At 31.9% G+C, this 72,089-nt stretch overlaps 2 protein-coding genes and 1 long non-coding RNA gene across 3 annotated transcripts in view; 1 reads left to right on the top strand and 2 right to left on the bottom strand.

The window, feature by feature from the left end:
- LOC139486715 (uncharacterized) overlaps positions 1–10,486 on the bottom strand; it is a 10,916-nt gene extending 430 nt beyond the window's left edge. Inside the window, exons 1-3 of the mRNA XM_071271642.1 lie at positions 10,456–10,486; positions 659–2,750; positions 1–144 (exon numbers count right to left, since the gene is read on the bottom strand). The exon at positions 1–144 is cut by the window's left edge and continues 430 nt beyond it. Coding sequence (XP_071127743.1) covers positions 1–144; positions 659–2,750 — 2,236 coding nt within the window. The 5' untranslated portion in view covers positions 10,456–10,486. The remainder of the gene's footprint in view (positions 145–658; positions 2,751–10,455) is intronic.
- Positions 10,487–13,860: 3,374 nt separating this feature from the next.
- On the top strand, positions 13,861–15,092 carry LOC139526512 (uncharacterized). The gene is made up of 2 exons (XM_071321700.1): positions 13,861–13,886; positions 14,246–15,092. Exons 1-2 carry the CDS (start codon positions 13,861–13,863, stop codon positions 15,090–15,092), a joined length of 873 nt encoding a protein of 290 aa, XP_071177801.1.
- Positions 15,093–39,806: 24,714 nt separating this feature from the next.
- On the bottom strand, positions 39,807–48,546 carry LOC139519783 (uncharacterized). The gene is made up of 3 exons (XR_011663685.1): positions 48,223–48,546; positions 43,953–44,126; positions 39,807–40,144 (listed from the first exon to the last, which is right to left on the bottom strand). It is a non-coding gene; the product is annotated as an uncharacterized lncRNA (long non-coding RNA).
- Between the last annotated feature and the right edge of the window lie 23,543 nt (positions 48,547–72,089).

Genomic DNA, 72,089 nt, shown 5'->3' with positions numbered 1-72,089 from the left:
CGTGATTGATTTCAAACTGACACCAGTGACTCTTTACGAAGTGTTTGGTTAGTACAAGAATAACTTTGGAACTATTTTTGATACTGTCTAGAATGTTTTCAAAAATGAATTTTCCAGGCTGGAAATCACGATGCGCTATACAACCTAATGAAAAAATTAAAAAAAGTACGCTATTGAAAATTTAAACGATAAAATGTATTTAAAGAAAAATCTTTTTTTTCAGAAAATGAGGAGTATAGTGACAGTAAATAATTATCAAAGAATAATACAATTGTTTACATAACTAGGTCTTCAATATTTTAAAAATTTTCGACTCTTTAGTCTTTCATCATCCCAAAATCATTTTACCCAAATCCAAAATTGTAGTTCAAATGAAAAAGCCATTTGCATAAAACATTCATTATTGTAACATCCTTCATGATTCATTTGAATTGAATTAAGATAATACTTTTAACATTATATGCATAAGGAAACGAATATTTAAATGAATTTTAACCTCTTTGTGTCTTCTTTTAAATGTATTTTGTTTGATGTCATCAAAACTCTGCGAGACCAGTACTGAACATCTGGTATTAATTTGATAAAATCTATATGCGAAACAAGGATTTGTATTTGAATGGTAATTGCCTTAAATTGATAATGGTTTAGAATGTGTTACCTTTTAAAATGACATCATCCGTGTACATAGCAGATTCTAGATCAGGAACTAATCTAGTCAGTACCCAGTCGCTGTCTTTATGACTGTATGAGACAAAGAAATCGTATAGAAATTCATTCGACAATTGCGATGTTATTAGGACTGTAGGCATTGAAAACGTTGATTTGAATTCATCATCAAATTTTGGTTCAATGTCATCAACCAGCGGAATCTGGCGTAATTGTTCTAAATATTGTTTTAAAGAAAGAACAGATTCGTTGTTGTAAGGCATTAAGTCAATACACGTTTTCGTACATTCTGTTAGTAAACTAACTTTACTGCTGTTAAGCATGTACGAAAACCTGATGGTATCCCCTAGAAGAGCTATCAAACAATGTTCGTTATTTCTTAACAGAAATCTGCATACCGATACTATGTTTTTAAATTTCTGGTAACCTTTCCCCATTGTATAAACGAAATCCCTAATAAGATATTGTATGTTTACATTATTAGCAACGTCGATGCTATATTTCCTCAACATATAAAGACAAGTAACTTTTAACGACGTACTATTTTCATTATGTGACAACGACAAAGCTCTTTTCATCCAATCTATTGCAGGTTTCAATTCATCTAAGTCGTACAAAACTGCACCCATTTTATAAACCAAGTAATAGTTCGTTGGTCCAGACTGTTGAATTCCGTAATTCAAATAGTCAAGCGCATCAAATAAATAACTCTTCCGACGTAAGGTAACATACTCCGACCCATTTAATCTAATTTCTGGAAATTTTGCCAAATACTGACAAATATCAACTGCTTCGCAGATCGATTTTGATGTCCCTTTTGAGCAGAAACATTGGTATCCATCATGTGCTGCTTCGATTAGTAATTGTTCAGCAGTATCAATATCAAAACTTATATATTCCAGTGCTAATTGTCTTCTTACTGACATTCGAGTTGAGTATGCAAACCAGTTAAAAGTGTCTTGTCGTATAGATGTGGACAATAAATATTCTGCTCTATGAAGAAAAGATCTTTTGATATCCGGAATCCCACTCTTACAAGCTGCTATCATAAGGGTTCGCCCAAATCGATTCAAAACAAATGTATCGTTTGTGTTCATAGAATAAGCTTCCTCTAAAGCTCTTAGAGGTTCAGTGAAATAATAATTAAAACGATGAACATTTGCAAATCGATTTTTGTTGAAATTTTTAAAGTAATAGGAACGTTTTAAAAGCATGTGGCCGAGCAAAGCCAATGATCTAGATTTATAAATCAAGCACTGTTGAACATCAAATTTTCTGTCATTTATAATTGCCCAAAATATTTCGGCTGCTTCCAAAGTAACAGACCTTTTTTCTCTTTCTCTATTTATTCGATCTTCTTGACACATTTCCTTAAGCGAGTTAAATTTACGATTTAGTGCAACACCTTCATAAAAAGACCAGATAAAACTTAATCTGTAGAGCGTCTTGGATTTTAGGAACTTATCGAGGGATCTTTGTCTTCTTACACATAACTGGTTTTCTCTTTCCATTTCTATTGACCGTTGCAAATTCAACAATGCCTCCTTATTGTGGTATATACACAATTGGATACAGCTGTTTCGTTTCCCAGAGCTTTTCTTATATTCAGAAAGAAGCATGCGATAGGTTTCAGATAACCTGTCTTTTGTGATATGTTCTACATTTGCATCCTCGTCATACAGTATGGCATATCCTTGTTCCATTAAACAGATCGCTTTACTTCTTCTATCTTCTATTTCCCCTCCATTTAGAATAGCATCTAACCTTTCCTTGTACATGTCAGCTTCATTAACTCTGTGAATGCCGCGACATAAAAATTCGATGTCAGAAAGCGCGTTTAAATTTCTTGGATCACGTTCTAGAATATTCTCAAGACATATTATTGAATCATTTTTTCCTCGCCAAGGTTTGCTCTTCACAACTGCTATCATATTGTTTAAAACATTATGCACCACTTTGTGTTCCTGGGTTAAGCGTTTATACAAACTTGTTATCGTATCTTCAATGGAATGCATGTCATTTTGAAACATTATGTTGAGATTCAAGTCGAACAAACCGGGAATTATGTTTGAATTGTCCCCCATCTAAAACAAATAAAACGGAGAGTCTATGAACATTTCAGAATATTTGATTCTAAAACTGAACTTAACTGAACATATTCTTATTTGCTTCTTATTTTCTCAACTGAAATCCCTCATTATTTGTTTTTGCTTGGAGCAAATGGTTTCCTTAGGAAAAAGAAAAGCTCAATTAAAACGTTCATATGTTATGTAATACTTATACGATTGTATGACTACATAACTATAATTGTAAAAAAAATAAATTATTTGCCGTATTTATCGTAAACATCTGCAAATGTCGTATTGTGTAAATGATAATGGAGCTTAGTACAAAAAAATATGTCAAAACGAATGAACTGAAAGGAGATTAGAGTTTATTTTTTATTTTCTAAATATGTTTTATAATACTAGTATTTCATTTACAAGGCAAATATATTTTATTTTAAATCTAAACTTGATTTTGATCTCTTTTTCGGAAATACACACTATGAAAATTAAAGATGTGAATGAGAAGAAAAACAAACACGACCAAACATGATCTACTTCAATTTTAACACTAAAAGAAGTAAATTCATGACCAAATTTGAAATATTTAAAGTTGGATTAAATAAACCATTCTTAACAATACAAATACACATTTAGGGATTTTACTAATCAAATTTATCAGAATATTTCACTTAAGAATGAAAGTAAACTTACGAGAACTTATTGCTCGAATATGTATTCTAAAATATATATATATCTTACTGTGTCTAAACCACACCGGCAAAATTTGATCGGGCTCGATGGCATCTAACATCTGGCACAATGACGGAACATCAATAGACAGAAGAAAGATAGGTTTCTCCTTATTTTCTTATTTTCTTTATGATATTGAAGAATATATATACATATACAACTATTTTCTATTGTGATATGCAATATTTTCTACAACCGTTCTATAGTAACAAAGAAATAAGTAAAAATGCATGTCAAAATGACGAATTGAGTGAACCTTGCCTCGAAATTGTTTAATTTCTCGTTAAATTGTTCACATTGTACGGATAGAAAGGTACGGGAAGATAGATACTGACACAAAGATTGCAAAACTAGTCATTATGAACATCTCAATACTTGTATTTCTTTGTATTGAACGAAAAAAATGGGTCATGTCAAATTAAAATACACCGGTTTCGTCATTGTTGTTTACTACACAACACCCGGTTCTGTCTATATATATCACCCGGTTTTTTTATATTTTTTTTAAACCAACAATTTATGAAAAGCAACGTTAACACGTCTCTGAACATTGATTTCGAAAGAATTTAAATATATATTTATTATAAAGTAAACTTAGCGTGTTTACATTTATTTACATATTTAATTATAGTACTACACATTTTCCTTTAGTTATGAAAGTCGTATCCGTTATTTCACTGATCTTCAAACTAATTTTAAATGGAATATAAATACTCAATAGCAAACACTGATATCTAATTATTTTTTAACATTAACATTATGATATTTTTTATATAGGTTTTGGGATACATCGCAGTATGTGACCCCCCTTTTTTTTGACAAAGAAAACCTAAATAACGCTTAATAAACAAAATTTAAAACATCACCAAAAAGTATGCAGAAGTTAAAATTTATATAACTAAGAAGTGTGTAAAGTTTGATGCCATTATGATAAATCGTTTTGAGATATGGCGCGACATGTAAAAAAAATTCACTCCTGTTTTACTTACAAAGTTCTGTCACTTAAAAAAGATTTAATTTGATTTTCACTAAAACGTTTACAGATCATTAGACCATTTCAAGAAATAACTTTGTTAAGTTTCATGAAAACTAGATAAGCTGTTCTCAAGTTACGGTGCAACATGTTTACGCTGGACAGAAGGATAGACGGATAGATAGACGGACGGACGGACAGACAGAATGGCTGGTAGATTGAGGAACGGACGGATGGAAGGAAAGACAGACGGACGGACGGATGTATACAATAATACGTCCTGTCAAAATTGTGACGGGCGTGTAAAAACGCAATGAAATGGAAAAAAACCTCTTAATTAAAGGTCAATAAGTTTTATTAGGATATCGGACAAGTCGATTTATTTGTATATCTTCTTGACTTCCTACGTCATTTTTGCTATATTTTTATATATATGTTTGAAAATAATAGATAGAATTTGACAAAAAGAACTTCAAATTCGTCATTTAAGGGCAGTGCAATAACTCCTTTAAGAACTAATGTGAGAATTTTATAGTAATTGGACAAATGTTAGAGCTCAACATTTTGAAGATAATCATCTGGCCCTTTCGAATTGTCTATGTCTACGGCTGTTTTTAAATAATTGACATCATGCACTTGCATGCCCCCCTTTGTTTATTTCTTAGCCATGAAGGCCATCTTGGTTTACAAGCGGTGTCACAGTAAACTTTTTAAAACTAGATACCCTAATTATAATTAAAAAAGACATATGATTTTAAATAAGGTTTGTTAAATGCAGCCTAGTAATTTTAGATGTGAACATGTATGTAAAAAATTGTATTGAAAGATAATGAACGACGGTCGACCGGTGCCAAGTGATGAAAAAACACTTTTCCTGTTGGGTCAAGTGAGCCAAAAACAATCAAGAATTCCAAACAAAATTACACCGTTCTTGAATTTAAAAATAAAATGTGTAACAACTTAAAATTTCAAATTTCACGAATCGGATCGGACATAGCAAACAACTTCACTGGCGGGTTTTTTTCAATAAATAAAATAAGACATATTATTTATATTTACATGTACGCACTGACATGTCACAAATGCTTAAATGGTCGCAATTCAATTAATGATGAAGGTCTGTGGCCAAAGGAAAAATATTATTGAAATGAGGGCAAGGGCAATGGACATGGCAAATCGGAAAAAAAATCGTTAGATCTGTGTTCCATACTTGTATATGTTACAGTCAAACCTTCTAACTTTTGACATATGCAGCTTTATACAAATAGTTCAAAACGCTATGGATTCGAATCACTTAGTGTCGTCGCTTGTTTAAAAATATCAATGAGAATGTTTATAATAAACATAATCAAACTCACATTATCCGATTTCGCGGGTGTCCCTGTTTTCTTATTTCTTACAATATTTTAATTCGGTATACACTTTATAAGATAAGTGGCGAATCTAGAAGACGTATAGATTGCAACCCCCCCCCCCTTTCCGACCCTTCCTTTGATGCATGATAGTTGTAATCCTTTTCTTCCTATAAACATTCATTTCCCATGTCGATTATGCATGCATATATACATTTATCTTATCATCAACGTTTATCCTTAAGAAGATTTATGTTTAACGATCATAGAAAAGATTACATACATAGAATGATTAGATTACTTATAAAGGTGTCCATCCTATTGTACGTGAAAATCACATATCAATTGTGTTTCGATTTTTTAAGACTGCAAAGTTTAACTCTAATGTTAAGTTTAAACATATTTTCCATAATTGATATAGAAAACGCATATTTGAGAGCTTTAACCTCAATTTGCGTTATAACCTTCATTTCTATCTATTCTGCTGTTAAAAATGTTTGAATGCAAAGTAAAATTAAAATTATTTGTGTTCTATAAGAGTAGGAGTTCTAGTGTTTGCTTATTATTTATTTAAATCTGAGACTAATCATATACTAGTAAATAATAAGCCGTTGTCCTGTGAAAGATCTTGTTTCCCAATGACCCGGTCACAATTTTAAAACTCCTTTTTAATATTGAAGTTAAATTATCAATAATAATGCAATGCGATTATGCTATTTTTTATTTGACCAAACCGGGTTATGTATTGTGAAATCTATGACCAAACCGGGTGGTAAACATTGACGAAACCGGCCAGTTCCATTTTGACATATTCCATTTCTTTCGTTCCATACTCAGAAATACAAGTATTGAGATGTTCATAAAAGCAAGTTTTGCAATCTCCGTGTCAGTATCTATCTTCCCGTACCTTTCTTTCCGTACAATGTGAACAATTTAACAAGAAATTAAACAATTTCGAGGCAAGGTTCACCCAATTCGTCATTTCGAAGTGCATTTTTACTTATTTCTCCGTTAATATAGAACGGTTGTAGACAATATTGCATATCACAATAGAAAATAGTTGTATATGTATATATATTCTTCGATATCATAAAAAAAAATAAATAAGGAGAAACCTAGCTTTCTTCTGTTTATTAATGTTCCGTCATTGTGCCGGATGTTAGATACCATCGAGTCCGAACAAATTTTGCCGGTGTGGTTTAGACACAGTGTATTTGTAGGCGACGGATTACATTTAACTTTTGTATCTTTTATCTTTTAAAACACTTGTAAGCACAAATAAATAAATATATATAAGTACAGATACTCTTAAATCAATTGTTTGTGACATTATACCAATTTGATCAATTTCATTTCATGGTGCTTGTATTTAAATATTCTTATGTATAAAAAGAAGATGTGGTACCGGTATGAATGCCAATGGGGCAACGGTTCACAAGAGACCACATGACAAAGAAATTAGCAACTATACGTCACGTTACGGCCTTTAACAATAACCAAAGCCCATACAGCATAGTCAGCTATGACAAATTATAACAATTAAAATGTGAAAAACTAACGGCCTTGTTAATGTACAAAAAAATGAAAGAAAAAGTTAATGTTTTAAAATATAGCAACAAACGACAGCCATTGAATTACAGGCACCGGACTTTGGCCAGGCACGTACATACAGAAAGTGGCGAGGTTAATATAAAAAAGAAAATGTGGTATGATTGCCAATGAGACAACTATCCACAAGAGACCAAAATTACACAGACATTAACAACTATAGGTCACCGAACGGCCTTCAACAATGAGTAAAGCTCATAACGCATAGTCAGCTATAAAAGGCCCCGATATGACAATGTAAAACGGCCTTATTTGTATTGAAAAAAACATGAACGAAAAAACAAATATGTAACACATAAACAAAAGACAACCACTGATTTACAGGCTCCTGACTTGGGACAGGCACATATATAAATAATGTGGCGGGGTTTAACATGTTAGCGGGATTCCAACCATCCCCCTAACCTAGGACAGTGGTATAACAGTACAACATAAGAACGAACTATAAAAATCAGTTGAAAAGGGCTTCACTTATCAGATAGATACACACATAAATACATCTAACAAAAACACAGAGTGGAGGGTATTATTGTAAATTAAATCATCATAGATACCTGGACTTAATTTTGTATATACGCCAGAAGCGCGTTCCGTCTACAAAAGACTCATCAGTGACGCTCGAATCCAAAAAGTTAAAAGGCCAAATAAAGAACGAAGTTGAAGAGAATTAAGGACAAAAATTCCTAAAAGTTTTGCCAAATACAGCTTAGGTAATCCATGCCTGAGGTAGAAAAGCCTGAGTATTTCAAAAAATCAAAATTTTGTAAACAGTTAATTTATAAATATAACCATATCAATGATAATTCATGTCAGCACAAAAGTACTGACTACTAGCCATGGGCTGGTGATACCCTCGGAGAAATAAATCTCCACCAGCAGTGGCATCGACCCAGTGGTTGTAAAATAAGTGTACATCCAAATAACAAAAATAAACTAAGTACAGATCTGCGATTACTCGCAGTTATTGACAGTTACTTCAAAGCAAAAGAAACCCAACTATTTGAAAAAATCATTTATCTAAGACTAAATTATCAATCATTATATTACACATCCAGCATCCAATGGATTTGTGTCATAAAAAGTCAGGAAAAACATGACCTTGTGTAGTGCCAAGATACAGGTATCGACAGAGTGAAATCCATTAATTTGCATACGTAAATAACAGTTATATTTAGTTTGCTTTTAATTTGCTGATAACCAAAATCAATATAAGAAACAATAAAACAATTGATACAATTACAGTGTTGAATTGATAACCTTTAAGAATAAGTTTATTGAAAGGATCGATAAGTTTACTCGGATCGTTTCTAAATTTCAGGTCACAGTAAATAACATCTCCCTTTAAGGTGGCACGGTAGAATACCTGGCCCTTAAGGGATAATGATAGCCTTTTCGGAACTTTCAACACTTTCTAACACTGCCAAAAATTCTATACACAATTAACTGAATTACTTTCATTTTACTATTCAGAAATAAATTTCAATATATCATGACCGTTTACTTTTTTTAGCTATTTCTAAAAACCTAAATTCTCAAGCAATCATTCTCACCTGTATGTAAATCATTTCATATTTTCTTATATATGATTCATCCCTTAGTTTGGGAAGTATGTTTGTTAAGTGATACTGTATTTGTTGTCTGTTCAGATACATTGACCCAAGTACGGTACACAAAGGAAAGAGCAACCTTAATCTGGAATGCAAATACGAACGTGCTACCTAAAAATGAGGATGCGCTATCATGTTTGAAATAAGTTTTCTAAGGTACAACCAAACTTTAAAACCAAATCTTTATATCTTATGAAGAATTTAATAAAGGTTTGAAGTAATTTGTGGTTAAAAAATCCCTGAATTAATAATTTCTCAATCTGTAGATTACGTTCATTACAATCCAAAACGTCATATGTGTCTACTTTCAAAATAAATTTTTCCAAAATAAAAGTTAAGTTCCAATGATAATGCATATTTATAAAATGTTGAAATTATACAATTCACAGGAGGTATACCATTAAATAATTAAGTTTTTTATCTGTTTAATCGTAACTTGACACCCGCTTTGTGTAATTTGTTGATCTTAATTAGAATATTATGTCACGTGTTAACTTGATATGACAAGTGTCAGAACATATACATTGAGTTTATATAGATATAAAAGGTATTTAAGGAGATAGAAGATATACCAAAGACACAACAAAGAAATTACCAATCGTAGATTAACGATAGTCGGTAGCATTGTCTACGTTTTTATTGTACTGCACTCTTATGGTATTTGGAGCATTTTGTCACTACTTACAATTAGAATTGAGCTTAAATTTGCGCAGTAGCTTAATTAAAGGTAACAATAGTAAATAGCTGTTCAATAGTGATGAATCGATTATGCGAAAGAAATCCGGGTCACAATCCTTAACCGAGGGAAAAACATCAACAGAACAACCAAAACACTAAACTGCTATAAACACAAAATGCCAACATACACAGAAACGGACTAGTTGATAACAACGTCCATATTTATTGAGAATAAGCATTTTGTCTTATGATTTATGAATTCTAAAATTTACAAAACGTTTTTGTTTAGAACGTTATTATTTCAATATATTATAATATTGTTTATTAATAAATAAAGCTTGAATTGTTTTCTGTAAAATACAATACAATTATGTAAATGTTGAATTTACAAGAATAAAACAATTATGAAAAATATAACTATAACAATTATATCCACCATAATATTATTGTATAAAATTATAAAATTTCATGCCATATTCAAAGTATTTGAAGACGATTGGTTAGCCTCTATATAAATGTTCCTTTTTTAAACATTTTTTTTTTTGATTGACTTTTCATTTTCATCTGTTGCTACACATGTTTTTTGGCGCGTCACTAACACATTACTTTGCACTTTTGCAAACGATTGATGCTTGCATTTTGTGCAGCATTATATTCATATTTAGTCCAAACCCATATTTATGTTTAAAAAATCTTTGCCCTCATGGAAATCAATGTCCGACCACAAATGTATGTACAATTGTGATCATATTAGTTTTAGACATTAATCTTACCTTTTGATATGTTCATCTACAGTCAATTTATAAATTGCTGAACTTATATTGTAAGTATTATATATGTCTATTTTCGAAATAATACTTTAAGGAAATCTATATAATCTATTGTCATGTAACTATACAACAATTGAATATGTATATCATGTATAAATTATGTTTTGTATTTGTTCTATCATATGTAATACCCTCTCGGTCTAAACCACTGACCTAAACTAATTTTTGATAATATAGGCCGGCATTATACATGTGTTATAACTCCAAACATACTATTGAATACCGACCTAAAATTAAATATTATAGAACATTTCTCTAAGCATCATCCCTTATTTAAAATACAAATCGAAAGTACTTCATGTTCTTCGATTGTTCCCTTATTTTGGTCTGTTTTGTTTTGAAAAATTTCATTTTAGAATTCTTGATGCAGATTTGATTTAAATTTTATAACTATACTTCCACATAATATGCATTAAAAGTAAAATAACCAAAATAACGGTATCAAAAGAGAAATCAAAACGGAACGTTCCTTATCATAGGTTAATTCAAAAGCTCAAGCTCATCGATCGAATATTTAACAACTGTCATATTTTTTATTTGTAACAGGCAATTGCTTATGTGATATGGTGGATTAAACCTAGTTTTATAGCTATCTTAACCTCTCATTTGTCTAAAAGTGCCATAAAATATCATGATATTGACAATGTGAAAAAAAATAAACAGAAATGATAGTTGATTTTTTTTTAGGGGAAAGCAGTTAACATTGTTTTATTATCCTTATCCATATAAAACAAACAAATAAGATCATAAAGAAAAACAAAAAGGCATTTACACAAACCATATTAGCGAGCGTAAAAGAAGAAAAAAATACAAACAATAACCATAAAACAATACACAATCGCAGGATGTATAAGTTCCGGGTCACGCAGTATTACAAGAAAGTGGACTAGACAGTTTAGGTTTATAATTTACAAAAACCAATAAAGGAGCACTATAACACATGTGTCTTCTTTTGAAATATTATTTGGTTACAGGTACACTAAAATCTGTAATATGTAATAATAAAACAAACAGTCCAGTAGGTATATCATTTAACAATTCAACATACTAGTGTTATTTGTATCATATATGCAACCTGTCGACCTCAATGTATTTAGAACACTATATACAATTTACACTTGATATGACAAGTGTTAAAGGATTTTCATGCAATGGTTAGAGAAATTAAAAAGCGAATAAATAAAACAAATAAAGCAAGTTTAACCATTTTTGTGAACATACAAATTTTAATAATTTTTTAATATCAGACCTCGTTTGCAGAGTGATCTATGTAGTTCTCTCCGGCTACTCTGGTTCCCTTCACTAAACAAATTACCACCTTTTAAACAAAAACAATCAATCGCTTACAAAAAATTTTGCACAAGAAATGAGAATTAATAGTAACGAAATAATTTTAGTAACCTCATGGTTGGTTGACTACTTTCCAATAACATGTAGTAACAGTCTCATGGTATTTCAGTAATATTTTGTTATTAATAAAACAAAAACACAGTAAATATGGCAAATATGTTTTGATTAACAGATATTTGAAAACATGTTCATATAGGTTTTTAACTTATTTTCAGTTTCTACGAGTATTTACAGATCGGTACTTTGTACAAGAACCTTCAACTCATAGATGGCTGCACTATTCACTTTTCATATTGCTTCTAGACAAACAGCAATTGTCTATATATTTCATTGGATAATTAGTAAAAGGAATTAATTTTTTAATACGATGACTGAGGAGATGTTTCAAGAGAAATCATAGGTTCATCAATTCTATATTCAAATTAATAGAAGATATGGAAACTACACCAGTGAGACCGCAAAGTATTGTCTTAAAAACCTATGACATATAACGATAGATGAATTTCAAAACGACATATTTAGCCCTGAATCTCCTTGGCCGTTGTAAAGTATTATATGTCTGTGAATAAGGATTACAGAGACAACAATGGAGCCTTAGAAAACAGCAAAAGTCTGAACAATACTGAATTTAACGCAGTCAATTAAACTTAAAATTGACCGTGACATGGAACGTTCCTGATAGATTTATTTTTCAGAATTTTCAGATGATGTCAAGATCTAAGTAAAGACAATAGTAGTATGACTGTTTTCAAGATTATAAATCGATTGAGAAAATCAAATCCGGGTTATATACTAAAACCCAGGTAAACAGGTGCACACCACGAAACAATAGCAACAATGAAGCAACAAAAACAAACGACAATGCAACATACATAGAAACGAACTATTAGATAACAACTGATAAATTTACTAGTGTTTTTTTCTAATCTGAAATAAAATTAATTGCGTTGTTAACGCCCATTTTGATATTGCATTCATATTCAGAACGTGAACAATTTCACTATTATTTAACAGATACAACAGGTGAATGCAGTATATTTAAGTCGACGAGAAGGTTTAATTGATATTGGAAAATGATAGTATATTTGATAGGAATAGAAATAGAAACTTAATGTTTTAACGGGCCACCTTCAAACGCAACAAGCAAAGAGGTAGGAACTATCTCTACACCCGGTTTTGGGTGTAGCATTACTGTTTTGACTGGACGTGACTGCGAGTTAATACGTCCTGTACAGCACACTTTGGAAAGGAATTTACTGCCGGTCGAAAAAAAGAACAAGTGAAGATACAGTTCTTTACAATAGTCACTCCTTTGAAATTTGACAGTTTACACAAAATAACTCAATCCTGTTAACTTAATTGCCTTTCATTTTAGCTCATCGGATTCAAAGGGTCATTGTTAGATTTTTCATCACTTGGCGTTCATCATCTGTGCTCATTTGTCGTCCGTTAATTTTTTTATAAAAAATATTAACCTCTGAAACAACTAGGCTAAAAGTAACTTATTAAAAATCATTATCGGGGTATTTAGTTTAAAACATGTGTCAGATAATTTTGTTGGCCCCGAGATAGCCAACGTGTTTAGAAATAGCACAAAGGGGTAAAATGCAGTTTTGTTTATAATTTGGAAAACAGCAGAAATTTAAGAATGTTGAGTTCTACCTTTTGTTAACATAAAAAATGTCATGAGGACTTTATATATCATTTTTAAAACATGGGCCTATTATTTTGAAAACTATAATAGAGAAAAACATATTATAGCAAAAGTGCACGGGGAAATAAATCAACATTTACGAGTTCATCAGACGACTCCTTCTTAGAGTGATTGCTCGTTAAGAATCATTTTTACTAATTTGTTGCGTACTTGCCTAATATCTTAAAGATAATAGAAGATTAACAGATACTTAAAAACCAAAAATGATAAGCATGTTAAGATATACAAGTAAGTCTAATTGTCGAATTCTTGAGCTTACTCGTTTATGAATGTGTTGCTCTTAAATGACGATTTTAATCAATGTTGAGTGGTAAGTAGGTCCTGAGTTAAAGATGCTAGATGCTGATGTTGTGTATCGTTTAATTTAACTTAAGTGTTTTTGTTATTTGTTTTCATGCGGTTTTGTTCGTAAGACTTTTAATTTGACTCGATGCCTTCAAATATATTTGGCTACTGGATCAAAGTTATTGGCACATAAATCTATAATGTCTTTTTGGGTTGCGCAGCCAATTTTGTCATCATAACCGAATTATAAACAACGGTCACACAAGTAGGAGGTTCAGTTAGCAATAAAAGCAGGTCTAAACCACTATTTTCTAAGGAAAATACCAGAAATATGGCTGTTATTTTTACTTGTTGCGTTGATTGATAGCAGGTATTTTACCCCAGTTTTTGTTTCATTTATGGAGATGGCACCTTCTACACATCTCCAACTCAGTTTTTTCAACTGTACACACTGCACGCAAAGGTCGACGAAGTCATGTATCCACTCGTCTTCCGTTTACTACTGAATAAAAGTGAACAGACGTACGACCGATTATTCAACTTGCTGAAGACTGCATGTCAACAACACCACCCCCAACTAGCACCACAGATATTCTTCACTGACTTTGAGATAGCTATACGGAATTCCGCCCAACGAGCATTCGCCAACATCACACTAAGAGGCTGTTTCTTCCACTTTACTCAATGCATATGGAGGAAGACACAGAATCTTGGGCTCGCCACCGCTTACAAAAACAACGAAGACCTACGACTACTAGTAAGACGTGCAGCAGTATTACCACTTGTCCCTCCACAGCTAGTTGAAGATGTTTGGTTTACAGCACTCGAAGACGCCGAAGAGTTCGCCATCAACACAACCGCTTTCGCCGACTATGTCACAGAGTACTGGGTAGAAGGATACAATCGCCAACACTGGAACCATTTCAGCAACGAAGGACCACGCACCAACAACCATTTAGAGGGATGGCACAGTAAACTCAAGAAGCACGTCAACCATGCACACCCAAACATCTATATCCTGATTGAAATCCTTAAGAAGACACAAGTCAACACAGAAGCCAACCAGATCCAAGTAGCAGCAGGCGGGACTCAGCGACCAACATCTTTAAAATACAGAAATATCAACATTAGACTAGCAACACTGAAGGAACGCTTTCTTCAAGGTGAACTTGCCGTCCAGGACTACGCTGACCAAGCAACCTTTCTCCTCCACATGGAAATTCGACAGTAGTATGGAGTGTATACATGTAGACAATTTGTAAATAGACACAATACTTTTGTAAAGTACATTCATAATAACAATCATGTCGTTTATTAATTGTTTGCTGTGTTCATTTTCAAAATTTCATGCGACTCTAATTTAATGCTTTTTCATGTGCAAATTTATGATTTTATTACATGACTTGTTGCACTTAAAAATATAGCTTTTGTGTCTGATTTATTTTATTGTACATAACTGGTTGAATATTTGTCTAGTAGTGCTTATATATATTTTATATAAATGATTCTGTTCTTATGATATTAGTGCTCTTCGAATTTGGTATTATTATTATTTTATTAAATAGTTCATTTTGGTTAAAATACAGCATTTCAAGATTTTGTCTATTAGTGCTTATATTGTATATTGTATTATATATGTTATATTAATGCTCTTTGATACAATAAAGTTATATATATTTATAATTTTGACTTGTTCCTTTAATATATATTATATTATTAATATATCATTAAAAGTTCATTTTAGCGGGATTTACTGTAACTCTAATTACATGTACAATTAGTTAATCCCTAATGTAAAAAAATCACGTTTCTCCAACAAGAAATTCCTTTCCTGTATATAAAAATATAAAATTTTGGAGAAACGTGACCACACCTTTATTATTATGTCTTGATTGCATATAATGACTTTAATTCTTATTCTAAATAAAATACAATTTTAGATTCTTGTTAATATTCATTTAATGTGTTTTTCGATTTTAACTTACGATAGAGTTAAACATTTGGTATTTTGCTTTTTTCTAAATGAAAGTCAATTTTAACATATCCTGGTTATGTCCCATTTTCATGCGATTTGAGCAAAAACTGTATTGAAAGCAGTTTTTGCTGAATTAAAAATGAAAAGATTCTACAATAATTTGAAAACACTCATCAGCATACCATCGCTGATTTTACATTGTTGATGATAGAACTGCATGTTTCAAAAAATGAGTATTAATTAAAATTTCTCATCGAACTTTTACTTGACTGTTAAATTCAATAGGTATTTAAACGACTTAGTAAACATTATGAATGGGACATACTATCCCTACTTATACGGGGAATACCCCCTACGATATGTCAATATCACAAAAGATATATTACAGGGTATATCACACAACTGAGCCGGGTGTCTAGTAAAGCGCAACACCGTCAAACTAATATACTTAAACCGGGTGCTTTGTGTATTTCACTTAGATATTCCATAACTCAGTATGTGATTACCTTGTAATAATATATCTTTTTGATGTATCATGTTTCTTGTTGTTTTCGGTGGTGAAGTCTCCGTTAAAACGTATGTTTGGATATAGGCTTAACTTGATAAGCCATAGGTATTTCTGTAATATTTTTACAAGTCGTATTTCTATACATTCAAAATATATTATATTATGAAAAGGATAGAACACTGTCCTTTAAAATAAAAATTGGGATTGAAAAATAGTTAATATACTCGATTGTGTGGAGGAAAACTAGTTTTTTTTAATAAAAATCTTACAAATAGAAATTAAACCCCTTTTACAGAGAAGAGCGTTTGGACACTCTAACTTCATAAAATTTTATATGTATCTTCCGGAAATAAACCATTGAAAGTCTTGATTTGCTGTTCTTACTTCAATAAGTATAAGCACATTTTTTAGATAGTTAACCTTTTTGGTCAGAGAACAAGTGTGTATTGCGAACTATTGTGTACTTTAAGCGCGATTTAAGTTATGAATGTTGTAAAAGCAAAACACGTGTTTATGTACTTAATTATGTGAATAGTGATTTTATGAGTTTATATAGAACACGATGAGATGAATTTCGTTATTATAAGAAAATAGTTATGAATAAAAGTTGTATAATTCTATAGAAACATGATACATGACAAATAAACTATGCAAAATATTCAAAATAATCAAGATGATCGATAATTCGTTGTTTTTAAAAATATACCTACATAACAGCTGATTTTCAATGTGAGGATGATTACGACACGAGCAAATATATTCTCTTAATTTGAAATATATTTTTCTTTTATTTGCATTTGAAATTTCACCATTTACAATAAACTGTATATATATGTAAACTTTGTTCGAAAACTTCTTTTCCTCATCTCGCATGGTTATACATGGAAGGCTTTTAATTTGTTTTTTTAAGTCGAATTTCTAAATTATTCTATGCAATGAAAAATGAAAAAAAATAAACTACTACTGACCAGAACCTTTCATGCATTGTATTTTCAATTTTCAATTTATTATTTATCTAGCAATCTACATTCTATTTTGTGCGCAGTTAATTAATAAATTAAATACACATGACTGCAATACAAATGACATATATATATATGCAGTATTCAAAACACATAAGTTTTGAATTTCCAATAATTTTTTGATTATTCTGTTTGTTTGATTTTTACGTCAAACAATCAACCATCAAAACCTTTCAGAATGGCGACACAGGGGGGAAGCTGAAAGCATACCTGGTAACAAAAAAGGACTAAACCAGTTCCAGTAAAAAGTGAGTATGACACTCCTAAATATACAAGATATACAAAGGTACAATTAAGTAGTAAATGACCCATACACTGATCCAGAGGAGAAGCCAGGCGGTCTACTCGTGCGGCCAAACGTCTGCGGCCAAATTAAAGTCTGATGAAGAAAAAAAAAACCTACAAGTTGAAGGTAAAAAAATAGTTGAGCACATATAACCTGTTACAGTAGTACTATATACCTATAGGACGATTTATTAGTCATTTAGTAATATACGGAAAACACTGTTATATTTCCGTTAAATTGTAATTTGTAATTTATACTTAGCTTTAAAGTATCAGTATCAATAGGTAACCATAAACCTATCATTTATAGCATTCAGGGCCTCTAAGTAGAACGCTGTATTCTTAAAAGATTTATACACAGCTTTCATGAAATAAAGTGTAATACTAGTATGTTTAAAAAAATGTTTTTAAAAAAATAAACTTATTCTTAAAGGTTACCAATTCAACACTGTTATTATATCTTTAATTATCACTAAAGTAAAAGTGTATTTGAAATACATGAAATCGCATCACATAATTGGCCTGTATCCGTGATTTCAGAAGTTTGCAAACATTTTTTTTTTTTTAAAGACTTGCATTTAAACACATGGGGGTGTTTCTAAATAGATCTGCATAGCATTTCGAAGGAGGCACATTTTGTTTTAATTTGCAAATGATAAGAAATGTTGAACAGTTCAGGATTTTTACATCATTGGTTTCAAATTTAAAGGATCAAGCATTCTTGATGAATGTGATACCAGAAAAAGGTTTTGACTGCATTACATTCATAAAATGTGTTTTTCTTTTGATTTTCCGGATGGGTAATGTTTGCCCTGAAATAAATTCTTATTTAATAAGGTATTTCAACGTTTTCAAAATTATAAGTAGTGTTCTGTGTTTACTTTGTGGCTCGTAAAACATCATGATAAATATTGTTTATGTGCAATGCGTGTATATTGTGTAAATGTACATTACGTTCGAGTTTGATAGAATTTCACACAGTTTGATTGTTCGTATATCAAAATATCAAAATAGTTGAATAAGGAGGACAACCTTAACAAAAACTAAAATTTTGTGGGGCATAGGATAACATTGGCGGATCCAGAGATTCACAAAAAAAAAGTAAGGGGGGGGGGGGGTGCCCCAATTTTTTTTTCATCAAGAATTTTTTTTTTAAACAGTATAAAAATCATCAAATATTGTAACTACAATATTACAATACTAAATCAAATTACTTAGACAAGTGTTATCAAGGAAACATAAACCATATTAGAGAGGAGAACGCACCGTAAGACAACCAAAGGGTCTTCAAGAAAGATGAGGAAATCCCAAGTTAACATCCAGGAGCAGGCTCTAGAAGCTCCGCCTCCAAATAAGTTAGCTATATATACTAGCTCAACAAAATGGGTACAACATAAACCCCTAAACCTATAAGAGAACCAGTCTGACTGACAGAAACCAGATTTTGGGATTTTGTAAAGTAAAACAGCATCTACTTTATACTGGATTTTGTAGAAACGCGTGTCTGGCGTGAAAAATTAGTTTAAGTCTGATATCATTGTTTTGTGTTATTGACAGAAGTTCATATGACAAAATTAGAACTTTAAAGCAGCTTTAATTTACATCAGTGGATTAAGAAGTTTCAATCTTTTCGGATGAGCACGAGCATACATGTCAATGATTTTGGAAAATTCAAGTGCAATATCTTTATGAACATAAGGAAGAAGCAGTGCATTCATTCGATCTTCCGTTGTTGTTGATCTTAGATTGGGTTTCACCTGTTTGAAGGATGTACAGCTTCATTTTTCTGTTGCAGCGGAAACGACGGCGAGCATCAACAACAATCTCAATATCATTGCAATATTTGAATATAACTTGTCATTTGTAACTTTTAATATCTCCTCTATCGATTCAGGTTTGCTTTCGTTTGCACTATCTGTCCATTCCCTTATGCAGAATCTTAATTCTCCTTTAAAGGCAGACGGACTTGTTAGGTCATTTTCGAAAAAAAATTCTAAGGCGCTTATCTATTCATCAATCAAAAGACCTAAATTTGAAGGCAGAAGACACAACGCAAGTGTGGAGGATTCGTTTGCATGCGAAAAGCGGCTTTCAAACTCTGTTATTAGATGATCTAAATATGGAATAAAATGACAACGAAGCCAATATTCCATGGGAGTACCGGCTGGCGTATTGTTTCTTATTGATTGTCTTTCACATCCCGGGGTATGATTAACTCTGTCCCGGTAATCCTACCCATTGCATTTGCCTTAGTCCATACATCTATGAATTCTTCCTCACACTTTTGTTGAATATCTTTTAATTCAGCTTTCACCACAGTTATCTTTTGGAAAAATGTCTTTTGTTGGTCCTTGTAACAGTTTGCTTAAAATTCTCAGACAACATAAGAAGTGGAGGTTTGTAAAAGAGCTAGTATCCATGATGTTGATGATATTTGTGTAAGCAAACCATTTGCTTCAATAACTGATTTTGAATTCCATGAAAATTTTCCTCGTGTTGAAATCGTTGTCAGATAATTTACAACTGCTTCGTAAATATGATGCAAATGTTCCAAAGTTGTATGTCGCTCTACCTGTCGAGTCTCACAAAGAGTTTTTAATTTGTATCGTTTTAGCAATTCATCCTAATTTTCCTGTCTTTCTTTGTTCATTGCATCAAAGGATTTTTCCAAAACGTGTTGCCTTTTCGGTGAATATTTGAAAAATATACCAAGTTGCTTAGTGTTTTCCAACATAATAACCATTTCTGAAAGTTGACACGATTTGGAGACTGTCAAGTTTAAATCATGATTCATACAATAGTAAAATTTAGCTTTCGGAAATGATTCTTTGATTTTGGTTGAACAGCCTTTATGAATTCCTGTCACGTTTGCTGCGTTATCATAGGACTGCGACCTTCAATACATCATGTTTAAACCAAGTTCATTTATCCTTTCAATAATGTGTTCGGCAATGGCAGCACCAGTTGTCTCTTGGCACTCAACAAATTCCATCAACTTTTCAACTGGTGTGATTCTATTTATCAAATACCGTAATACAATCCCTAATTGTTCTTTACTACTTACATCTGTACACTCGTCAGCTTGGATTCCAAAAAGTAGTCCGTGAGGTTGATTCTATATTTGGTGTAAAATCTCTGACTGTAAATACTTCTTGATACAAACCAATAGTTCATTTTGCGATGTTTTCGATATATATTAAGTAGTTGACTTTAATTTGCGCATTTTGCTTAGTGTTCTCTCAACGTTGTATCGCCGAGATCGCTACAAAGTGTCAACAATCCTTTAAATTTTCCAGTATTTTAAATCTTTTGGTCTGGATCATCATCTCGGTGGCCCCTTAGTGATATCCCGTGGCGACCGCAGAACTCAATGCATCGAAGAATCGATTCCAAGTCAGGAATATGACAGTTGTTATCCATTCGTTTGATGTGTTGGTGCTTTTGATTTTGATTTTGCCAATTGAATAGGGACTTTCCGTTTTGAATTTTCCTCGAAGTTCAGTATTTTTGTGATTTGACTTTTTTCTAATACCTTTCTATTCTTTGCTACTCCCTTCTTCAACTTCTCATCTAAAATAAAATCTATTCCCAATTCTTCTTTTTCCATCACCTCAATACAATTGTCCATTTGTTCAGATGACGCTTTGTGATAGCCACTTACAGGATGGTTTTTCATATCAGCAACTGTGTCTTTCCAGTTTTTATAAGGTAACGTGATTAAAAGCCTTACACGACCACCAGGTGTGTTTTCTATGGTAAACAGAATGCATGGCAAACAGTAAATGCCGTCATTTCCCATGGAATACGTAATGAACTTAAACTGGCCAAATCACTGATGTTGGCAGGAACTTTTGCAATTGCCACTTTTCATGCTTGTGTCCTTATACTCCTTTAATGGATAAACAAAATGTTCTGGTGGTATTCTGTTTTTTATTGGGGAATATTTCGTTGCATTGTCTACTGGTCCTGTAGTATTATGTAAGAATGTGTCAAATAAAGGCAACAGTATTATACAGTGGTAAAAATTCATAAATCGATTGAGAGAAAAACAAATCCGGATAACAAACTAAAAAAGAGGGAAACACATCAACTTTAAGAGGAAAACTGAAGTGCAACATACATAGAAACGAACAATTTGATAACAACTACCATATTCCTGTCTTGCATAGGTACAGTACATTTTAAGAAAAAATGTTTGGTTGAACCTGGTTTTATGGCTAGCCAAACCTCCCGCTTTTATGGCAATGTTAAAAAATATCTCTAAAATGACAACACTACGTGACAGAAATACAGCACACACACATTCAAGAACACTTATCACAGAGAAACGGTAGAAGAAGACACAGATATTGGTACGGCAAAAGTGTCGATAAAACTCTGACTTTCATGCAAGTTTACCTCTTCGAGCGGTTCATTTGAATCTAAAGATTCACCGGTTGCCATTTAATTACTGCTACTATTATCAAGTGTGCTATAGAATACAGTACAGCTACTTTCTTCAATGAGATGATCACCATGATCGACATCGACATCGTCTCGTAGAGAAAAATGAAAAGTAAATGTGCTTTGAAGCAAACTCTGGTTTTTCAAAGCGGACCCTTCACTAGTCTTATCACCAATATTTGAGCTGTATTTCACCTTTTTGCCTTTGGACACATTTTGAGCTTCGCTTGTTCTGCGTTTTTGTGTTACTCTTGTGAAAGTATTGTTGTTACAAATTGATCAACAAAAACAAAATGATTCGGCTGATATGCAGCTCTAGGAGTGTTGTCTAAATTCCCATGTATCTCTAGAGCATAGAATATATAATGTGTCAAACTGGTCAAAGATATTGCTACATTTCGGTCTTATCTTTCCATTTAACAAAGGTCTTATTCCGTAATTACAATCTGGATAAACCATATATGTATTCCTCTGGATAGCGGATGACAATGCTAAAGCATGCAGCAATGAACACCATCTACCTTGAATACATGTTAGTTTACTTTCTAATTTTAAAGTTTCGACTTTGTCTCTAGTTCTGCAAAAAATTGCATCACCTTCATCAGACAGCACATAATTATGTAAAAAGTGTATTTAAATGTCTTGTTGATATCGTTGGGCTAGTAGATACTTCAACAATCTTTGGATGATCGGCATAAAATTCGTTATGTAGATAAAGTTCACATGCAGTCTGCAAACGTAAAACATGCAACATAACTTGTGTACCTGAAATAAACAAATGTGTCTATATTGCATGACCGAGTATTTACCAACTATGTGTATTATACCCAGACATTTGAGAGAAACTGTGATCTCACTCCTCATCAATCATAATTGTACAATTTAATTAGACTTACCTAAAGTCGAAATTTGATTGTAATTTTGATGAACCTATTTATGCTGAGAGTTAACATGAGATGCGCACGCAGGTCGTAGAGGTCACTTTTCATAGAATGTAACAGAGCACATAATGCACATGATACACCAAAAGAAAAAAAAACTGGGTGTGAATACGAGTGATAGGGTGGGCATGTTAACAGAGGCTTGTTTGCTGGGTTTACTATAGTGTGACGGACGGACGGACAGACGTACAACGGACGGACTGAGTGCGAACTTTGCCGATAAGGGACTAACAAAGCCAAATCAAGAGAATTAACCATCGAACAATATCAATGCTAATTTCCGTTTCATCACTGAACTCCAAAAGGTATTTTTAAAAAGTTAAGCTAACTTTCAAACATTTCTTACGGACGGACGGACAGACAGACGAAAAAGCTGAGTGATCATTAGAGGGCGCCCACCAACTATAACAATAGATCGTCTGTCGTATTAACACATTCTTTTCGACAAATACATATCATATGAACAGTTAATTCAAAAACAAGTTGTCCCCTTTTTAGTGAGTAACCCCTTCCGATGCGATCCGTAATTTATAGACTCGTAGAAATATCTTATTGTCATATTGAGCATCACAATACAGATTACAATTAACTGGTTGATTGATTAAATTATACGATTATATTTATGAACAACCTTAAAACTATTCTTTTAACTGGCTTTGATGATCATCATGGTTGGTTGCTTTCGTTTACCCTTCAAGAGCACCAAGAAGTATTAAAATAACGTTTATTTTGTTAGGGGTTAATTTTTTTCGCTATTTTCTCGGACATCGATTTTTTTTTTGGTAGAAAATAAAAAGGATATGGAGTAAATGTACATGGGACCAAATCGCACACAATACATAGAAAAAATACAAATTATCAATCATATAAAATGAACAGGGCCTTTATTCTTGTTCTTCATCTTGACAGGATGTAGGATCTTTAACAATGAGCGAATTATTCATACCCTACAACATTGTCAAGACAGTCCCTCTTAAGGTAGATGGGGTGTCTAAATTATAATCCATAGAATTTTTTAATAATTTGCCAAAATGTAGTTTATATTATGCTTTTTAAAAAAAAGTAATAAAAAGAATGGGTCACCGGGCTTATTTTCATGCTACACGGTGTTCAAAATTGACAAATTTTGTATAGATTATGCATGGAAAACCCATTTTTTTCAATAAAGCATAAACTACACCATAGAATTTTGAGATAACATATGAGAAGATAGCTTTAATAATATGCTTCCAGTTAAGAAAAAGAAAAAATGGGATCACCGGACCCGTTTTTTTGCTACATAATAAAATAGAGAAATTTCTAACACATTCTATTGTAAAAGTACCTTAATCTGAATTATCTGCCCTTGCATTTGAGTTGCCTCCCCTTATGTGGCAAAGTTGGAAAAATTTTGATCAAACAAAAGTTTTCTGTTTTTTGTAAAATACAACCATGAATATGATAAAACATGTAATTGTCTATACAGAAGTGGAAGTTCTTACACATGAAGTACCTACTACTAAAAAAATTTGCACATTCTATTAAAGATCTAGACCTTGTTTTCTGGTATTTCCAAATCCAAGATGGAGGAAGACACCCTATCTACCTTAACTGCCTGTGCCTTTCGTGATTCGGATCATAATCTTGTCTACGTTGTTCTGTATACGATTTCTTGCATATTCCATTTCCTAGGTTTTACTTTATAAAAGAGTATTCAATAATTAAGAGTCCGGGACAGGAAAATCGGGAAAGACAATTGGGATCCGGAATGCAAAATTTTCAGAAATAATAAAACTTTGCGGGACGTGAGATTCATTTGGAGAAATTTTACACATTTTTTACGTTAATTTTGACCAGGGAATTGTGAATGGATGACCTCCAGACTCCTTCCAGATTAAATCAGTAGTAAATTAAATTATATTTTGTTTTCCAAAATATATTTTCTTGACCTGAATTCTCGATTAACTGTGCAGCCTACAAAAAAAAGTTTATGACAAATTGTTTAAAGCATAACATCTACTTCAATGCACAATCATTAACTTGATAAAAAAAATGAAAAATGGCAACTATTAGAGAATCATATCTATAGCTTTAAAGAAAAAGACAAGTTAAAATAATGAAATCTGCAATGATTAACATTTAAATCGACAAAACTCATCAAAATGCCAATGCTGATAGTTTGGTGCATCAGACACGTGTTTTGTCGACATAAGATTCGTAATTTGCGCTCAAATCAAGACGATTTTTATTTTGATGCTATATTTTATGATTCAGACATTCTGAATTGAATATTCCGACCCGACTTATGAAAGTTTTAAACAATATTTACAGTCTTAATTGAACAAAATCTGCGAAGAATAATAAACAAAATCAAATCTTTGAAATCTAAATAAAAGTATAGCAGTATTTTGTTCATTCCAATATCCATTTGTGAAGGCATACGAAGTACAGTAAGACAAGCGCTGTACCCCTCATAAAACAAAAATAGCTTACCGAAAAAAATTTGTTATTTATTAGAATTAAGAAATATTGTCTGAAATGTTATTTTTTTTTCAAGTTTAATAAAAACATTAGCGGTATCAATTTTACAGTACCAAATAAGTTCTGGAATACGCTACCTTTTAAAGTGAGGACATTAAAAACAGAAAAAGGAAGATTCTAGGTCAGGAACTAATCTAGTCATTACACAGTCGCCGTCTTGAAACAAAACAATTGCATTTGAAATCATCCGGCAACTGCGATATATCTAATATTTTTAATTTGGAATCAAAGACATGAATTCGAAATTCATCATTTTCAAAATTGGGTTCAATTTATCAATTATATGAATAAACTAACTTTGTAACAGTTGTTCTAAAAAGGTTTTTAATGCATCTGATTTTTCCCTTGTTATGTGATATCAAATCAGCACATATTTGGATGCATTCCGGTAGCAAACGAACTCTACTTCAATTTAGCAAGAACGAAAACCTTATAGTATCCCCTAGAAGAGCTGTGAAATAATCTTTGCTATATCTTAACAGAAATCTTCATACAAATACTTTTTTTTCCAAATTTCTGTTGCCCTTTCCCAAATGTATAAATGAAATAATTAATAAAAGAGGGACGAAAGATACCAAAGGGACAGTCAAACTCATAAATCTAAAACAAACATCTGATGTACAGTAGTTGTCGTTTGTTTATGTAATATATACGTGTTTCTCGTTTCTCGTTTTGTTTATATAGATTAGACCGTTGGTTTTCCCGTTTGAATGGTTTTACACTAGTAATTTTGGGGCCCTTTATAGCTTGTTGTTCGGTGTGAGCTAAGGCTCCGTGTTGAAGGCCGTACTTTAACCTATAATGGTTTACTTTTTAAATTGTTATTTGTATGGAGAGTTGTCTCATTGGCACTCACACCACATCTTCCTATATCTATTGACAACGCCATGGCTAAAAATGAAAAAGACAAACAATAATAAGATATTGTATATTTGAATCATCAGCATACTCGAAGTTTCTGTAACATATATAGACAATTAAAATTAAGCGACATAATATTATGTGAGAATGACACGGTTCTTTTCATCAAATCTATAGCAGGTTTCAATCTATTTAAATCATAATAAAATGCACCCATTGTATAGATCAGGTAACAGTTCGTTGGTCTAGACTGTTGAATGCCGTAATTCAAATAGTCAAGAGCGTCTAGTAAGTGACACTTCTAATGTATTGCAGCGTGCTGAGACCCATATGTACAAATGCTGACAAATATCGACCGCTTTGCAGATTGATTTGCATGTCTCTTTAAAAACAGAAAATTTTGTATCCGTCACTTGCAGCTTCAATTCATATTTGTTCTATAATTTTAAAAACATATATATTCCAGTGCTAGTTGCCTTCGAACTGTCATTCGTGTTGTGTACTCAAACCAGTTAAAAGAGCCATTTGCAAATGTTTTGTTTTGTGTATGAAAATTGGAACTCATTATTCGAGACTTAAAATCGAATTAGGTTGATTTTGTTGAATATTTTTGTTAATATGTTTTACCAGTTAAATGATTTAAATACGTTATAATACTGTTTATAAATATAAAGTTGAACTTGAACTGTTTTCAGAAATAAAGACAATGGGAAACAATTCTGAAAATTTCACACAACCATTTTAACACCAGAAATATTTGAAGACGACGGATTAAATAACTAAATCTTCTCTCATTCTAACAAACTTGAAAGCGCATTACAGTTAAACCTTAAAGGGGCAATAGCTACGAGATATATAAAAAATCTAAAGTATGATTTTTTTTTTGTTTAATCATTAATGAAAATAAAATAGTGAAATAATAATTCACTTTTAGCAGGTAAAATGGTTCAATTTTGTCAAATTAAGCTTATAAAAATTGATAATGACTTATTCAATTGCAAGTAAATAACTCGACCTCGTTAAACCTGTATTCATGTAAACTCCAATTTAACCCCGTAGAAAGAAATAGAATAACGCATGCATTGTCCGTGTACGGTTATTTAAAGTAAAAGCATGTCAACATTAAAAGTGTAACAAAGGTAAATAATTTGATTGACTGATTCGATCCACAAAAAAACATTCTTATTTAGGAAAAAGCGACGATAAACATAAATTTTTAATCTATAATACAAAATTTAGTAGACCTATAAAAATCTGACTGCACGAGTTGCTTAATCTATTTATATCAATGTTTATGTTTACATCGCTTATATGGTCATAGAAGGTCAACTCGAAATTTAATTAGATGGCGTCATTGCTAAAATTCACACGAAACGAAGCTAAATGTTATTGAGACCATGGCCTGTAAATTGTTTATTTTATACTTTTGATAGTTTTGAAAAATGTTTTACATTGTTATAAATAAAATATGAGAATTTGAGTCAAATAGGTGAACATGAATTTGACAGCTAGTGCCCCTTTTATTGACATACATTTTTGATTATTGATATTTATATGATGTATGTATACATGTAGATGTAAGCTCAATACAGCTTACATCTAAAACATTAATCTTACCTATTGAAATGTACGTTTGTAGTTAATCTATTAATCACTAAACTTTTAAAAATAATTAAATGTGTCTACTTTCGAAATGTTATTTTACTAAAATCACATTTATAACAATGATAAACATTCATTAAGCACATATTTACATTTCTCGTCCAATCAAATTGCTTGAATTTGCCTTCCAATTTTCATAGTACATACTTTTTCCGTGTACTAAATAACTTTGCATGACTGACCACAAGGGTAAGTAAGATGTAATTGTTTTGTAATCAAGGTATAAGAACAACAATTACCACTGGCTATTTGGAATCAGTTGATTAAAAAAAAATCTAACTAAATTTTACATTGATTTTTAAATATTCTGCTATGAAAATCTTTGGATTTAAAAAATAATTTTGACAATTCCAAGTTTATTTCATGCAGTAAATAATGATCCTTAAAACCTTGATTATAATTGTGGAATATTAATCGTCCATGCAATTACAATGTACACAAAAACTGTGTACTATGAAACCTTGTGATAACGATATAAAAGCTCAATAGACCTTATGTTTTCTGTATACTGACATTCGTTAATAAATAAAGCTTTTAAACTTGAACTTTGAAAGGAAATTAAGGCAACGTGCGACTTGGTGATGATTTTTTTGTAACTGTTTTAAGGAAATTGATAAAATTGATAAAGGAAATGGGGAATGTGTCAAAGCAACAACAACCCGACCATAGAGCAGACAACAGCCGAAGGCCAGCAATGGGTCTTCAATGTAACGAGAAACTCCCGTACCCGTAGGCGTCCTTCAGCTGGCCCCTTAGAAAATATGTATACTAGTACAGTGATAATGGACGTCATACTAAACTCCGAATTATACACAAGAAACTATAATTAAAAATCATACAACACTAACAAAGGCCACAGGCTCCTGACTTGGGATAGGCGAAAAAATTGCGGCGGGGTTAAACATGTTAATGATATCTCAACCCTCCCCCTATAACTCTAGCCAATATAGAAAAGTAAACGCATGACAATACGCACATTGAAATTCAGTTCAAGAGAAGTTAAGGAAATTGGTTCATTTCATCATACATTGAAAAACTGTGGTAATGTCTGAAAAGAATGTACCAGTATATTCTGATAAATCGGTTTTTTATTACTCTGGAAAAAAAACCCACCCCAACAACACAAAACATAAAATCTATAATATATTACATATATTGATAATTGCTTTTTAATGCATATTCGCTAGACTATCTATATGGGCACATATATCTATATTTTTCAAAATTTTATTATAACTTTAGTTTTACTGAGAAATTGAAAAAAAATGTTTTTAAAACATGAAAACTTCCACTGCAATTTATTTATAAATGCCTGCTTATGGTCAATCTGTTATGTCATCTTACCATGTAAAATACGTACATGTAGTAAAACATCGCTTTATATCAATATACATACTTACACCATAAGCTACCATCATTTCATTCTGAAGTCTAGTAAAATAAATTATCAATAGACCATTTAAAAGATTACTCGAATTATAAATATGTGCCAAATTGGATAGTCTATGAAAAGGTATATACTTTGAAATTAAGTGCTTGGGGCAAGCCCCTCGCTCTAAATTTCATAGTTTATACATTTTCATAGACTAACCTAGATTTATAAATACTTTGCAAAGTCTACTGTCATGTAATTATATAACAAACAAGGGGTATACACAAATAGTAACGTCGTCACATCGAGGAGTGTTTATTACAGTGATTTTGTCATAGTTTGGTTCAGTTGGACATGATTCTGTTAAGTGTTTTTTTTATGAAAAACAATTGCAAAATATAAACATTCTTTTTTTTAGCTAAAGGAACTTCTGAACATGAATTTTAAGCTGGTAATTATCTTTGTTTATAGATTATATGTTATAAAGTTCGAAATTGAATCATATAGTTAATGATTTGACACAGAATAATGCTTGCGTATGTAAAAAATTAAAAGTTGTTTTCTCATTTACCAACCACAAAAAAATATGTGTTTACTGTCTGTTACATCCCATATTTCGTTATGATATACAATTGCCGTCAATTTTTCCGAAAAAATAGCTACTTTTGCACATAATTAAAGATTACTGACAATTCAATGTCATGGTTTGGTTCAGTAGTGTCATTGTTTAGTTCAAGTTCGACATTGTTCAGTTCTGTGATTCTTATCGTATATGAAGGAACGACGAAAGTAAACATAAATGAACATCATTCATTTGTAAATAAAATTGATAAAAATTAACCTAATTCTACTTCAAATTGTGTTCTTTCATATATTTGAATTCAGAACTTTATAAGTAATTGACAACTTATTAAGTTCATCGAAAATCGTAGGTACACTTTCATCTTAATTTCATTTATAGGTTATAAAAAAAGGTTTTAACTGTTGTCCATGCTTAAATTTTGTCCCGTGCAGCGACGGTTGAAATCGTTCATTTTCTGTTCATTCACCGTAAATAAGATATGTTTTTTTTGCTCCCATGCACAACTTTGTGGAATATTGGGTTTTCATTGCTCTTCAACTTAATTATTTTTTAGACTTCCATATGTTTAGATGCGGCACAACCGACGAGTCACAAACAAATTTCATTAAGTTTAAAATATTCACGCAATTAGGATTTTAAGGGGGACTTGTGTACCTTAGCCTTATGTTTGTCCTTAACCATTTTGATTGTCTGTGTTGAATTTATTAACAACTTTATAAACTTCGGGGCGATTAAAATATTGACATTTTGTATAGACAGCTGTCTTTTGTGCCCTCTCAAAATTGTTTGGTTAGTTTTGTTGTTGGGTTACTGATCATTAGTGTAGAAACCCCATATCTCCTTTTATTCATCATAGACATAATCTAGCTAAAAATAAAAACAAACAGATGTATAGTTTGCTTGGTAACATGTAAAATGTATTAACAAAAAATGACTAGCTGCTATGTTTTGCAACTTTAAATAGACGTTTTGAACCATTCGACTAGTGATGCCGTTCACTGTATCTGTAAATCCCCGACAGAGTCCATCATTGACATATGGAGAAAAGATTCTTGGTGAAACAAAAGCAACGCTTTCTATTTTTGTAATTTATCTTACCGAATGCAAGTTCAAAAGAACTGTGGCTATATAAATCATAATTTAGGAAACACACGAAAAGTAAACATGTCTAATGTACGGTTTGTCTATAATTATTCCCACCAAATTTGGTTAAAAAGGTTAATTTTCTTCTTAGTCAATTAGTAAATCTTGCAACTTCGCTTTTTTACAAGCGCCTTAAAACAAACTGACAATATTAAAGTGAAACAAATATGTATCTATTTGGATCTAAACCAGAACAAATTTGATCAAAACCATGACGAATTTCTAGACACTTATTTAAACCATGTCAATCACTGAGCCAAACCATATCAATTTCGATGTTTTGCTTACCCTGCGCTAATTTCTTTAAAGCAACAATTCCAATGTAGATCGTTTGACTTACAATATAAATTCAAACAAATTATTTGCTTTTTATTTGGTCATTTAAAAATAACTGAGGCAATCGTTCTGGGAAGTAATCTAACCAAACCATGACCATCTGAACCAAACTATGACAAACTTACTGTACTAAACGCTCCTCGATATAACCACGTTACTACCCGTGGTATACAATATAACAAATAAGTTTTGTATGTGTTTTATCAAATTAAACATAATATAAATTAATCTGTTGACCCTTATTCTAATATTATGTTGTAAGTATACAAGACCTTGCAAGTGTTAGAAAATATTCATTCAGTCGTAAAGGTATGTAAAAGTTAAAACTGGAATACTGGAATCCGAGGAAAATTCAAAACGGAAAGTCCGTAATCAAATGGCAAAATCAAAAGCTCAAACACATCAAACGAATGGATAACAACTGTCATATTCCTGACTTAATACAGGCATTCTCTTATGTAGAAAATGGTGAATCAAACCGGGTTTTATAGCTAGCTAAACCTCTCACTTGTATGACAGTCGCATAAAGTTTCCAACGATGTGTGAACAAAACAAACAGACATAATAGGTAAAAATGTCAAAAATATGTGTACAGCAGTCAACATTGTGTTATAATCTTAATCACTATAAAAACAAACAAATATGCAAAAACGAAACACAAAAAGGCATATAGACAAAGCACATTAGCAAAAATGAAAGTCCAGAATACAAAATTTACCATAACACAATAATACAATGACGGGATGTATAAGTACAGAGCCACGTCAAATGGATATCACCAAAAATAGACTAAATAGTAAAAGTAATATTTTTACTATATTTTAATAGTTATTAATAGTAATAATAGTAAGTATAAGAAAAAAGAAAACTATAACACAAGGGGACACTCAAATAAAAAGATTATTAAAGGGGACACTCAAATAGAAAGATTATTAAAGGGGACACTCAAATAGAAAGATTATTAAAGGGGACACTCAAAAATCATAGGCTGAAGAAAAACCGATGCAGAACTGAATAAAAGAAGAACAACATTTGACTAAAAACTATATAAAAAAAACTAGTTTGAGCAACACGAATCCAACAAAAACCGGGCTCATCTCATACAAACACAGCAAAATAAACAGCATATCTAAATAATTATTGAGTTACTATCCGTCAAATCGATAAACTAACGAATCGAATATCAACATATCGCAAAAACTTGGCAATGAATTCTTTGAAGCTCTATAAATTTTATCAAGATTCGGTAGGTAAAATATATATATTTGAATCCGTTTTATAGGAATTTCGTTGGACAGCGGTACAAAAAACGAGCAATTTACAATCAAATTGTTTATTTTTGGCGATATCTGTGGGAATTCTATATATCTACAGGATATATAATATACAAAACAAATATAAAGTCGGAAGTTAACATTTTTACATTAATGCGTCGTTCAACATTTGTTCGTTGTTTGCCTATATAAAACTAATTGTTGGTTGGCCTGTTCTAGTTAACTTATATAATCTGAGTGGAAACTTTGATTGGAATAGTTTCCAACGTTATTTCTTATTTACACGTGTAATTTCGCATACGCCTCTTCTAGAAGTATTTGATTTTTAATTCATTTATTGTTCTAAGAATTTCATTAAAGTTATCTAAGAATTCAATTTGAGTGTTAACAAAAGAAAAAGTTATCTAAAAATTAAATCTTTTTTTCTTGTAATAAACCAATAGCAGATACTTAATTAAAAGCTACTGAATTGTAACGGTCACAGTAACGACTAGCGTCAGTCAATGGTGTTATATGCAAGACATGTTTTGTTATCACTATCATAGGTTATCTAAGTGTAACACGACTGATTATTGTTGATTCTGGTTCTTTCAATGTTCTTTAAATTTAATGACTTTTGTTGAAACAAAAAAGAGTTTATTTACCGTAATCATTTATATTGAATGTTATTAACGTCAGAATTCTATTCATGATTATTCCCTATTTTAGATCCTTAGTTCTAATAATTATATAATACCGTTTTTTCTTCAAGGTCACATATATATATTTTGCCATCGTCTTTTAAACAATTATTTCTATGTTTTTTGTGATCCTCTGTGACAAAGATATAATATAACAATCAACCAACTTACGATGACGTCCGTTTATTTTTCGAAGGGATGACTTCAACTTTAACACTTATAACCCTTAATTAAAAAGCTTCTCGGAAAGCAGCGACCCTACATCAAAGAAATCATAACAGAAAAAGCAGGTTCTGGAAAATCGTATCAACTGGGAAACATATACTCCATATGAAGGTGCTGTTAAAATGTTGCTAATTAAAAGTTCACAATTTGAAATTTGAAATCATTCCTTTTGTCTTAAATTTTGTTCTACAGCAACATTCAATGTCGAGGTTTAGATGTTAGTTATATGAGGCAGACTGTATTGTATATGTGGTATCATTCATTTCAAGTTCGATGGAATAGATGCGTTCAATATGGTCACCAAACTTCGATTTATTGAGTGAGGCAACATCATGTTTATAGCTACACACAAAGTTACAGAATAATGTTTATTTCTTTTTATTCGTCGTGAGAAGCTCCTGTATGAAGTTTGCCTCAAATGATAAAGTAATAGGTTGGCGAGAATAGGATCACAACTGTCATACAAGTTACAGGTTTAGTTAGCTATAAAACCAGGTTCAACCCACCTTTTTCATCGGAAAATGAAGTCAAGAATATGTCAGTTGTTTTTAACTCGTTTCATTGATTGATAATGTTTGATTTTGTCAGTTTTTACTGGACTTCCTCGTTTTGAAATTACATTTGACTTCTGCTTTTTTATTTTAGTTCACATGGGTAAAAAAACAATTTTTGGTTGAAAATCAGTTGGCCAGTTTTTTTTATAAATGAAACACAGTAGCACTAGTTCTTTCAATATGTCTTTCGGTTTAAAATGGGGAATACAAGTTTTAAGGGTATAGAAGTCAAACGTCTTTATTTTGTTGCAATATGCAATACATTTAGATTATATGTACTCTGAAAGATCTACATAGATTTTAGTATCAGTATTAGATTAACACCACCCCTGAAGTACTAGCACATGAAGGTGCAACCATATTGTTTACACTTGAAGTTGTCAATACAAAGATCCTGCAGCAAATGTTGATAAAATGTTATTATCTCTTTGTGGTATATTAAATTAAACAATATATGACCAAGGTGATCAATGGGAACATGTCTTCATATATACATGTATAGGTAATGATTTGTTCTTCTCCAATTGTTGAGAATTAGAATAATTGTAACGTTTAATTTAACAGATTGCATAAAGCCATCTTTGATATGCCCCTGACATGTGCAATTCAACTGAAGTTAAGCTGTATAAAAACATTAACGTCTCTGAAATACATTTATATAATTATTATCTAATCAAATTGTCAATAATGTATGCTGAATCATGGTACTTTCCATTTCAATGCAGCAACATTCCAGCAGCACCTGCATATCGAGTAATTATCTCCCAGTTGATACGATATACCAGGGCTTGCGTTCCCTATAATGATTTAATTGAAAGAGTATTGATGCTCACTAGGAAGCTATTAGGCCAAGAGTTCCATGTGATGAAGTTGAAATTTTCCTCCGACATTTTAAACGGACGCTATCACAAATTTGTTGACCGTCATGGAATATCTGTTTCACAGATGACAACAGATATGTTCCTATCGCCGTTACCACAATATCGTCCTCTTTTTCCCCGAATTTGACCCACCGAATTAAACATATCACTTGGTTTGTACTAAAAGAGGACACGACGGGTGCCTGATCCGGAGCAGGATCTGCCTACTCATCCATTGCATATGAGATCCCCCCGATTTATGGTGGGATTCGTGTTGTTCAGTCTTTAGTTTTTCTATGTTGTGTTGTGTATGTTGTTGTTTGGTTTTTTTTTAATGGCGTTGACAGTTTATTTTCGACTTATGAGTTTGAATGTCCCTTTGGTACCTTTTGCCGCACGTTTAAACCAAACTATATTAAGCAGGTTTCATATCGTATATAAAAAACAAGAAAAATGTGTTATTACCAATGAGACACCTCGAGACCAAAGAACGTAGAATTTAGTAACTAGAGGTCAACGTACGGTCTTTATATACGTTCTATTGACTATTTCTGTCGCAGGGTTGCATTCTTGTTGACTTTTAACATCCACCTACTTTGTTGATGTTGCCTGGTGTATGTCACCACAGTTTACGCAACACGGGGTGTTTTTACAGTCTCTTGTCTTGCATTTTGCTTTCTCAAAGTTTGAGTAGGTTGTTAAACGTAGGAATTCGAAGTGCTTCCTTATGTGTCTAAATTTGTTGAAGTTATAACACCACATCAATTGAACCGGTTGTTCTGCTTGAAATTTGTTTATTCAACAGGTGTATGTTCCCTGGTATATTGATTTTGATGTGTGTGCTACCCACTTTTTACCAAATACTGATGTGTTTATTGGCCACGACTTAATGAATCTGTCTTTAGTATTCTCGTCTGACAGTTGGATATATATTCCGCCTTTTGGTAGACTATATGACTTGTCTTTTCTATTTGATCTTCAAGAGCTTTGATTTTTATTAATACATTTCTGATTGTTGTACTGTCTGTAACTATGTTTGGCTGCTCTATTTTTTTATAAGTATTAATTTATCTGTATCTTTCTTTTCTCTAAATGCATTTGGCAATTTTCCTTCTGTGTTCTGCTTTTTTTATTACTTTACAGATAACCTTGTGCTTTTGTTTTTTTGTGATATCTAATAATTTATCTATTTTCTGGTCTGTTCTGGTATCACTACTTGTTTGACGGTGCGCAGCTCAGCTGTTTGTACTATATGTGATTGTTTTGTGATACAAAGTGCACATGCGGAGCCACCACTTATTGCACAGATCACATGCAACCCAGGAGATTTCTTTCACAGTACTTACAATTTTGATTGGTTCCTCTCTACAACAGCCAGCAAATATAATGTTCTCCTTTCCTTCAGCAGGGTTCTTCAAATTTTCTTTCTCTTTCTTATCATGTGTTTCTTGATTTACTGAACCGATTTTCAGATTGATGGTTAGACCAATACTTCTTCTGGTGGTAGCCATGAGTGGTTTTCATATGTTGAGTATATATCATTATTTTTCTAGTAATTATATGTTTGTTTTATATATTTATTCGTAAATATGCATTCGTACAATGTAAGGATCTAATAAAAAATCTACCTAACAGGATATACCTTTAGGCTACAGTTCAAACTTGTGTGGTATTGTAGTGGATTGATGACAATAAAATTGAGAAAGGAAATGGTAAATATGTCAAAGCGACAACCACCCGACCATAGAGCAAACAACAGCCGAAGGCAACCAATGGGTCTTCAATGTAGCGAGAATTCCCGCACCCGTAGGTGTCCTTCAGCTGGCCCCTAAAATATGCATAATAGTACAGTGATAATGGACGTCATACTAAACTCCGAATTATACACAAAACCCACATAAGCTCTACTATTTAAAATTGAGAATGGAAATGGGGAATGCGTCAAAGAGACAACAACCCGACCATAGAGCAGAAAACAGCCAAATGCCTCCAATGGGTCTTCAACAAAGGAGAAAATCCCGCACTCGGAGGCGTGCTTCAGCTGGCCCCTAAACAAAAATGTGTACTAGTTCAGTGATAATGGACGTCATACTAAACTCCAAAACCTATAAATGAATTAAATTAAAATTCATACAAGACTAACAAAGACCAGAGGCTCCTGATTTGGGACAGGCGCAAAAAATGCGGCGGGGTTAAACATGTTTTGTGAGATCTCAACCCTCCTCCTATACCTCTAGCCAATGTAGAAAAACAAACACACAGCCATACGTTCAGTAAAACTCAGTTTAAAAGATGTCCGATGTCAGAATAGGTAACAAAAGAAACTAACCAATATGACAATGATACATAAATTAACAAAGGACTACTAGCAGTTATTGACATGCCAGCTCCAAATCTCAATTAAACTGATTGAAAGATTATGTCTTCATCATATGAAAATAAAGCACAATCCCTCCCGTTTGGGTTTTTCCCCCTTTTTGTGCTTTGGCCGTATGAGTCCTGCATGTAGAAGTTTACCCAGTACTTTATTCCCAACTACTGTGTGAGGTTCGATTAAGCGTGTTTAATGTATGGTAGTTGTCTTCTGATTATTTATACTTTCTCATTGAATGAGTGAGTAGCTGTCAGTTCTCTAATAGTGATAGAATAAGCCCATCTAAGCTGATAGAGAATTCGTCTCCTCTATTTCAATATCGACTATCAGTATGTCTTGTTTATTTACTTCTTAATAGCTCTCTTGATATGCATCTAAGAGTATATGTTTAGTAATCGCTAACTTAGTTTTGGACCAGGATGGACACTGTCTTTATTATTTATGGTAAGCTCCTTTTTTTCTTTCAAATGTTTTTTGAGAGCAGTGATTTGTTTTGTAAGAAGGCTGTCCTGTGTTTTGAAATTTACTGGATGTTTGTAGTTTTTCTTTTTTTCCATGTAGAAATTGATAGGACAGGGCAGTCAATACATTGTATATTCAGCTGATGAAAATTTGTTTACTTTTAATATTACTCTCTGAAACTCTTGTCTTGCTTTCTCAATACAATCTTCCAGTAAATCAACCATTGTGCTTGTTTTGTTCACCATCGATACACAAAGATTCGATTGGAAATTTATTCGGTTTACATGCGTCTCTAAAGCAGATATCTGATATAAATATGGGTACTTTATACCGATACTGGAGGGTCTGTGTGACCGCTCTTCAATGTATCTTTGTAACTTTCTCCTGCTCCTCTGATTGGTAAGTTTTTCTTTCTCGTACAGTGGATTTAACTATTCCCGGTTTGTTTTGTATTTTAAGAGTTTACCTAAAGGACAATACTGTTGTATTTACCCGCCAAACTGTCAACTGCCAATATGTGGAAAAAATGTTAGATAGGGTTGGGTTTTTTTTTTCGATGTAAGGCTGTACCATGTGTTGCTGATGTTGACATTTATGTTTTGTGTATTTGTCGTATGATTATACGTAAAGGATACTACTTATCGGCTTTTGTCAATTTTTACATAATTTCATTACCAGCTGAAGCGTGTCAGCCAAAAAAAAACAAGATAGTAAATATCGGGGCATACCAGGATCATACAAGGCTCTGGAAATTTCATCAAGACTATTCGTTTTTTTCTGTCTTGAATAAAAAGTAAAAATGGTTTGACTTTATTGAAATATTATTATATATTTGTCAGTGTACACTTTGTTTTTGTTTATTGTGTTATGTTTATAATGTATGGGATTTACGGAACAATTTCTTCTTATATTCCGTTACACAATGGAAGACTTATTACAGTTATAACTGACTTCGTATCTTTTACATTGTTCTAATACACAAATACCCTAATAGTCATCATGTAACTGTAATTGTTTCAATGTTAAGAAAACCCGTTCCACAAAAGAATATTGAATGTTTAGGAAGAAGATAATAAAACATTGCAATTAAATATCAACTTCATTTTTATTAATTCAAACGTTGCATGTACAAATATAGCATTTTGACAGGTATGTTATTACCTCCGCAGTCAAAGTCCAAAACAATATCGTTTTATTTGTTTATCACAGTGCATCAATTGCGAGAAAAGGGAATGAAGTATTGACACATACGAAATCGTAAACAAGCATACGTCTGTTTTAAGTTCATATGGAATTTCAAAAACAGATGAAGTACTGGATCTTCCATCCCTCTAAACATGCTTAATTTAATAAGTGTGCTTTCAAACACTGTTATATCGCGTGGTCTGCAATTTGTTCTAGGAAATCTTTTTTCAAATTATCAACAACATATTTTTTCCGCAATATAACTCCGGGCTGTAGAATAATTGATTAGTTCAAAACCAAGGAACAAAGGGAACCAGACGTTGATACTAAACACAATCCAAAGATCTTTTAGAGTACATAAAATTGAGAATGGAAATGGGGATTATGTCAAAAAGACAACCATCCGACCAAAGAGCAGATAACAGCCGAAGGCCACAAATGGGTCTTCAACGCAGCGAGAAAATCCCGCACCCGGAGTTAGTTCTTCCTACTCGTGCAATAGTATACAACATCTGATTTCATTTCTATTTACAGTAAAAATGCTTATGATGAGTTTTTTTATTGGACTTAGTGAAACTTTGATGAGATGTTGTTTGATGCACTAGCATTGTCTCTATGAAAGTTAACACCTCAGTTACATACGTTTTGTCATCAAAGCAAACAAAAAACTATAGCATGCATATGTTCTGGAATAACTTTCAATTTAAAAAATAATTTGAAAACGAATAACGTATCTATATAGGCAAATTAAATATGAAATGTTTATCTAAATATTTTCTATTTATAGAAAGTTAAATGGAAATGTTAAGCTCACACACAAATTCTTTCAAGAAATCACAGTGTGTATCATACATCAGAATAGTCCCTGGTGTGAACTTAAGTCGGCCACACCATCTGTCAGGAAAAAGTGCTCTAATACGGATATCGGCAGGTTGTAGACCATAGATATCCTGAAATGACTCCCCTGACGTCCACGTACCATTGATCAGGCCGATCCAATAAAACTGCTTCGTGGAACCTGAATTTAGATAAATCTATTTATTAGTTTGGCTACTAACAGTTTGAAAGGATAAGATTCTCCATTATGTTAAATTCATAGAAACAACGTATACGGAAAATTAGATACCATCATGATAGTAGAAAACAACCAAAATATGTGGTATTTTATTTCGCAAATTGTACATTATTATGATCCTGGAATCGTCTTCCCTAATTCGTACACATGAATTGATAAACATGTGCGTTATACGTATATATACAAACATGGACAGTCTACTTGTAACTCAAATCTGATATTAACGACAAGTAAAATTAAACAAAGTTATCACTATATCGGTTTGTGATTACCATCAAAAACGGTGTCAATTCTTATCATACTTATGAACAAAGACAACAACTTGGAATGTAAAACAAATGAAAATGATAAAAGAAAATAAAATTTCAATTCATCCAATTTACCAGCTCCCGCAATGCATTCAGCAGATTGGATTGATAACAAAACTACATGTATAACATGTATAATAAATTTCTTCTATATATTAATTTATGCCATGTTTCTTTATTTTTTTATATTTTAACACCCCATTATTCTCTATTCATTTTATTAAAGCTCCTCATTTTTTTCTATTCTTCATTCTTTAGCACCCCATTATTCTTTATAATTTTTGATATTTTTTCCCTGTTAACATTGTTTATATTTTTGGCCATTATTATCTATTTTGTTAACCCATATAGACCATCCATCATAAATTATTTACAACTAATTTTTCCCTCATACTATTTTCAATAACTCAAAACAGAAAAGTCACACTTCATTTTTCACACTAAGAAATATGTCAGAACATGCAGGACATGAATTCTCAGATCTGTTCTCAGAATATAGAATAATGGACATGAAATTTAAAACAAAGAGAGAACAGAACAACAGATAAATACATAGACATTATATGTATAAAGAAAAGGTTACCCCTGTACATGTTGTTTTTATAATTTGAGAATTGAGTCTTCAGCTTCACACAAATAATCAATCTAGTGAAACTGATCCTTTAGAAACTAATAGTTAGTAGTAGTGTAAACAATAATAGTTTTGTCAGGTACAAATCAGACTGCAAAATTAGTACACAAAAAAAAAGTGTGTGATTTCAAATTGTTGAAGTATTGTACAAATAAGAAATGTCTCTTTATACCAGCATTGTGTATACAGCCTTTGCTTATAAACTAGAGAAGTAGAAAGGGAGACTGCAATTTTACTCTTCAATTTTTGAAGAAACCCATTTACTCTTTTATGCATAAATCTATACTTTGTAAATAAGTAGTGTAGGTACATAAGGGGAAAATTTTCATCATGTATGGATACTTTTTATAATATACCTACAGGCAGCTCTAATTAATTATGGTTATATATAGTTTCATTTTAATACATATTCAAATATTGATTTGTCTTCTGAAAACAAGTTCATTTTAAGTTGACTTTCAGTAGCATGAATGTTAAACATAAACTATTCTGTTAGACATTATAATAGCTATATTTAAATTCAGCCTTCTCAATATACATGTATAGATGTATTAAACTAAATCATTTAATAATTCAACGTCAACTTTACATTTCAAATACTCAAATTTACTGTAGCTTATTAATACTTGATTTAGAAAGATTTTTTTGTCTTTCTTTTTCTGATATATATAGTAGATGCATAAAATCAAGATCATATTTTTTTATATCTGATTATTGATATCAATCGTTACAATGTATATAATTACTGTTACAATTTAAGATTAAATTCTAAATTACAAAATAAATATTTAATCAGATGATGTTTACTTTTTCTTGCCGGTTATGAACAAAAAGTCAAATTCATCATTTTGTTTTTGTTGAAATACCCAGGATTAGTGCAGATTTTAAATGTCATCAAATCATGAGGGTTTGGATGGGTGTTCTTTGATTCTCTATTCTTTGACTTAAAAAGGTTATTTCAGTTATCTATTCTATATACTTTTGATGGATAATAATCTCTATTGTTCATATTCAGGCACCTAATTTTTTTCTCTTATTTATTTTTAGGGTCTATTTTGTCTAATCTTTCAGGGGCGGATCCAGCCATTTAAAAAAGGGGGAGTACCAACCCCCTCCACACCTTCAATGATATTTTTTTAGTTCAAATATCAATGTAAGAATAAGGATATGTGACATGATTACCAATGAAACAACTATCCACCATAGTTGAAATGAAGCAGAATTTTGTAAGCCTGGCTACAATACAGTCTTCAACAATAGGAAAATCCCATACTATATACAACATTTTAAGTCATCTCTTAATCATTTTAAAGGCCCTGACATGTACAGTGAAACAATTCAAAAAATAAATCTAAAATCCTAGTTTACAACAAAATAATTTCCAGAAGCAAATATGGCAGCTAGATTAGAAGCGGCTTGATCCTTACCAGATAGGCACATTACAATTTAATGCATTAATTGTCTGAATTTACTATTAAAACTTTGCGTTCAAATAAGTGGATGCAATGCAAGTTATTATAGGATACCATGCCACCTTCTACAATAAAATAATAAATTGTATGGGGGGGGGGGGGGGTTAAAGGTCCCCCTGACCCCCACAAGAAAAATATAAAACAATTTAATTCAGAATTTAACTTATTTATAACAAATCCATTTATATGAAAGTCCCATTTCTGTTTAATTCCTACACATCTAAGATCATCACGATCCAATTCTCTTGAGCCCGTTATTCTCTACTCTTTATTTTTTTATAAGGAGAAATAACATATATCTTTTCCTATTCTTTTAATATTGACAATTATTCTGCACATGCCCATTATTCTCTATTTTTCAAATCTTTTCAATGCCACCAAAAACTTGCATTTGGTGCTGTACATTATATGTAATTGCAACTCAATTATAATATACATGTTTCTAGGTCTTGAAATTAATGCATGTGTGTTTCATGCAGAAAACATAGGAAGTAAAATGAAATAAATATTACTTCCATGATAAAACATGTAATAAACTTTGCAATCCTTGTACACGAATGAAGCTGAAATTTCTGTGCGAATTTTAACTACATTGTTTTAAACCATGCTTTTATGTTATGCATTGTAACAATATTATAGTTACTGGCAAGAAATACAAAATGAAAGACTGGCAAGAAATACAAAATGAAAGCCACGGTACTATACGGTAAAAAGAAAGGTACAACGACAAAGGTTAGAAAGTAATATCAATGCAAACTGTTCATCTGTTTAGGCAGCGGTTTGAAGTTTATTTGCCGGTATATTACTGTTGTGTAAATCGGAGTCAAGCTGTCCAATTGAACGTTATATTTAATAGGAAGGAAAAAGATGCAAACATAATAATAAATATTATAATGATACACTTTGTATAATTGACTGCGTCGTTTGACGACTTCCTTTTAGAGATCGACTAAGGTGTCTTCATCGAGGTCCGCGTTTGTCACATGCTACTATTCCAAAGTTCGTTTTACATACAAATTTTAAATATACAGGTATCCGTCCGATCCGTGCATAAAATTAAAGAACGGACTGATCGATGACCGTTGTCACGGTAACTCTCACATAGCTTATTTGACGTATCTGACGGATCCTATGGGTCACCGATCACCGATCAGTCATCGATCAGTCAAACATCCGTCACCGATCATTCACCGATCAGTCCAGTTCACGTCAAACAGTAACGCCTAAGGTTGCAAGTACTGTATCTATGCTTTCTTATTGCTTTCAAAGTTCGAAATGTTCCCGACTCGTATGTGTATATTCTTTATAGATGTGTGATGTTTGGTAAAATAACGACTTACAATTATTCAAACTTGTGTTGTGAAAATACAATTTTTCTACTGTGTCTACAGTTACAAGATCTCCGCCTTCATCAATACAGTATTGTCTTGCATCATACCAATTTCGCTGTATGGAATTAAACTTTAAGCAAGTACTAGAAGAATCATCATAATCATATCCAGGAAGGTTACATTCTGAAAAATATTTTCATAAAGATTTCGTGTAATTCCTATTTATTTTAAAAGAACATAATGATTGTAATTTAATTAAGTTAACAGTCATAAACGAGAAAAAATGAAAAGACAGGACTGTAACAAAAATGTTGTTATCTGTGACTCAAAACCATCTTTACAACCACCAACTCATGTCATGATGTCTTCCATTAAATGTCATTTAGGTGTCTTCAACATAATCTCATGCAGATCAAAAAGATAATCAGTAAATGTAAAACTTTTATACTACAACCTGCAAAAAAATCGTTTTGTGTAAATTTAGAAACTTTTTAATGTTACCTTATTTTATTAAAGAAAACTCTCGCATCTTGGAATTCCAATACGTTTGTCCATCTGATTGCGGTATACATTTTTTGACGCATATATTTTCCTGGGTTTGTTTCGATATGTATTACCACATTTAACCAAACGTAAATGAAAACATAAAATATTGCTCAAGTTACAACACAGTAGAAAACTATTGTTTGATTGTGGCTAACATTGATTTTGATTTTGAAAAATTTAAACATAACTAAATTTATAACGCTATATATGTGCACTTATGAGAACTCGTGATTCTACATCCTGTCGGTACAATTAAAAGAGAGGCGAAATATACCAGAGGAACATTCCAACTCACAAGTCGAAAATAAACTGATAACGCCATTGCTAAAAAAAAAAAAAAAAGACCAACAGACAAATAAAAGTACACAAATCACAATATAGAAAAATAAATACTGAGCAACACGAACCCCACCAAAAACTGGGGTGATCTCAGGTGCCCCGGGAGGGTAAGCAGATCCTGCTCCACATGTAGCACCCGTCGTGTTGCTCATGTTAGTACAAAATGAAATAAGTCTAATTCAGTTGGTCATATTCGGGAAAAGGGGACGGGGTTGAAGTAACGACATTACGAACATATCCGCTACCACTTGGAACTCTTGGTTTAATAGGAGATATATACTCCGTATGCAGGCGCTGCTGGAATGTTGCTACATATAAATGGAAAGTTCATAATTGGGAAGCTGAAACACTCTCTTTTGTCGTTCAACTGACCCTCATTGTCAACTTCTAGATGTAAGTCAAGATATGACTTAACTGTATCTGTTGTATCCTTTATCTCAAGTTCGAATGGACAGATTCGTTGAACATAGTCACCACATTGGCAACCTTTTTTTATGAAACAAAGCAGGACAAACTCTTTAACTTATACTTTGACATTGCACAAGGTCATATGTTTCGAAGACTGTTTATTACGTCTTTACCCTAAATGCGTTTGATGTGTCTTTTCTAATAATTTACAGTTAGTTCTTATTATGTGCTATTTCAACACTTTCCAAGGTAAGGGGTTTGTGGAGGGTAGATATTACATAGACATGTTACACCCGCCACATTTTGTTTGTGACTGTCCGAAGTCAGGAACCTGTTGTACAGTGGTTGTCGCTGGTTCATGTCTGTCATATTTGTTTTTCGTAAATTAGGCCAATAGTTTTCTCGTATTAATTGTTTCACATTTTTCATGTCAGAGCCTTTTATTTCCGACTATACCGTATGGGATTTTCTCATTGGTTGCAGACCGTATGGTGGCCTATAATTGCGTGCTACAACTTCACAAGAAATCTGGTGGATAGTCTCGTTAGCAATACTATCACATCTATTTTTTTTAATAAGCTATTGCTAAAGTTATAATTAGAGAATAATTCGGTAATATTGCGAGATATTGACGGTAAAATATCTACTAGCAGTGTTAGATTTTATTTGCTAAAATTTCTTGCACCCTGTTTGGAAGACGGATTGACTATTTTTGCGTAGCGTAGTATGATTAAATCTCCATGTAAAAATAACATTCGTTTTATTTGTCTACATGTACGAGAGTAGTCGCTCTCTATTTATTATATCTACAGATACAACGAAACTCCAATTTCGACGTTTCTCTTACGCCTCTCTTTCAAAATCATATGATACTTCAAATTTAAAGAAAAAAGTTGAATATATTTTATAAACTTGAATGGCTATGTAGAGATCACGAGAACATTGACTTTCTTTTAAAAGAAAATCCTTTCTCTTATTATAACCTTAAGAAATGTACTGCTAATGAGTTATTGTCTCCCCGTACTCTAATTCGTCGATACAAATAGAAAATTAAAATTAAATTAAGAAAAACATTGCACTATTGCATGTCTATTATTTTACTTATTACAAACGTGCTTCGGCAATAAAACACGAACGTTAATTTCCAGGCAAAGTTTACACTGAATGATAATTTGTCGATTATAGGATATGAATTCGTAATTAATGTGAAAAATCTTGTATAGAGGACTTGGATTAGTAAATAACTGAATAATAGCCAACGATAAATATTACGGGGCGATGGATCATATAATTATGATACAGTATAACATATAATAATATATAACAAGTCAAAAAAGGGTACAACATCATCTAAAAATAATAAAATCATGAACAAATGTTAAATATTTCGGATAACTTAATATCCTTCATCAGTAAGATGTAAAATGAATCTTATCTTGACATGTGGTAGTCAAACTGAAATAATAATCTTGATCGCTATGAAAATTATCAAAAATAAATACGCTGGTAATTTTTTTCAATATTGATGTTTGGGAGGGGGAATAAATTCCTTAAAACTGTAAGAGTCCAGAAGGGACGCGTGAGTTACAGGAAACAAGTGATGGTAGGAAAATGAGTGATGGTAGGGAAAATGAGTCATTGCAGAAAAATAAGTATATATACATGAATTACTCGTTTCATATGACTTTAGAAATACTTAATAAAAGCTCGTTATTTACTGAATTTACGTGAAATCTATAATGCCCTCTTCACATACACAGATCATTCTTACGAGTCATTACGAATCGCGAACTCGTAGTCAATTCCAAGCATTTGTTAATAACTCACTGTTATCCGCCAATAACTCGTCACAACTCGCAACAACTCGAAGACATTCTTAAGGTTCAGTAAAAGGAGATGCTAATTTCTTGACATGTCAAATTTCTTCTCAGTATTGTCTGCAATTTGGTTTTTCCGAGAATAACGTAATAATCTGAAGATATCGTAAACCGCTGGTAAACCGGGGAATTTTTGCCGTTAATACATCGTAATAACTCATCCTTAATAAACCGTAAATAGCTCGTGATATTTCGTAACAACTCTTAAATCGGTTGTAAAAGTGGCCAAATGGTAAGGATTCGTAAATTTGTGCGATCCGTAAGCATTTCACGTAAGAGAAATCCGTGAATGTGAAGGCGGCAAACACGTGGATCTATTTTAAGATTTGATTACTACTATACATGTATATGTAATTTGTAATTAAAGTGAGAAATACATATATATTTTAAAGAAATAAAAGAATGAAATTATAAAAACCAAAAAAATATGATATTGATAAATTGTTAAAAAAGAATCAAAATGCATAGAAATGTAACAGCGACCCCCTACCATACCATGCAAAAAACTGTCCAAGCAATGATATCGGCTGGCTTTTTTTTTACATGCAAAGAAACAGAAAACAGCACACACTTTCATTTTCTTAGTACATAAAACAAAATTATTGAGATGAGGTGAAAAATAGAACAGGAATTATTTTGTCTAAGATTCAATTTTCTACATTTTGATTATAAATGTTTACGATCGCCTTTTTTTTTAAATTTTAACTATGAAAATATTGAGATGTGGTATGCTTGCCATGATACACCCATCCACGAAAAAAACCCACAAAAAACAAGAAGTGAATAAAATAGGTAACAGCAATAAGAAAAACCCATAGCGTATACAGTAGAAGCCATAACAGGCCCCGGATAACAAAAAAATAGTGAAACTGTTCAACAGAGAGAATTAACGGCATGATTAAAGCTAATATTGTTAAACGGGAAACAAATATTACAAATACAAACCAACGTACTATTTGACAGCAATATATTTTTTTGTTTTCCGAACTGAAGGATTTTTATTATTCAAGGATAATAGGGATAAAACAAAATTTATTTCAGGCCAATATTAATAATGTTTTTGAAACAAACATGTATATAGAGCGATACATGAACATACATAAACAAACCTTTATGTTGGGTGAAAAACAAACTCCAGTTGTCTGTAGTCTGCATATTTGTCGACGATACCGCAGGTTTGTCCGTGTGTAACATGCACTGTTTGTCCTTATATAGAAATCTGCTACAGAGTCCGACATCAGTAGCACAAACCATAGCACACTGTACTAGACTCTGAGTTAATACATTTCTGTATATGTTGTTTCTATAAGGACAAAGAACCTGGGATTTTCGGTATTCCTGAAAAGTGAGAACGTATGGAATAATCAAACAGAATAGAAGCAACATCTTACATCGTACGTTCTGTGTTATTAAGTAAGATCTAAGTATTTCAGATCTCGTGGTGTTTGGCTGCATATTATATTGTATCGAATCGATTTCCTGAATCATATTGAAATTGAAATTATATCATGTATTCTTTAATACAGAATCCCTGATTAAAGTCCTTCAGATGTTTTTCATTTTCTTTTGCATGCATTAAATGTCTTCAAAGATGTACTAAATGATAAGGCATTAAATGCATTTTCCAAACAGAAATATCTTGTAAAATCAGATAATGTAACTTGGGGACTTTGTTATTTTTTTTTATCGTATTCCTAGGAGATGTAAAGGTGAATTTCTGTTAAATGTATTGAACGCCGTTACTACCTTATGGTACTTCATTCTTTATTATGATGAGGTTTTTCTCTATTATGATGAGGTTTTCCTCTATTATGATGAGGTTTTTCTCTATTATGATGAGGTTTTTCTTTATTATGATGAGGTTTTTCTTTTTTATGATGAGGTTTTTCTCTATTATGATGAGGTTTTTCTTTATTATGATGAGGTTTTTCTTTATTATGATGAGCTTTTTCTTTATTATGATGAGCTTTTTCTCTATTATGATGAGGTTTTTCTTTATTAAAAACCTCTATTATGATGAGGTTTTTCTCTATTATGATGAGGTTTTTCTTTATTATGATGAGGTTTTTCTTTATTATGATGAGCTTTTTCTTTATTATGATGAGGTTTTTCTTTATTATGATGAGGTTTTTCTTTATTATGATGAGCTTTTTCTTTATTATGATGAGCTTTTTCTCTATTATGATGAGGTTTTTCTTTATTGCACAAAATGCAAGTTTCCGAATAAATTTCAGCTATCTAGTGATGAAAAAAATACAAATTTAAAAAAAAAATACAAATTAAAAGTTTTTCGAATTTTTCTCTATGTATAAGCTGGAAGTCTAAGTAGTCTATTCGTACAAAAAAAATCACCAGCAATCCAAAATATGAGAGATCATAAAATACAAATCTAACAAGACTCTCAAAAGTGTTTGCCAAAAATTATTTGAAATATTTTTCGCCGAAAAAGAAATATATATTACACCCAATTTACAATAACCTTGACAAATATCACTACTAGCCTTGTTAATAGACTGCTCGACTATCTTCTCTACTACTTGATTGTCTATTATTGTCCTTTGTATCCTAATGAATTCTTTAGAAAACTATTTAGTAACGCTTCGAATACCAGATGATTAGTTGGCTTGGTCGTTTAAACTCGTCATTAAGTTGATAAGTCATTGTTATATCATAAATAGCCTACAGCTAAATTTCATTTGTCTAACTGGACAGGGCATGATATTGGTATCCATCGTATGTCCGAATTATAAATAAACAATCATTTGAATAAAATGAAGAAGATGTGGTATGATTGTTACGAGATAACTCTTCACAAGAGACAAAATGACACAGAAATTAACAACTATAGGTCACCATACGGCCCTCAACAATGAGCAATTTCTATACCGCATAGTCAGCTATAATCAGTAGAAAAATGTTCTTTTTCAGTATTATACTTTCAATATATCTGTTTAACTTCCCCCTCAAAGTTTACATAGCACAAAAGAATAACATGAACGAATTTTATTGAATTATTATAAAGATATGTATATGATAATTATACTAAATAAGTGTTTTTACAAATAACCACATCCACGAAATATAGAAATAGACTTTGAAGCGTATACATGTCCTAGACCGTCACATATAGCCATCTCAGTCAATTCACGTGTGTAAATCGTATGTTTACGCAAATAGTCTTTCATTACTTAACAGCATACTTCACACGTATTCAAGTCTGGGTGATATGGAGGTTGATATAATAAGTCTATGTGACGGTGTCCCAAAATAAATCTAAGTATTTTCGGCGAATCTACCGTGGTGGAAGCCACAATTGTCCATAACAACAGTGTCCCCGTGGACGTAAGCAATAATTTCCAAATCGATCTTATTCTTGTAAAGCATAAAAAAGGTCAACGAGATGAAATCCATCTAAAACATTAAAATAATCCATTCCAAATGGCCCATGAAGGCGATTTACCGTGTTGGTAGTATTGGAGGCATAGTTTTGTACCTCTATAGCCTTTTCCCCTACTGTTGCATGTCCATAAAGTCTATTTCCAAGTGTTTTTATGACAGATGATTCGTCAAAGAAATGTTAAGAATAAGGATTAATTGCAAAGATGGTATTTATATATTCGTCAAATCGTCGTTGGTTCTCAGCACTTAAAGCTTCCTTAGCACATACATTTAACTTTTTGTGTGACATTAGGCAGTCATTTCTCAAAATTTTTTAAATTGTAGAAAGACTTGGCAAACGATCATTTGTCGTTTCTCCACCAGACAATAACTTTTTTTGAATTTCTTTCCCATAAATCGATGGCTGGCGAAATATAGTATCTTATAGCCTGAACAATGTCTTCGGAACTTTTAAGCCTTGTTGCACCATGTTGATATTTTACCGGAGATACAGAACCATATAATTGATATTTATCAATGACATTGCAAACCGTATTGTGTGAAACGGTATAGTGTTTCTAAAAAATGTATGGTTGCCTGAATATACATGTCTAGAATACTCTTTATTTTTACAACATTAGTAGCCTTTCTAACTTCATAGTATCTTCCAAATGAATTTTGGTTGATCATATTACATGTACTGTGATGGAATATGTACAACTGTTCAGCTTTTTACTTTGAGAACCGTTATATTTGAAAACAGTTATTTTTCAACTTATAAGTACAATGTACATACATATTCATCATTACAAGTACAAGTACATGTATATAATCTATCGATTTATTTTAAAAAGTACTCACATGCCATCCTTTCTACAATTAATGAACTATAATTTAATCTTATTCATTTCTATACTTCCAAAATGGATGATATGACAGTGACTGAATTTCTTTCTCAAATTGGGTAGAAATTTGTACAATATTTGGATTATTTCGTTCAACAGGAATTTCTGAATGTCTCTTCGTTACGCTGTAATCACATTCCGGGTGACATTAATTCATTATTGGAACTGTATTAACATTAGGAGAAAGAGACAAATTTAAAATGCCCTCATGGAATTAAAAAATGTCGCCGTAAATGAAAAAGAAATTGGAAAATTTTAACCTGAATCTTCGACACTTAACAAAATTCCTGGAAAGCTAAGATCGATCTTTGGTCCAGTGTAAACGGGTTAGATCGATCTTCAATCGGACTTAAAAAGTCTGCCTCTAGAGGTGGTTTTAAAAAGATCGATCTTTTTGTTGGTGTAAACGCTTAGGTCGATTGCGATCGATCTTTTTCGGGTGAATGTTATATTTAGATACAAAATAAAGGTCAGACCGGTTATTTTTATGTTGTAGAGTAAACGCACTGGATTAAATAAGATCGATCGCGATCGATCTTCCGTGAGCAATGTAAACGCAACCTGGGTTTTTTAAGATCGATTCAAATAAAGATATCGATTTAATTAATTTGTGGTGTGAACGGCGTCTTAGACAACTGGAAATGCCTATAGAAGAACCACCACCACAAGGAAATTTGAATTATAGGTAAATGTTTCTGGATTTACCTTCATCAGGAACGCTCAAAGCCAAACATTTGAAATCCGAAGATGTATAAGTACCGAAACCGTTGAAGAGCTATATATGTCAAAAAAGCCTTAAATAGATAGCCAAATTCACCCCCCCCCCCCCACCTCCCGCCCCACCTGAATATAAAGTGATCGTCCAAAGACAAACCAGAGATATATATATATATATGTCTCTGGACAAACCGAGTCAAAATAAAGCTGATTACTATAGATAAAAACTATAGATAATCATACCGTTTCATACGACCTTCAACTTAACAAGTTATCCCGAAACCGTGTAGACTACATGTAGTTCAAACGAAAAGATCAACACGAAACAAACATGCCTTTTGAGTTACGTGTTATTCATTAGCAAACTAGATTAGACAACAAAGAGTAATCAAGTAATTGAAAAACTTGAAACACCAAGCCCACTAATTATCTGGTATTCGAAGCGTTACTAAACCGTTTTCTAAAGAACTCATTGGGACACAAATGACAATAATAGACAATCAAGTAGTAGAGAAGATAGTCGAGCAGTCTATTAACAAGGCTAGTAGTGAGATTTGTCAAGGTTATTGTAAATTGGGTGTAATAATAATAATTACGATGTCAATTTCATGAACTTATAGGATTCAAGTTAGAAAGAATCTTAACCACGATTCATGTTTTCCCATGTATAGAGATTAAAACAGATTTATAATTTTTATGTTTAAATTAAATTCTGAAATACTAAAGCATGCATATGGCTCTGATATTTGACAGTTCAGCGAACACTATTACACGATGCTATTGGTCGAAAACAAAGGTGAGAGATTCAAATTGTAAAATCAGCTGCTGGACGGTAGACTTTTTTTTATCATCAATGCTTTTATTCAACGATAATAAAAGACTTATGAGTGTACAAGTATGACAGAAATACTTTTACTTTATTGATTTTTTTTAATCAAATGGAATGCTTGTTAAATTGTTCCAGTCATGGTTACTAGTAACTGTCAATCCATTGCGATATTTCATAGGGTTCATTCAACCTCGGTACGTCTAAACACTGCTAAGGACTAGTGCACTAAGGACTATACAATGCCACTAAGGACTAGGAGGAGTGCTGTTATGTGTATTATTTTTACATATTATGTTAGAGATTTATATTTAATGCATAAATTTCAAATTTTATAGAAAAATAATCATAAATAAACAAGATATTCAACATTATTTAGGCACGTGCCCGTTTTTCCTTGATATGCCGAAAATCAGTGAACCGTTTGACACGTACCATATGACATAACAACTGATTAAACAATCACAATCTTTTTTATTTCAAATGTTGGCATAGGTTGAAGACACCTTTCATAGTTCTTTACAAATTCTGAAAAAAAAAAAAAAAAAAAAATAATGTTCCAATGGGAATAATTTTAGTTCCCATGGGAGGAATAAATGTTCCTAAGGGAAAAAAGTGTTCCCATGGGAAGAAAAATAGTTCCCTTGGGAATTTTTAAATTTCCCATGGGAAATGTCCTTTCAATCAGCTGTGGTGACAACAGTGACAACGGTGACATGATAGGACATATGGGGATTTTTTTTAGTAAACCGACAAAGTCAGATTTGCCAATTCTGGAATGGCAAATTTGTCCCGCACAATGCTCTTTATTAGTATACATGTAAGTTTCCTGACGTGTAAGCGCCATTGAGGATGAGCTCCAGAGAAAGCAGACTAGTAACGTTTCGTTTGTTTGTTTGATGGGAAAAGAAGGACATGCAACCACTTGTACAGATAAACGACAGAATTACCATACAATATAAAAAAGAAGATGTGGTATGATTGCCAATGATACAACTGTCCACAAGAGACCAAAATGGTTGTACTTGTGCATGTTTCAAACCGGAAGGCTTATATATGACTAAAAGTCAGTCTGCTGACGGAATTAATACCGGGACTCCTTTTTTGTCGTTTTTCTCCAAAAGTAACTCAATCTGAATAATCATAAGAATGGATGACAAATGCGACTATGCAAGTTACATATAGAACACAGAGGCTTGATGATTTATTTATCGTGGAAGGAAGAGAAGCGACACACAAAATGAGGTCTTCTCGTTTAATAGTATAGATTCTATTACTTATTTTCATATTATCCATGAGTATGTGTTAATAGATTATCAAGGCCATAGTATGTTAACGTCGGCAGTAAAAACAAGAAATTGATCAGCAGCCAAAGTTTTTTTTAGTATACATAACCATATGAATAATAGATGTTCGCTCATCAGTTTCAATACAACAAGCTTTTAAGAAGACCGTTTAAGTATTTAACCATATACATAATTGATCACAAAAGGTAGAACAATAATAACATCCATGACCTTGTTTTTAAGATAAGGTCAATCATAAATATGATGTGAAAAACTTCTCTCATAAAAAGAGTTAGTCTTTATGGTTGCTAGACTGCTTTTTTCCCATTCGTCTACAAAGTCAAAGTACATATATTTGTTTTTATATGGATACATTTGTTTAAGACCAAAGAATGATTCACTGAACGGGCGTCTTGCTTACAAAAAATTCGTCACGGTGTTTGTTGTAAATCTTTTTTTCAAGTATATAGTCCTTCAATTGTTCAGTATAATCCAAAACCAGACCTTTCGGCTTTGAATTCTTTGAATATCAAATCCGATAGAAAAAACGTCTTTTATACTCTCAAATAATCTTAATATCCAACCATATATATATTTACTGTACTATTTAGGACTTGTAACTAATATGCTCGGGGACTTTCTTTTTGAATTTTTCCTCGGAGTTCAGTACTTTTGTGATTTCATTTTAGAGAAGAATATTTCCACTTCCTGTCATGTAAATGAGTGACAAGTTCTAAATGGTACTGTAACATTTTTGTGATATATACATATTCATTAAGTTTGGGATTTGTCATTGACCGAAATGTCTGCACGTTTCAAAATAACTAGAACACACCCGCGAAATCGCGGGTATTCAGAGCGTAGTTTAAAGTATGTAAAGTGTTGTTGGAAGAATTTTGTAAAATATTAAATGACTTGAGAATTTCAGCAAAAAGTCATAGGTTATTGGGGACAGGGAAATGTTTTTTTTTATCCCTCCTCCTTCATTTCCAAAATTTCCAATTTTCGGTTTTCTATCAATTTCAATATGAACATACATTTAGTATGTTATGAACATTTAAGTATGGAAAATGTAATTCAGTGGTTGTCGTTTGTTTATGTGTAATTACATATTTGTTTTTCCTTCATTTTTTGTACATAAATATGGCCGCTAGTTTTCTCGTTTGAATTGTTTTACATCGTCATTTCGGGGCCTTTTTTAGGCTGTGTATGCGGTATGGGCTTTGCTCGTTGTTGAAGTCAATATTATATTGACCTATAGTTGTTAATTTCTGTGTCATTTTGGTCTCTTGTGGAGAGTTGTCTTAACATGGCAAACATACCACATCTTTTTTTGTTGATGTAATAAATGAATTTTGTAAAAGATTTAATGACCGGAGAATTTCAGAAAAGGTATCAAAGTTCACATGAATAATTTTAGCGCTTAATTGTATATTATGAACATTCATTACTATATAAATAAAGTGTATTTACTTTCAATTCCGAGTTTACTAATCGATCCATGGTGGTCAATTGGTAAAGTATACAGACCCTCTCCATTTAATAAACTCTAGATCTGTGACTGCCGTGGATAGTAAACTTGAAAATGATAGCAGATAGAATTAAAATACACTTTATTCGTCAAAACAGTGTGGCTGTGGCCATTGATTAACACATTATATTCATCTATTGACTGGGACAATTTACGTAAACGTTTGTCTGTAACGACCACTGTTCACGACGTACCTACGATAGACATTTAAACTGTGGGGTCACCAAAGGTTTCTTAACGCCTTTAATTATAAAATAATTCGAAAAATTGATCAGGAATAACCTTTATGTTTTGATTTAATATATAATTGATATAAATCAAAACATCGTGTTATTTCTAAATAATTTAATTTTGAATATAACGCGTCTTCTGATTGGCTGACGTTATTTCGTTATCAGGCCATAGACATAATTTAGTCATATGACCGTGACGTCATCAACGTTTTTTCATTGTTTTCTACGGTTTAAAATGGAATTTAGAATTAAATTATAAGAAATGACTGTAATATTTTTTCGGTTTATTCGAAAAACATAAAAAATGTGGTGCACACTGTTAAATAACGCGCAGTGTACACCAATTTTTTATGTTATTTCTTCATAGACAGAAAAAATGTTACAGTCATTCCTTAATTAGTTTTTCGAATTACTTTATTAAGGTGTTAGAACCTTTGGTGACCCCATAGTTTAAGGTTGCACTTTGTAAATACAGCTGTTTCTCAAAACACGCCTCTGTTGGGGAGTAATTGAATATTCATAGAAAATTAATTTTGTTTACATACTGGTTCCCAGTTATGCTCTCTGTGTTCCATATCGCAGAGACAGAACTTGGGAATGTTACCAGTAAATAAACACGTGCATATTGTTTACATTGAAATCTGTGGTAACCTTTCATTCGAGGTAGGGGTAGTTAAGAAAATTAGTGTAAGTTTAAACTTTGAGAAGTTCAGGGCATATTAACGTTGAAAATATGCCGCACAGCCCTATATTTTGACCTTTGAAAAAAATTGTGGTGCATATGAACTGTCAATTCTAGGATAAGATTTTTTTTCAAAACTTCATAGTAAAAGTGGTACAGTTTTAGCCATAAAAGGAGTTCCTATGGGAAATTGCATTGTCAATATTTACAGAAATGCAACCTTAAGTGTCTTTAAAAAGTACATAGTGAGCAGTGGTCGTTACATACAAACGTTCAACTAAATTGTCCCAGTCAATGGATGAATTTAATGTGTCAATCAATGGCCACAGCCACACTGTTTTGAATATCATTCTATGTATGTTCAAAGTATACAGAAAAACGCAAATCGGAAGACTTAAAATTTCGTCCAATGACGGTCCAAAGTGGTATGTGTCGTGGCTTTATATGCTTAAGGTCTTGAGTTCGAATCCCAGCATATACACTGGATTTTTTCTACGTGAATTTTGATAGATAGTCGTCTCCGTATAATTAATTATAAGTTTTATACTGGATTTGACATTCCCGCCAAAATGTTACAGAACAAAGGAAAGCATGCATAACAAAGAAACTTAAACTGGGGTGATCTGGTTGAAGTGATCCGGCTCAGATGACCCCTGTTAGAACAAAGGAGCTGGGATGTAATGGCTGAAAAGAATCATATATAGAATATAGAAATAAGGAGTCTGGTATGATTACAAAAAGGGGGACGAAAGATACCAAAGGGACAGTCAAACTCATAAATCTAAAACAAACTGACAACGCCATGGCTAAAAATGAAAAAAAGACAAACAGAAAAACAATAGTACACATGACACAACGTAGAAAACTAAAGAACAAACAACACGAACCCCAACAAAAACTAGGAGTGATCTCAGGTGCTCCGGAAGGGTAAGTGAGACAACTACCCACCACTGTTCTAATGAAGTTGATGTAAGAGATTTTAGGCAACATTTATGTCTTTTATTTAAAGGCTAGAGAAAATATTCCACATATAGGGTATGATAATATTCTGCACAAACATTAGGATAAGGCAATTTAATGTTACAACGAGGGTGGAAGAATCAGGAACAGATAATAAGTGGTAATGAAAATTACGGATTTTGAAAAAGATGGTATATTGAGAAGGCAACATTAGGAGTGGCACTTAAAATAAAAGGACTATGCATTTATTATATATATTGCTCCAGCCCCAAACCGATCCTTGGTGTCTCCCAATAAATATAAAAATCAGCCTCTGAATTATAAATTGATAATAGCAGAGGATTCAGTTAATATTCTACATATAGATTCAAATGAATAATGTGTAATTGTTATGCAAAGTATAGTTATACGGAATTAAACGTTGCCTTAGCTTCTAGTACATAAGTTATGTAGAAGTTTAACTTTATTGTCTGAATTGAATACTATTTGAAATGTATTAATTGATGAAACAATTTGGAATTTACGTCTCTATAGGTTTTTCATAAATAGACTTATTACATATATCATACCAAATAAAGTACCCTATATACAAATGTAATGCATATACGAGATGTTCGTTTGTAAACTACTTATATGATGGTACGCTTCGTACGTTATGTTATATGGAGACATGCATATTAATTTAAATATACAAATTTAAAAGAAAAGTGTATCGAAATGAAAAGTGATATATGAAAATTAAATTAAACGTTCGATTATGCTCCTTCATTTAGTTTGAAAATGCGATTTGTGTTTTATACCTCCTTTTTGTTCAAAGATAGAACAAATGAAAATAGTTGATAAGTTTAAGTTATAAACAGGGCTTTATTTTGACAAAAACACCCAAATACATTGCAAATGTAACGTAATTTGAAATGAATAATGACAAATCTTACTTTATACCCATAAACGACACGCTTTTGTACATATTAAAACCATCGTATCTATATTACAAACAATATGATCTGATTACGAATCAATCTCTATTTCACTATCGGTAGTCTCCGGTGAAAGTGGGTGTAAAGCCTCGTCACCATCAATCTTACAACACATGTAATATGGGTGAACTGTAATCTTTCCCATACACCTACATCGGAAATATTTCGTACAAAGAGAGTCTAAAATAAAAAAGGAAAATCCAAGAATGTCCTTTTTACAGGTCGAAATTTGCTGTTATTGTGAAAATACCTAATTCTGCAATTTCATATGCTAATATTCTGTTTTTGATGAGTATTTTTTGCAAACAAACAGTGTTAGAAGAAATTTCTTCTCTGGCAAAGGAAACACATGGAGAAAAAAACATCATTAGTTTGACAATTTTATTGGATATAAATATTAAATTACTATTCATATTTTACAAAACATTCAAATTACAATGAAATGAAGGAACAGTAACCTATAAATTAACAAAATGGAAAGCCATAATTTGTTCAATAAATTTTGTTCATATAAATTCCCCGTCTCCTTGGAAGAAATTTCTTCCAACAAATTAGAAAATTTATTTCATTTCCAATAAAGTATCGTACAATTTTAGTTCATAAACTCAACTTTTTCACTTTATTTTGTATCCCCTCACAAGTTGGAAGAAATTTCTTCCAAGTAAATTTAAATCATCCAAAACTTGTTCCAACAAATATAGAAACATGTAATATTTTTACAAACTATTGTCCATTTGTTCAACACAGATAGTTCATTTATTTAATGTTCCTTCTTGGAAGAAATTTCTTCCAGTTACTTTTACAAAAGTAAGAAATTTCTTTAAAGATTAAAAAAAAATATTTCCACAGTGCACTACAGAAGTTTCAATTGAAATTAGCAAAAAAAAAATTGCCAATACATTATTAATTATTCAACTTAATTTTCCACATATTAAACAAAGAAACATATTTATATTTGGTATTTATATTATAAAAAAAATAAGTCACTCCATTTCAAGACTCAATCTTGGAAGAAATTTCTTCCAAGAACTTTTACAGCAGAAAGAAAAAAATCATTCCATTCTGTATAAAGTCTCCACCACTACTTGGAAGAAATTTCTTCCAAGTTCATTTACACCCGTAAGAATTTTTGTTTGTTTAGTGTAAAAATTTGTTGTCAGTGATACTGGTTGGAAGAAATTTCTTCCAAGTGCATTTATAGCCATGTGAAAAATTGTCATTTCGTTTCCTATAAAGGCTTCGTCATTTCTTGGAATATTTTTTTTTATTTCGTCATTTTTTTCCCACAGTATATTATATTCCTCTACATTTATAAAATTAAAATAAAATTATTATTTTTAGAAAACGATCTCCTCAATATCAGTTTTTATATGTAAAGATCCAAATTCAAAGCTATTTGCAGTGATTTTCTGTGGACAATAAAAGCAAATTGAAAAAACTCCACCAGTAATTTCTCAAAAAGATCTTTACACTGAAAGATATAAATATTGGGACAATATATATCAAAATTATAGAATACTCATCAGCACTAACTGAATATATGGACAATTCAATATGCAGCGGTCTTGGATTCAATAAGTCAGCAACAGACATACTAGTTAGCTCGCCTGGTCCACATGGCCAGGTGAGCTTTTCTCATCACTTGGTGTCCGTCGTCCGTCGTCGTCGTCGTCGTCTTTTCTCCTCTGAAACTAGTGGGCCAAATTTATCCAAACTTGGCCACAATCATCATTGGGGTATCTTGTTTAAAAATTGTGTCCGATAACCCAGCCAACCAACAAAGATGGCCGCCATGGCTAAAAATAAAACATAAGGGTAAAATGTAGATTTTGGCTTATAACTCTGAAACCAAAGCGTTTAGAGCAAATCTGACATGGGGTAAAATTGTTAATCAAGTGACAAATCTTATATTTTTAAACCTCTGTACAATTAAATTCATGAACCTAATTATTTACAGGTTAACTTCCTCGCCTGTTATTGTCAATGGGTGTGCATGGAACCTTACGAAATGGATTTGGAAGGTGTACGAAAAAAACGTTTGAAAGTAATACACTGTCACATTAGAAACTATAATTATGAGACAATTACCCTACGTCCCAACCATATAGACATACGTACGACCTTCCACCATAAAAATAAAACCAAACCCACATCGTAAAGTCAGTTATTAAAGGCCCCGACAAATATGAATTGATTAACGAAAACTATTTACACATCATTTCAAAACAATTTATGAAAATCAAATATGACATGCATGAATATACTTTTTTTTTTAATAAAAAGCACTAGAAATTGTATTAAAATTTTCCTTGCGTAAATCTCAAGAGAAATTATTGTGGTTTCAACACGAGACGCAAATATATCTCGAACAAGTGCGAGCTTGCAGGACGAATAATTATTTGACGTCTTGCAAGCCTATCTACAAAGATGACTGTTTTATTTTCTCAAAGGATATATACAATGTGGTTGCTTTGAAATTCACCACAGCAGCGTCTTCATTGAAAGTATTATATTTAATTGTTGCTAAACTGTATCATATATCATGATATGCATGAAAGTACAATTTGCCAATATTGTGCGGGACTTATTTATAGAAAATCAGTGTTAAAAGAAGGATAAACAATCTGCATAATAAATTCAGATTTAAGTTATTTTTTTTGTCAACTATTATTCAAAGTTTTGAAGTTATTTCAACAGCAATAAAAAATTTATCAGCCGTGTGCACGTGATATTTGAAATATGAAAGACTGACTTAAAGCTATGAATATCGTTTAGGACATTCTTGTAACGTTAGAAATACAAATGTCTTCTTTCCACTTCTAAGAATACATCTTAACTCAACTATTTATAAAAAAAACACAACACAAACTTATGTTGTTGACTAGCTCGAGTACTGCAAATTGTGAGCTGCCGATTTAATAAGACAAATGATCAATATAAACATATTATACACTATACAATGTGAAAACAATAACACCTTGTTTAACAAAAATATATACTAATAAATGTTGACCTTTTGTATTTGAATAACTGAAAAAATGAATGTTTCGTGGCGGCCCAGGAAAAAACAATTTAGGAAACCCGTGTCCTTTTGTTAATGCCAACGACTCTAAGTGTTGGACCTCACTAGTCAAATGAGAAAAAGAAAAACATAATTTTGTTTGTCAATATTGAAATAGAAAAGAAAGCGAGTCATTAGGACTCAAGGGCTATAAACTATTTTGTACAAAAGTCGAAATACGATTACATTTGTATAGCCAATCCATATACATAAAAATCAATATATTTATCAAAATGCAAAATTATGCAAATCTTTTTTTCTTAAAAAACCCTTAAAAATACGATGTTCACAGTTCGAAGTACAGGGTAGAATTAACTATATAAAACAGTCACTTTACAACCTATTTTTTGGCGCCAAAAACTCCTACGCCAACATGTACATGTATTACACATGCGCATGAAGACAATCAATTCCCGGTATACTTATGTGCCTTGGGAATTTTTTAGTATTCTTTCCACTTAATACATCTAAACTCAACTTTTTAAAGAAAAACACAACACAAACTTATGTTGTTGACTATCTCGAGTACTGCATAGAGCAACACAGATAGAAAAAAATAAGAAAATAAATAAACTACAAGCCTAAAGTCTTTGATACGACTAAACTACTTTCTACGGAGTCGGCTACGTAACCGTCTTTGCTTGAATCACTTTTCCACCTACCATGGCGCTTCCAACACCTTTCATTGACACCTGAATTTGCCGCCATAGTGGCACTACCAGACCTAAGCGAATGCAACCCACGATTCAATTCATGTGCAACTAGTCTTATTCTCTTAATAACGCACTCCCTAGAAGTAGTGTAACTAATAGGTTTGTTAATACTAATTAAAGCACATTTTTTCTTACTTCTGTACAATGGTCGAAATAAAAACATATCACTATCCAAAGCTTATTCAACTAAACTGAAATATATATAAAAAAAAAAAAAAAAAAAAAAAAAAAAAAACATGGCATAAGGACAAGCCAAAGTATGACCTTTACAAATTAAAATTTCATCACCTGATCTGTACTGCTCAGTCTTACTTCGCCTAATCTTAATAACTAAATACTCATCTTTTAGGAAAAAATCGTTACAACTTAGCTGACTTAAATCATCATGCTTGTAACGTTTTTATTATCAGTATTCAATTGAACTGTGTGATTTTTCAGCATTGTAACAGAACTTTTGACTACTCTACTTACTGCTTCAAGCTCTCTCCATGTAGAGCTTTACCCACTTTTAGATACCGACCAGTTACTAGTCACAGTTATTAAACTGTTATATGGAACTTCTAAACCACAATCAGTCATCTTCATGTAACAATCAAAGTCACAGACAGACTCTGTATTAGCTGGGACTACATATCCAGCAAGCCGATATCTGAAGCGTCAGTATAAGCCACAAAATCACAAAAAACGGACTCATGTAGATTTAAACTCTTTCTATTGAACTTTCATAAGTTCTCAAACCAAAAAATATAGCTCTTCAATAGGTACAGAATTCAATACTACAAGTGAGTCCCAACTTGCTCTCATTATAACACAATTGTACATTTCTCGAGTTCTAAGTCTACAAACATTTCCCATTACAGTCATCATTGGTATTATCTGTCCAGCGATACCAGCCACAAATCTAGCATTATACAAAAGCTTGCCTTTACCCACACTTTTCAATGTTTTGTCAATAACCGACTCTCTCCTCGGTTATACTCAATTTTCCAAATTGCATTTCCCAAAATAACCCTATCCAAGTGATATTCTGTACAGGCAACCATATACATTTCTCTTCTGCTATTGAAAAACCAAACTATGTCAAACTTTGTCTTATAAAAGTACTAACACGACGGAGTGCGCAATTGAAATTACTGTCTTCGTCTAAATCATCATCTAAGTACATTATGATTCTCAAACCTTTACTCCACCAGTACTTAACAACTTCGTTTGTAAGTTTGGTAAATATATGACCAGCTAGCAATTCCAAAAGGAAGAACATTAAATACATAATATCTGGTTTTCCCTTCAAAGTGCCAACTAAAATCTTCTGTGGTCTGGTAATATTTCTATGTGATGATACGCACTTTTTAAATCAAAGCGAAACAGACAATTTCCTTTATTAAATAGTTGATTGGCAACTGACCCATCTTCAAACTTAAATTTAAACTGATGTATGCATTCGTTGATTTTTCGACAATCCAGAACCAATTTAGGTTTTGCAGTTCTGTTATATGCTACCGTTAGTGGATTTACTACATACATTATTTCGTGTACTTCTGAAATACACTTCTTATATATAATTTATCTAATAATTTAGAAATTTCACCATTTACAAAAACAGAATTATCTATCATGTCTATAGATGATTTGTTATTTCTGAGAACACCATGTCTATAGATGATTTGTTATTTCTGAGAACACAACTGTCTGGAAGATTTTTAAATAGTATACCATAGCCTTGCTCTATTACTTTTAAAATGTACCCACTTGTACCCGTCGCCTTCCATTTGTGTATTGCCTTACTACTGGTGTCAAAACATTAACCTGTAAATTGAATAACCAGACGTCTGTTCATTACCCTCGTCATACCTGACTGAATCGTTAGCACAATTGACCATTGTTTGGTTTACCTCTTTGTGAGCAGAATGCAATTGTCGACTCCCCCCTTTTAACTCAAAATTTGATTTGTAACTCAAATCCAAAGCTAAATTGCAACATTTATCAAATTTTTTTCTTAACTTTGGTCGTTTCTTTTCAGGACACTCATTCTGCCAATGACCAGGCTTGTAACAATTATAACAAACACCAGGCTTCCTTGATGCTGTCTGACTTTCTCTGCTTCAACTGGAACTCGCTGATTTTTCATAAGGGTCAGCGCGGGATCTCCTCTTTACTCTGTCTGCTTTGATCTTCCTTTCCGCTCTGTTTTGTGCCCGAAATATCTTTCTGTCATCTTTGGAATCGTCCACTAAAGGATAAGCGGTATACTCCTGAACCAAGTTCCACCCACATTCTAAAGGGTCTGCCATCTCTAATAATTTTTGCCGATATAAAGTTCAATACCTTCAGATATCTTCTGTTTAGCCCTCGCGGCAGATGGGTCTTTTTGTTCGATAAGAGCGTCTGCTTCTTTCAACGCGACAGACACTTTCTGGTTGAACTTATATTTATCTTCACAACTTTTCCTCTGAAATTTATAACTGTCTGTTGATAAAAGATCTTTGTGAATACGGTTGAACTGTGCGTCCGAACGTTCCTTCTTTTGTTGTTTATAAACGTGAAATTTAGTAGTAAATAAACTGTCCAACTTTGATAAAAATTCATTCTGTGATCTATTTACTTCTTCACAAACGATACGCTTTACATTATTTTCCAAGTCATCCATAACGTGACGGTGAACTGCACTCACAAATACGATGTTCACAGTACGAAGTACAGGCTAGAATTGACTATATATATGAAACAGTCACTTTACAACCTAATCTTTTGGCTCAAAAAAATCCTACTCCAAAACGTACATGTATTACACATGCGCAAGAAGACAATCAAAATCCGTTGTACTTATGTGCCTCGGGAATTTTTTAATAGTTGCGAAAAAACTAAAAAAAATTAATTAACCTCTTTAAAGACAAAAGGTTTTAATGCAGCGCGACTAGTCTCGAAAAGTTGGTGTAAAACAGTATATTCTACTTAACCATAGACTATTACAATATTAATATTGAAATTATTCGTACAATGAAGTAATAAAATGTATTAAACATGTTATGAATACAAAGGAAAATGGAAACAGCAACATGTATAATCGAGAAAATAAACCCACAATATCATATGGAAAACAAATTTCATTTAGGACTATGATCCTTTATCAACTATTGAAATAATGTATGTGTTTTATAAGCCTCTTTTCTCTATTAAGAAGGCAAAACAAAAATAAAATAATCAAAACGTTTAAATTAATAACCAGTACCTTGTTGTACAAAACAACAAATACAATGTAAAAAGTAAAATCACAACAATACTGAACTCCGAGGAAAATTTAAAACGAAAGTCCCTTATCAAATGGCAAAATTAAATGATAAAACATATCAAACGAATGGACAACAACTGTCATATTCCAGACTTGGTACAGGCATTTTAAAATGTAGAAAATGATTGATTGAACTGGGTTTATAGCGCTCAACCTCTCACTTGTATAACAGTCGCATCAAACTCTGAAATGCACACTGACATTTTTACCGTGTACCCATAAACGACACGTTCTGGTAGATATATAAACAACATTATCTATCTAACAAACCCAGTTGATATCATTGTATATCATCACATCCTATTTCACTATCGTTAGTTTACGGTGCAAGTCGATGTGAGGGTCGTCATAATCAACCTTACAGAATGTTAACCATGGATGAACTGGATCCATCACATACTCTCATTTTGTAGTAGAACTCATTAAGACCTTCAATTTGATCTATCATATGACCCACTTTGCAAAGTGCCAAAAAATGACGCAATATCAATTATATAAATAGAACTTATGCAACTTACAAAGTCAATGCAAAACATGAAAATTCAAATTGATTTTTTTTTTCTTTCAAGGAATGCTTTTGGGATTTGGTCAAACATATAACTATGTTACCCTCTTCAATTTTTAAAACATTTTAGGTGGTAATCTGTTGTTGATTCAGAAATACATTCCTCCGCTCGCAAAATTTCAAACTGCATTATCACTAAAACGACAGCAGATATCTCAAATCTGTTAAGTGATAAATGATCTGCAGTTAAAGGACAAAATTGTAAAAAAAAATGGGAAAATTCCAAGATTCATCAAGGTCACAATGAATCATTAAATATATGATGCAATAATAAACTTGAGAACCGGAAGTGATAAGGACATGGGACTTCCACCATTCAAATCAGGACTACTTGATCTTTCAAATGTGACAAGGTCAAGGTCATACTACACTTTGAAAGTCAACCTTAAATTTCACCATGGCCTGACATTGACCTAAAATCAAAGGTCTTGCATTACTGATCATCTTTGTGAATTATAGTAGGTTGATATCTGTTACCTTTAAAAGATATGCACTTGTTACTATAGTTTTAAGAATTAAGTTGTTGTAACTTTTGAACAGACAGTCGGACATTTTTGAGCTTAATGTATAAGATGTAGAGCTCGTCGAGAGGAACATTTTATACACAGAATGTATGCAGCAAACTCGTTTTCTTAAAATGCAAGCTTGAAATTGCAGCGTGATTTTTTTTGCACTCAGTGACCTTTGAACTTGGTTGCAAATTGAAGGTCACATGAACTTAAGATTATTAGCGTAGGTCCTAAGTCTCTACGACTCCCGGTTCTCGAAATACAAATTTTCTAAAATTGTACATAATTTGTCACGGGAAATAACTCCTTATAAGGATTAACAACCAAATGATTGTATATGTTTATTAACATCGCCATCTGTTCTTGTACATGTTGCTGTTTTCAAATTGATTCTATCTCTAATACTTTTTGAGAAAAATGCAAAGGAAAGAATTTGCTTCAAGGGGATATAACTCTCATAGGGGATGATGAAATCATATACATCCTCATATGGTAATACATCATGATGAGATCTACCTATTATCCAAATAAAGTCATGATATCTTTAGAAACAACGAGGTGGGCCATGTTGAAAAAAAATCAATAAAAGGGAGATAACTTCTAAAGGGGATGATGAAATCCTACAAAAGTTCATCTGGTAAAATTTCATGATGTCTATCGATGGTTCAAATTTGTTATTGAAAACTTCAATAGAAGCGGTAGGAGGGCGTGTCAAAAAAATGCTGGAAGAAAAAAAAACATTAGAAAAACAATAAGTTCTTTCCTCGCTTAGAGGAAAGACCTTAATTATACAAACAAACACTCATGATGATGATATGTTTATATATCAAAACTGAAAGCGGATGTAAGGCCTCGTCACCATCAACCTTACCTTGTATGTACTATGGGGGAACTGTAATCCTTCACATACACTTACATCGGAAATATCCGCATAGTGAAATGGTATTTTTTTTTCAAATCCCGCCCCTCCCTAAAATAAAACACGGTTCTGTTGAAATGATGATCCGTTAAATAACGTTTTTTATTTAATATTTCCTGTGTGTTCTTTTGTTGTGTGTACTGTAAAACCACTGGTTAAGGTAAGGGGAGATATAACATGTTTTACTACCCCCATTTCAAAGTCTTGAAGGTGAATAGCTTGTGGTTTGTGACTGGTGGCTGTATGCCTGAAGTTGTCATGCCCAGCTTTTTTTATAGCTCACTATATCATTTGTATCAAAATGTTTTTTTTTGCATTGTCCAATGCCATACAGTGACATGTACAGTGTAGTTTTAAGTCACGTCCTTTGATAAAAACTTGTCTAACACACTCTATCGTTTTATTTTGATTTCAAACAAATTTCACATTTAAAAAATCACACTAGCGATGACATCGACTTCCACAAGCGTTTGTCTTTAAACTGATTTTACATTATTACATATATATATATGTTATGTACAAGTTATCATTTTGTACAAATTATAATGTGTACAAAAATATTGTACAAATTATAATTTGTATTTTGACTTTGTACAAATTATAATTTGTACAAAACGTGCCTGTACAAATTACAATTTGTACAAAATTTGACCAAAATTCACTTATAACTTGTACAACAGTTTTAAATATGCATTTTGGTGAAAAATGCATTGATTCACACGATAGAATTGTAATTAACTGACCACACACTAAACCTAATTAACAAAATACACCGTTTTTACACAACTACAAAAGGCAGATTGATCTTCGAAATTTTTGAGAGAAAAAAGTAAACAATTAGGATTTTTATACAAATGTTTAATACATAAACTACTTTTTCTTAAAAAAAAGATCATTCAATAGTACTGCTTGATTAGTTCTTATCCTTATTTTGAGGATTTTTATTTTATTTAGAAACTTTGCAAAAACGATTATAGTTGTAAAATTTGATATTTTGTATCGTGAAAGATCGTTTACAGCATTTTGATGATCGTGAAAAGGATCTCAAAAGATATGTTGCCACTTATTCGTTATTTCAAAAAGTCCATGAAAACAATCAAATCTTTCTTTAAACAAGTAATAGTTTATATTTGTAATTGGTACATCAAAAGATTGGATTTACATGACTTATTCAGCTTCACTTTTGTTTGTGAAAAGATTGATGGTTCAATGCCATTGGGTCTAATGATTTTATAATACTACACCAACTATAAAATAAAAGCATGTCTGTCTGTTCTGAATACGTTTTATGTTGTTTTTTTTCAAGTTTAGATTGTCTCAACTGATTTCCGTTAAGATTGATATTTATAAAACAAAGATACTTGTTGAAAAAAACATTGATAAAAAAACGGCAGAAAAACAACTGACATATTCCTGACTTTAGCATAGTCATATTCCTTAACCAAATGGGGTGTTTAATCTCGCTTTCTTTCTGGGATATTTATTTGTCTAAAAGTCTAACTGAAGCAAGTCTAACTGAAGCAGTGAAATACACACGTTTATTCACAGCAACGGTTCCTGAGCTTCAACGTTCGCTATGTGAAGCAGTTAAAATGCCAGTAAAACAGGTCGTCATCGATTTGAGAGTCAAAAGATGGTTTGAAATACCTGATTCCATAAACCACTACATCAACTGCTCAAACAAATGATAAAGAACTACTTTTGAATTTTGTAACTTTTAATAGGTATACTGTGTGGTCATTTAATAGCAATTCAATAATGTGTATCAATGCTTTTTCACCAAAATCCATATGATAAATAATTGTACAAGTTATAAGTGAATTTTTGTCCATTTTTGTACAAATTGTAATTTGTACAAGCACTTTTTGTACAAATTACAATTTGTACAAAGTCAAAATACAAATTATAATTTGTACAATGTTGTTGTACAAATTATGATTTGTACAAAATGATAACTTGTACACAACATATATATACTTTCATTATTACAGATTTAGAAGAAAAAAGAGAAAAGAAACAATTTTTTATTTATTGTTTTTATAGAAATATGATATGGTCGTTTGAATGTAAATTGAGTTCTTTCACAATGCAATATAAAAATTCAATATCATGGACGTTGGATTTCTATAATTCTATATTGTGGTATATATTTTTAGGTAATAATTTGATAAATCAGAAGATACTTTGATAATCTGAAAACCGAAAGCAGGACAACAAAGTTTCAGGACTGCAGGACTGCAGAAATTGATGCGATTCTACTGCAAACATACTGTGAAAAAAAATCCAATAGTACCAGTACTGGTTTAATTATTTTTGTTAAAAGTTTCACCCCAAAAAAAAACCGTCAACTACAATGGACTATTTATGATTAAGGATAGCCAATTTTTAAAGTAAATGTCGGCAACATAAGCATACCGTTGTTCAAATCTCATCAATAACTTTAGAAGATGAAATCAAGGTAACAAACCAAGCCTGAAAGAATCTGATGAACTCAATATAGATTTCGTCCGGGTATCAACACGGTTTTCGTCTACTTTAATTTGTACTGATTCAAATGCACCATTCATCATGCATCCGAAAAAAGGTGTTTAAAACTTTAATTTATTTAGTTTGTAGAAACAAACTTATTTTTGATGGGAAGCCATCAATAAATTGGATTCGTAATTAATTTTGTAGAATATGTTTTAAACAGTACTATTCATCCAAATGATCAGTATCAAGCTTTATACGTTCGCATTAATTGTTCAATTCAAACCAAATTTTACGACGAATGCTGAAACCAAAAGTTATAACCCGAGTTAGCATTGCTGGACATTTAAAGTGAAAAATATTCTAGCCATTTATGTTTTGTTATTCATAACGACTGATACTAACAGTTCATTTGTTCTACTACAAACGATCTCAAAATGTCTAGATTTGAAGCAACCAGCGTGTTACAATCATTCCTCTAACAAGGATATATGACATGACATTGATTTTTTTTTATCACAGCATGGCACTATATTTTGTAGACTTGCATGATCAACTCTATTTAAAGTTCTTCGAATTTAAGATGTATGACTGAATGAACTGCATTTTCATTTTACCAACTATGAAAACTACTTATTTACAAATATATGTTTTAAGGTTTACCACTGTTTTCTTAAGGTTTCCCTTCTTTTTTTACCGCATATTTGTGTACATGAATCTTGACTGATATAACTACACATTTTGTTATATTTCTTCCATGTTTAATCTTGTGAAAGCTATTTGCACATAAACAAGACGACATTTTATTTATAAACATATGGTTTAGTGGAAACAATAATGTGCAAGATTGTTTAAACTTTTGTCAAAATCTGAAATTGTGTTACAGTTTTGAATAGTATAATAAAACGAATTATAATGCGTGTTTTGGAATATTGATACTTCTTCTTTTACCAACCTTCACTTTTCTATACTTGTGTTATCTCCAAAAAGTGTTACCATTGCTAAAAGTAAACATAGACATCTGTAAGTGTCTCATCAAATTTGTGACTTTTTAGGTCATGGGTTGCTTATATCAACATATGTTGGTATTATGATTGTAATTGACAGTTTTTCAACCAAAGCCTATAACCATAATAATCACTAGAAGTGGCTATATGCCGTACTAATATTAATCATAAATCAATACTCGCCATCTTATCGCGAACGATTGGAAGTACACATGAATAACAACAATACTATGTTAAAGCGATAAAGAGATAAATTATATACGAATTAAATACAAATGCAAACTAAGTTCATTCCATATTGTGTCCCTTGTTTTGACACAGAATAGTTATATGTCTATTTAACTTTACCTACCAATAAAAATGCATTTCATCTAGTTACGAATTACATGTATAGAATGCTTATTCAATGTAATTTGGAATACACATAGATTTGCTTTACCATGTACTCCAATAAGATATGTTCCGGTAGGTATTTATACAACTTAAAACAAAATCATAGCAATACAAAACGTAATTACGCTATCGGTGACTGTCGGTGTTTGTAAGGTCTCGTCACCTTCACTCTTACCTCACATATTACAACGTACATAGGTGAACTGCATTCCTTCACATATTTTAGTATAAAGCCTCCCGTTGAAGATAAAGATATCGAGATTAAGGAAAATGTAGTCTTCGTTTTTAATATTAACGTTTTTAAAGTCAGTTCAACAGGATTGTATATATGTGTACAAGCTAAGTATGATGATGTTATGATAAAGAAAATTAACGAAAATCAATAAAAAAAACAAAAACAAAAAATGCTACTAAGGCAAACAAGAAAAATAGTCCAAAACAAACAAACTAAAGTAATCTAAAATGGTAGCCATAGCTGGATAATTTTAATTTAAATAAGTAAAAAATAAATTGATGTCGATGAAAATAATAATTCAATTCAATTCTTTATTACTTT

The sequence above is a fragment of the Mytilus edulis genome, chromosome 1, assembly GCF_963676685.1.
Source record: "Mytilus edulis chromosome 1, xbMytEdul2.2, whole genome shotgun sequence".
NCBI lineage: Eukaryota > Metazoa > Mollusca > Bivalvia > Mytilida > Mytilidae > Mytilus > Mytilus edulis.
The sequence above is the reverse complement of the archived record's forward strand: the minus strand, read 5'-3'. Positions and strand labels throughout refer to the sequence as shown.

Bases quoted from the DNA above. Each gene is read 5' to 3' on its own strand.
- LOC139526512 (XM_071321700.1), top strand. From the start codon at position 13,861: ATGACGATTTTAATCAATGTTGAGTG. The intron at 13,887-14,245 runs GTAAGTAGGTCC...ATTTTACCCCAG, and splicing joins ATTTTAATCAATGTTGAGTG to TTTTTGTTTCATTTATGGAG.